Raw genomic sequence first — 72,089 nt, 5'->3', positions numbered from 1 at the left:
CTTGTTCTGTTTTACTTATTAGCTTTTTCCAGTCAAATTCCTCATTTCCTTTGCTACCCATAAAACCAGCTTTGCAAACATTTTCCAGTTTAGTGAGCAAGTGTGCCAACATGAATGTTCACCGGAACAGTAACTGAAGCAGTCACTTCCATAACTGTTGGGAAAAGGTTTTATAATCGACAAAGGTACAAAAAGACAAGGGGGTTACAGTATTTCATGTTGTCTCTTGAATATTTTTTTTTACTTTGGTGAGAGGTATCTAGCATTCAGAGTTTCAGGTACAAATTAATTCTTGTAATGGAAATTGTTGGCGTTTACTTCAATTGCTTGCAAGTTATGATAATGTGTTGCCAGGTCATGTGGAAGCTATTAAGGTTTCTACTGCAAAAGTGATATCCTTAATAAACCAAATTCATCAGTAGGATCTCAAGAAAAATATGGCAGACTATTTTCAACATGGGTAGCTAAATATTTCTTTATTATGTTTGATTGCACTCCAAGCTTCTCTCACATGGAACAAATGTCTCAGGTGTGAAGGCTGAAGTTCCAAATGACAGAGCAAAAGCAATTGAAAGCTTTATAGTTTTCACTTACATCCATACCAAAAGAGGAGAGAGTATTACATAGATGATTTTAGAAAAACTATAAAAAATGGCTTAGAGATGAGCGAATCCAGGGGACAAATCTATGAAAATGGAGTGAATGTGGATACAGCGTACCAAAGGTGGACAAATTCAAGGGCTGTTTACTCCTGAGAAAAGAAGACAGAGGAGGGACCCGATACCAACTTTCAGATATGCTAAGGACTGTTATAAAGATGATAGTGATCAATTGTACTTCATGCCCACTGAAAATAGGACAAGAAAAAAAAGGCTTAATCTTCAGCAAGGGAAATAATTTCAGTTAAATTTTAGGAAAAAATGTCTAATGAAAAGAACAAGTAGTTCTGTGGCAGGTATGGCTGATGGCCGAGTCCTGTGATATGCCAAGTGTGGGCATTCAGGGCACTCCAAGCCAGGACTGCTTTGCTGTCCCTCATCAAGTTAGACAAGCGAGTGAGGAACCCCTGAGAACTGTCTGTCTGGGGTGGGGGTCGGGTCCCTTTAAGCACAGCCCTCGGCTAGCCTGAGACAAGACAGCAGCTCCATGTTCTAAGTCCTAATCTGATGCCCTTCCGGCACTGCTTCTGGCCATCCTTAACCTAGGTTCAGGGTCCACTCAATGTGGACATGCTAGTTCGAATTAGCAAAATGCTAATTCGAACTAGTTTTTAGGTCTAGATGCACTAGTTCGAATTAGCTTAGTTTGAATTAACTAATTTGAATTAAGTTATTTCGAATTAGTGCTGTAGAGTAGACATACCCTCAGTGCTTGGTCCCAAGAAATACAATCATCAAGACTGGTTTGATGAGAGCAACAGTGCTATTGAGGACCTGCTTGCCAAGAAGAACAAGGCATTTATGGAGTGGCAGTATGACCCAGGTTCCATCTCTAAGAAAGACAGGTTTAAGTCCCTCCAGGCCCAGGCTCAGCGAGAAATCCACAAAATGCACAATCAGTGGTGGGAAAAGAAAACTGAAGAGGTGCAACACTATGGTGACTCAAATAACCCAAGGGAGTTCTTCAGTTCCATCGAGTCAGTCTTTGGTCCTTCCAAGTTTGGCTTTGCCCCCTTGTTGTCTGCAGATGGAGCCATGTTGATCAGGGATAAAGGCTGGCATTAATAACAGATGGAAAGAGTATTTCAGTCAGCTCCTGAATCGTCCATCATCAGTCGATCAGTCAGCACTGGAACAGATTCCTCAGAAGCCAACCCTTGAAGACCTGGAAGATCCTCCATTTATTGACGAAGTTAGAAAGGCCGTCAGGCAGGTGAGTTGCAGCAAGGATGGAATTCCCACAGAACTGTACAAGGCATTTAATGAGGAGTCACTTAAGGTTTTTCATAATGTCTTGACCTGTATTTGGGAAGAGGAAGAAATACCATCTGACCGCCATGATGCCGTGATAGTTGCTCTGTACAAGAATAAGGGTGCAAGAGCCAACTGCGGGAACTATAGAGGTATCTCGCTGCTTTCCGTTGCCAGAAAAATCCTCACCCGCATCATCCTGAACAGGCTGATTTCAACAGTTTCAGAAGTGAGTCTCCCTGAGTCACAATGTGGCTTTCGCTCTAATTGCAGTACTGTCAATATGATCTTCATAATGAGACATGTGCAAGAGAAGTGCGTTGAGCAGAATATGAACCTCTACTCTGTCTTCATTGATCTGACAAAGGCATTCAACACAGTTAATAGAGATGCATTGTGGATCATCCTCAGGAAGCTGGGTGGCCCACCGAAGTTCATCTCGCTCATCAGTGCTTTTTAACCTGTTCCTCACTCATGTCCTCATGCATGCTGTCAGAGACATAGATCTTGGTATTTGCATCAGATACCGTTTGGATGGTTCAGTTTGATTTGAGATGCCTTACTGCAAAAACCAAGACACTGGAGAGGCTTATCACTGAAGCGCTGTTTGCTGATGACTGCGCCCTTATGGCGCACCAAGAGAACCACCTGCAGACCATCACTGACAGATTCTCTGAAGCATTCAAACTGTTCAGTCTCACAGTTAGCTTCAGAAAGACAGAAGTCCTCTTCCAGCCTGCATCAAAAAGTGCTTCTCCACAGCCATGTATCACTATCAATGGTACACAACTGAAGGTAGTGGACAGCTTTAAGTACTCGGGCAGCACAATATCAAGTGATGGATCTCTTGACAAAGAGAATACAGCGAGGATCCAGAAAGCCAGTCAGACACTTGGGAGATTGCATATTAAAGTTCTCCAGCACAAAGATATTTGCATTTCAACTAAACTCAAGGTACATAATGCCGTGGTCCTCGCCTCTCTCTTGTACAGCTGTGAAACATGGACCCTATACCATAAGCACATCAAGTGGATGGAGCAGTTTCATATGCACTCCCTACTATCAATCATGTGAGTACGCTGGCAGGACTGAATTACTAACCAAAAAGTGCTTGATAGAGCTGGTTCAACAAGCATTGAAGCTAAGATACTCCAGACCCAGTTTTGATGGTCTGGCCATGTTGTCCGCATGGACGAAAGCAGGATTCCGAGGCAGCTGTTTTATGGGGAACTGATATGTGGTAGTCACAAACAGGGACGCCTGAGGAAGAGGTATAAGGATAACCTGAAGACCAACTTGCAGTGGACAGGCCTTCAACCTCAACAATTTGAACAAGATGCTGCAAACAGGACTAACTGGCATTTCCTTACGAGGAAAGCAGTGACAAAGTTTGAGGACGACCACTGCCAAAGCCTCGCAGCTGCACGGGAAAGCTGACATAGAGCTGTGTTCTCTCCTGTCCTGACAACTGGTGTCCCATGCCCTATTTATACCCACACATGTGCTTCGACCTTTGGGTTCCGGAGCCACGTGTTTCCATAAATGAAATGGACAACATGTCTTCCTTGGCTCCCAAGAGACAACCAACAACAGCTAGTGCCTTTGTTAAGCCTCAGGGAAAGTGTCAAAGGGATTGTGAAACATTTTGTAGTCTTCCATTGACGATTATAGAATTCCTATCTTTGAAAGATTTTAAGAACAGGTGGCACAAACACCTGTCAAGGATGTGGTCTAGATTTCCTTGGGCCTGTCTTTGCCCGGGTGGTTAGACTTAATAACTTCTTCCAGCACTTTCCAGTTCTATATTTCTGGGTACGTCTACACTAGCTGCCTAGTTCAAATTAGGGAGGCTAATGAGGGTGACCGAAATTGCTAATGAAGTGTGGGATTTAAATATCCCACGCTTGATTAGCATAGTCCCAGCCGGTCGCCATTTTGGAAACTGACTAACCCAAAGTAACTGCTCGCATTTACATGTGGCAGAGAAGCGGGAATCTGAGATGAATCCCTTAGTTCGAATTAACTGTTACTCCTTGTGGAATTAGGTTTAACAGTTAATTCGAACTAAGGAATTTATCTCGGAATCCCGCTTCTCTGCCTCGTATAGAAATGAGCAGTTACTTTGGGCTCATCAGTTTCCAAAATGGTGACCAGCTGGGATTATGCTAATCAAGCGTGGGATTTTAAATCCTGCACTTCATTAGCAATTTTGGTCACCCTCATTAGCCTCCCTAGTTCGAACTAGGGGGCTAGTGTAGATGTACCCTCTATTATCCAAAGGCATTCAAAATTGAATTTAGTAGATAATTTAGTGCATGTCTTTCATAACATGCATGGCTCTCAAAATAGAGAATCTATTGAAATGGTTCTTCCCAAATTTTGAGTTATTTTGGAGAAATTGTTCAAAGATTGAGTATCACACTTTTTACTTCTAGTAATCATTGGGATGTCTGAAAAAAATATTAAAATTATATTAAAATGCCAAAGCACAATGAGATGGTCAGCAAGGGTTTACGCAGTCAATCTGCTACATAGGTTGAGGGTATTCTTGAAATTTTAGATGAGATTAAAGCCTTATATAATCTTACACTAGAACTAAAATCAGAAGATTGCTTGCAAATGAACATTTCTGAGTTTTCATTTCTGGTTTAGGATGAGATTTGTCACACTATCGCATAAAAAATTAACATTGTGTTTAAAAAATTGCAGTTTGATGTTCACATGGCTTGTGGTTTCCTGGGTAGCCTTTGAGAGGCTTTTGCAAAAATATAGCTTTGTTGAGTTCATTGCATGTAGGGAAGCTCGTAAAATAGTCATGCAACAGAGAAATTATATCTAAGGAGGAAAGTCATGCCAGGCTAATTTGCAAAGGATGAAAAATAAATAAATCCTCCAAAAGTTCCTAAAAGTGAAGATTTCAGCCCCCTCTTAAAAATATTATTATTATGGTTGGATGAGGTGATGTGAAAGCCAGTGGGATCAGAGAAAGGATTGCTTTGTTCACTGTTGAGAACCTGAAAAGTATCACCAATGAAGACCTAAAGGGACATGTTCAAAATTTAGCAAATGTCACCCCTGGGGATTTAAATGCTGAGAGTTCTGAGAATGAGACTGAGACCAGCTACCAAGAAGTCTGTATGGATGACTTGGAAGCAAAGGCAACCATTGATCTCCTTAGCTACGTTCACAAAAGATGTTTAATATGAGTTTCTCTAATACAGAAATGACACTTTATATTTTTGGCCATCTTCCTGTACTTGTGTCTGCTAATGAAAGACATTTTAGCAAGCTAAAATTAATAAAGAACTAGCTAAGAATGTCCATGGGGTAGAAAAGGTGAAGCAATCTGGCATTTAATTCTATTGAAAACTCAGAAGCAAGGTGGATAAACTGGGATGAGCTATTTAATGAGACCGATTCAGGGCAGTCTGGGAAAGTACACTTCTATTTATTGGGATTTGCATTTTTAGGGCTGCTTTTTGCATTAGGAGTAAAAAAGGGGTGCTTGTATTTCAGTCTTTGAACTGGGCCCAGAATACCCTGGGTACCACACTGAAATAGGTTTAGATGGTCATGTGGTATTAACCATACAGAGTTGAAGCCATTAAAAAGAAAGTATATGTTGAGTATTTATGAGCTTCAGTGGCAACACCCTGGTGCCATTGAAGTTATTGGCTATGGCTACACTACAAGATTTTTGCGCAAAAACCGGTGGAGCATCCGCACCTCAAGTAAGTTTTTGCACAAGAAAATTGACAGAACAGAGGCCTTTTGCCAATAGAGTTATTCCTCTCCCCACGAGAAATAACTCCTTTTTGTGCTATATCTCTTGCACAAAAAGGTGGGTGCAGACGCTCCGGAGGGGTTTTTGCACAAAAAACCCCTATCGGAAAAAGCACAGGTGCTCTGATAGCCATTCTGTGAATGGCCATCAGAGCTTTCTTGTGCAAGAGTATCCAAGCAGTGTGAATGCTCTCTTGCGCAAAAGCACATTGCTTTTGTGATGCGCTTTGAGGTCTGGACACGTTTTTGTGCAAGAACTCTTCCGCAAAGGGCTTCTTGCACAAAAACCCTGCAGTGTAGACAAAGCCAGAGGCAAAATTCTCATTGAATTCTGTAATGATGATTTCACCCCAGGATGAAGTCCTACTAAGGGTAATATTCAGTGCTGATTCAACAGGGAGATTAACTAAAAATCCCATTCTCTGTTCAATTAAAATAGTCATCTTAATTCTATAACACATTTATATGAAGCCTAGATGTTAGGTTATTTATTGGCTTTAAACTAACCTTGTATTGGAGATATCCAGATCTGGAAAATCACAAAATACCTGGGTTGGCAACACATATGACTGTCAAGTGGAAACAGATTAAATATGATACATTTTAGCAAACTATTTCATTGCAACCACAGATTTATTTATTTTTTTCTGTGTAATACAGACAATACTAAAAAAAATGAGTCACGACAGAGATACATGAGATATAAAGAAAAGAAAATCATTAGTTGTTTTGTGGGTTTTTAGAGATTTCTTAAATCTCTGGAAGGTTTTGTGCTTATTTTATACAGTGACTAAACAATAATCTAAATGGCTCTATACTCCCCCCTTTTATTTTATTCTTTGAATTTACGAGCAGTGGATAAGGTAAACTGCTTTACCTAAATCATGATATGAACAATTCTGTCTTAGCTAAGCTAATTCAACATGAGAACTTCATTTATATTAGCAAAGACAAAGACAGAGTTGTGCTGGGAATCTAATGGTATTGATCAATATGAAAGTTATATTGCTGAGCTCGGTATAATAGTGTCACAATCTGGTTTGCAATTGTGGAAATTCATTTTCAACTAGCTTCCATTTAAATATGTTTTCATTGAAAAGTTATTAAAGTCTTGTAGCTTGCACATGTTCACACAGAACCAAGAGTCCATTACTTCTGCAGTGAGCTTCAGTCAAACTGGCAATGAACATGCCACCAGTCCATATATTAAATGAGTTTAGAAGTTAATGCAAGTTCATTTTATGCCTTATTACTTGTTATTGCTTCTGAAATCAACATGTTTATAGTTACTGCAGGTGTTATGCTTATAAGAAGCGCACAGGATCTTTATAGGGGAAAAGGCAATTGGCTGCATTTATTAAGAATACAATAGAAAAGCAGCTAATGTGCTTACAAAGAAACACACACACACACACACACACACACACACACACACACACACACACACAGCGTTCTGCCAGTCAATGTTTATTGGCTTGAATTAGCCTGGTGACCAAGCAGGCTAAGTATGAGGGGAGGAACCAGGCTCTTTCAGTTTGGATCATGGCTTTAGAGGTAGAATGAACCCAAAATTTATGGCAAAGCAATATCTTTTCATAGTAGTTTTCCTTCATTGGGATCTGTGAGTTTCGCACCACCATATTGTAATCAATTGCTGTTTGATGAGAGCTTGTTTTCTTAAGTTTTAGTCTCATCACTTACTTATTGTTTCATCATGTTGGTTTCAATCACAGCTATCTTGTCCCAATTGATAGGTGCTTGTCTTTTCTTTTAGAGTCATCAATCTGCTCTCTTCTCAAATATATGTGGGGATATATAGTAATCTTTAGCACCTTACATCGGTCCCCCATTCTTCCCGGAACACCTTTGTCTGGTGATGGTCTTCACACTTCTCTCTTAACACACACATTCCTCATTCACACAATTCAGGACTGATTTCTTTGTTACACAGAAACAATATGTACATTTGAACAAGAACATCAAGTTATAATGTTCAGAAAAAAATAATCACATTCTTTTACTTATTTCACAATATTTGTTGTAAATCTAAAACAGAATGGTGACCATAACGGCATGTCTGCCCAGCAGTGAAAAAGTCAAATTAAGATATGCAAATTCAGCTACGGTAATTGTGTGGTTGAAGTCAAAATAGCTTAATTTAGCTTTTGGCGCTCTCTATATAAGAGGAAGTCAAAGGAAGAACACTTTTCCTTTAACTTCCTTTACTCCATGTGAAATGAGTGTTACAGGAGTCAGAATAAGAAGTCTTCCTTCTTGACATTATTTCTAAATAATGGCTTGCTGTGTAGATGTGCAGTTTGTTATTTCAAAATAACATCAGTTATTCTGAAATAACGCTGCTGTGTAGACATAGCCTGAGAGTTTATTTCTGCCTTGCCATCAGATACAGATACATACAATCTGCCTGATGCACCCCTACCAAACAATCTCCTGTTCCTTTCTGCTAATAGGAAAGGGTGGCCATCAGGGTATGAATCATAATCATAACCAAAAGCAAATAATACTTTTAACACTTAAACTATTATAACATTACCTTTTATCATAACTCATACATGACCTACAATAGGATTTTTCTATTACACAGGTGGTCACAATATGATATCCAAAACCATCCTTGTACTTAACACAAAAATGATGTATTCACCTCATGACTGGCACAACACCACTGTGTTTAGGCCAAAAAGTCTCTTGTGAGGCAGCAAATATTCTCTGTTGATGAATACAGATAATATCTGCGTATGTTACCTGGGAGAATCACATAAATAATGCATGCAGTAATGGAAGTTGTTTAAGAATAGGACCGCAAATTCATTTTTTCAGTCTGTTAAGCAGAAAATAATTCGGGTGTAACCTTGTTTCTTTCCTCCTTAATAGTCTTGCTGCCACTCAGTTTTTGTCTTTCATTAAGACTCCTGCTGGTGGTGCTTTAGTTGAGATATAACATAATGACATTGAAAACAATAGAATCATTGAATCATAGAAGCGGACTTAACCTCCCTGCTCTTCTCCTTCATCATCAAAACTGGTTTGTTTGAATTAAAACTTTACACAGTGGAGTGTAGATTCTTTTGGTCTTGATTATATTCAGACAAGTTGTATAGCAATAAGATGAGGATGATTTAGGATCACTTAAAACCAAAATTCCCTGTGTGACTCAGCTTGTTCTTCTTTTCTAACTTTTCTTCTTTGCCTCTGAAGTCAGAAAATGGAGTATCTTAGGCTTTCTTTAGTGATATATATTAGATTGGTCCACTATGATCAAAACATTTTTAGCAGGATTTTTAAGCAAGCTAGGTTCCCAACTCCCCTTAGCTTTCAAGGGAAAGTGTATACTGCCTTAAATGCCTCAAAATCCCATCCCTAGAAACCAAGACTTCACCTCCCCATTAAGGAGAAACAAGGATGAGTCCTGGGTTTCCTAACACAAAAAAATGTTCCGTTTCAGACATTGGTTGCAGCCATAGCTTTCTGCCTATCAACTGTTCTGAGATTAAAGCACATTCGCTGTTAACCTTTTCATACTTTTAATCTCCCATATCACTCTGTCGAATAGGGAGTATGTTCTGTGCACTTTCTTTTTCTTACATTAGATAGATTATGCATTATAACAGTTAATAGTAGTTGTGACTCTTCTGTATGACACCTAGATGCACAAGAAACATGCAGTTGTTCATTTTTTTTCAAGTTCACATAATAAGTCATTCACTATAGTGATTTGGGGTGAGTTTTTTTAACAGTTATTCCAATCCATAAGGAATTGAACTTGATGGGGAATCTGGACTAGAACTTTCAAAATTCAATGGGAAATTTGTGTCTAACTCATTTAGGCTCCTTAGAAAAGACCAGCATCTGGGGATAACCTTTACCTAACATTAATTTTTTTTGTCGTAGTTTGTATTTTATACCAGCCTCTTCATTCTAATGTTTTCATGCAAAATATTTAAGGATAGTAAACAAAGGCATGTTTAACTAAATTGGAGGGAAAATTTCCATTTTTTTTACCAACAAAGCAAATCATACAGTAGATTGGTCTTTTCTTCTCTTCATTCATCTTATACTGGTGTTTTAGAAGCAATATTTAGTTTGACTTAATATTTTTCTAATGGTTTCAAAGAACGGGTAACTGAACACTTGGACTGTATCCTTGCATGGACAAGGAGACAGCCATTCATATTTTGTTGCTATCCCTATTTAGGAATGTGGCAAAGAAACCTCATGAATCTCAAGTTTTCAAATCCAATTATCAGACTCTCTTTTCTAAAGGAATTCCTAACCCATATCCCTCAAGTCCTTCTTGAAGTCACAGACTGGGGCCTGATGATACCCAAGAAAAGGAAAATATCGATTACACATAGTATGTAGGAAATTATGTACTGATACTGTAATATTTGCCCTTTAACTCTTCATCAAAATAAATGCACAAGTTACTCTATTGCTATAATCCGAACATATATGGGAAGGTCTAAGGTATAAAGTCTAGTAGGCAAAGAGTAATACTGGTATGATCACAAGTGATACAGGCATTTCATATGTTGACTTCAAAAACATAAGAGTAAAATCACAATTACTATACATAATAGCTCTATATTAATATCAGCATAATAGTAATAATAACACACCATGCTCTCTAAGGAAACGTCTACACAGTAGCATTATTTTGGATAACTGACATTATTCCTAAATAACATAGTCTGTGTCCACACTACAAGCAGTAATTTTGACATATCAAAATAATCTTAAGCTGGAGGAGTTCTTAGACCAATTCTTATAACCTACATGTTACAAGGAGTAAGGGAAATCAGAGGAAGAGTGCTCTTTCTCCAACTCCCTACTGCGTAGACAGTGCCAAAAGTTGAAATAAGTTATTTCGACTTCAGCTACACAATTGAAGTACCTCAGCTTGTGTAGCTTATTTTGGCTTTAGCCCTGCTGTTTAGATGTGATCTCAGAGACCTGATAAATATTTAGGAAGCTTTATTATTTTAATTTAGAGAAATTCTGCCCGTCTTCCATTTATTCTATGAAATCTCTCTTCTTTATTCTCCAGTCATTGGCAGCCCTACTGACAAAAGAATGGTGCTCCTAAGGTAGGTTACCTGTGACTATTTCAAAGCCTATGGAATATCTGGCCAACCAAAATGGTCAAAAGATAAAGAAAATATACTGACTCTCTAAACTTACTGTTCAAAGGGCCATTTATGAATAAATGATCCCTAACAAGGTTTGTCTGCATTCTCATGTCTGCTTACAATACTTCTCCTTTTGAGCACTAAAATATTATTTTATTTCTGATGCTCTTTTATTAGTTGAATCTTGTTTTGTTTCCCCCAATTTTATATTATTATTTTACTCCCAAAGTCATCTGCCAACATGAAACATTGTAAGATGTTCACACAGTTAAAGATAAAGCCAATGAGGCTGTTTCAAATGCCAAAATATGTTTCTAAAATAAATACATACATTAACTTTGGGAACATGGATATGTGTGTATCTATAAATACTTTACCTGCTAGGCTAGTTTTACTTCTGGCTAGCAGCAACCTATCTGATGGTTAAAAAGGATTTGAGAAACTAAGCAAAAAATGTTGTCACTTTGTACTATTATTCTGAAACACCATTTTTAGTGAGTCATGCAAAATACAATGTTGAATATATATAGCCTAAGAAGCTTTAAAAAGCTGCAGTTTAAAGTCCCACTGATGCCACCTAGAAAGCTTTGATATGTGGAATATTATTCCATAACACTTCTATCGATTTGTCATGTGTTTTCTTGGTATTCTTTTCCCTTGCTTTAGTTATAGCAAGAGATAATTTCAAGAAAACTGGATTGCTTTTGTTTAGAACTTCATCTGTTCTTTATGCTTAGTCAATTTCTTAGTAATTATTGTCATAGTATCTAACTATGACATCACAATAAAGGATTATAACTAGGGTGACCAGATATCAAATGTGAAAAATTGGGACAGGGGATGGGGAGTAATAGGTGCCTACATAAGACAAAGCATGAATATTAGGACTGTGCCTATAAAATTGGGACCTCTGATCACTCGAATCATGGCTTCAGATGAAGAACTCAAGGCAGAATCAGATGATGTAGCCCGCAAAAATTAGACCTGGAAAAGATACTAGAACATCTAATTTATACTCCTGCAAGGAACAGGGTCATTTCTTATCATTTTAATTGTTTTGTCCAATATAATTTTGATAATCTAAAACAATGGGGCTTCTACAGCTGTTCATTAGCACATTTGATGTGACTGCCTCTGAGGGCAGCAGAATAATTTGAAATGCTGCAGGGTTGCTGAAAGGCAGCTATTATTTGGGTATAATTTCAGATGCCAAATGTTTCAAGTTAAGTTATCCCCTCCAAGATTTTCAAAACCTAATTTTTTGTGTGTGCCTCGATTTTTGGAGGCCCAAATTGAGATTCTTTAAAGGGGTCTATGTTTTAGAAAGGGACCTGTTTTGCTTACTGTGCTGTGAATATTAGGTTGTAAAAGGTCACTGAAAACATAAGGAACCCAAACCACTAGTTTAGATTTTTAAAAATCTTAAAAATATTTAAAAACTAGAAGAAATACCCGGTGTCGCCCAGGGAAAATATGGTAAAAGGTGTTATGAATGAACTACGTTAATGACTGTGACGGACCCGGTAGGGTCCGCACTAGGGGCGGGGGAGGCCCCCCCGCTCCGGCAGAAAGCGGCGGCCAGGGACGGCCAGAAGCTGCTCGGCGCGGCGCCGCCGGCCCCGCAGCGGCTAAAGGCGGGGGCAGGCGCGCGCCAGAGGGGACGGGGGAAACACCGGGGGCCCGGGAGGCGTCCGGCGCGGGCGCCCCGGTTCGCGCCCCGGGCGGAAGCCGCGGGCACGCTCCGGCCGAAGCCGCGCGGGGATCCGCTGGAGGGGGCGGGGCTGACGCCCCCGACGTCACCCGGCTGCGCCCATAACAGGGGCACCGGGACGCCCAAGGAGGGGGAAGCGAGCGGGCAGCCACCCTAGCTTCCCGGCACCCCAAGCACCCGGTTTTCCGGGCGACCAAGGGAGACGACCCCGGCAATTGGAGGCTCGCATTGGGACGAACCCGGCGGCTACGACGGGGTAAGTGACCCGACTCTGCACCGGCCCAGGGGGCCGGAGCATCGGGGGTGGAAGGAGTCCGAGGCGGGGCCGTTCTGGCGCCCGTGGGCAGGCGAGTTTCGGGCGGCTGCCCCGCCTGCCGTGAGGGGAGCGCCTTAAAGCACCCATCTCACTTAGGGCCTCGGGCTGGGACCCGGTGGTGAGGGCGGGCCCGGGTCCCCCACTCCCCCACACCCCGACCTCAGCGCAAGCCCAAAAGGCGGCGACGGTCGAACGCAGCACCCCCCGCCTTCCCCCGCAGAGAGGGGCAACGAGGCGAGGGGGCAAGGAAGAGAGGGACGGCTCAAGAACTCCGGTCGGGCCCCCGACCGGGGGCCGCCCGGGAAGATACAGGTCCGGGTCTGCTGAGCCCCCTCGACCCCGCAAGGGGCGAGGGGTGATCGCACCCGGGGCCAGACTCGCCCGTGGACCCCGGAGGGCGGGGCAACTGGGCGTTTGGAAGGCGGTGGGTACGCGGAGCCCCACCCCACCCCGCTGGCTCAGCCCGGGGGATTTCGGGGGTGCGGGGCTCGCACCCTTAAAACCCGCCACACTGGTGGAGAATGAGGGCACCGAGGTAGTTCCCCCCCCATAGACGAACGTGAACAGGCCAACCGGCCGACAGAGCCCGCGTGGGGCGAAGAAGGAACGGGCGACCCGATGGAGTCCCGACCGTTCCTCGAATGGTTCAGCGAGAACCAGCAGCAGCAACGCCAGGCCCAGCAAGAACAACAGGCCCAACTAGTCCAACAGCTGACCACGCAGTTCCAGGAACATCAGAGGCTGCTGATCCAAGAATTAGCAGCCCAACAGGAGCGGTGGCGGCAGACAGTGGAGAGGCGATGGGGAACCCCGGTCGGAGCACCGGGGACATCGGGCGAAGGACCCAACTTACCCCTGCGCCTGACGAAGTTGGGACCTCAGGACGACCCAGAAGCATTTTTAACGACTTTTGAAAGGGTGGCGACGGCTGCCCGGTGGCCGCCGGACCAATGGGCGACACTGTTGGCCCCCTACTTAAGCGGACCCGCCCAACTCGCCTACCGCAGCCTGGCCGTAGCGGACGCCTTGAATTATCCGAAGGTCCGCGAGGCGATTCTAGATCAGGTGGGGCACTCCCCCGAGACTTGCAGGCAGAAGTTTCGGCAGGAGGTGTTTAGAGGGGGCGACCGGCCTCGGGCGGTAGCCCAGCGACTGAAAGAATGGGCCAACCGGTGGCTAGAGCCCGAGCACAAGACGGGCAGCCAGGTCTCAGAAATGGTGGTGATGGAGCAGTTCATCCACATTTTACCGAGGGACGGGCAAAGGTGGGTCCGCCGGAACCAGCCCGCAACGCTCAATGAGGCCGTCATGCTGATGGAAGCCCACCTCCTCGCGGAGAGGGAAGAGGGCGGCGCCGGACGGGCCACCCCGCCCGCCCCGAATGTAGGGGGGTCCCGGCCCCAGGGGAAGCCTCCAGGGGGAGAACCCTCATCAGGGGGGCGCAGGGGACGCGATACCCCCCCTCGGTTGGCCCCGGTCTGGCCCCGGCCCCCGCCCGAGAGAACAGACGCGGAGCGACGACCCGAAGGGGGGCCACGGGAGGTCCGTCAAGGAGGAAGAGGGCCCTGCTTCCAGTGCGGGCAGGAGGGGCATTTTAAGCGGGAATGCCCCTTAATGGACTGCACCCTAAGCCAGGGGGCGGCAGCCGAGCCCCGGGAGGACAGGGGAACCAGAGGGGGTCCCTTGGTCCATCAAGTATGGCTCGAGGGCCGCCGCGTTCAGGCCTTGGTGGATTCGGGCTCCACCGTCACCCTCGTGAGGGCCGACCTCATCCCACCTGGGCACCCAGAAGGCGAGCCCGTGTGGATGAGGTGCGTCCACGGGGACGTGAAGGCATACCCCACGGTCCAACTCCGCCTGACCGGAGGGGGACAGGACCGGGTTTGGCCGATAGGGAAGGCCAAAACCTTGCCGTACCCCGTCCTCATCGGCCGTGACTGGCCCGGGTTCGAGCTGTTCCTAAAAGGACAGGACCCTCCGGCGGAGGAAGGAGGCCAAGGGGGGGTGGCTGGCGACTCGACGCCGGCAGCAGCAGAGAAGGAGAGAGCGATCTGCCTGGAGCTCGAGACGGCGCCGGACTTCCTGACCGAGCAACGGATGGACCCCACCCTCCAACATGCCTGGGACCAAGCGGGCACCCCTGACGAGCAAAGGCAGGGCGAAGAGAGGGCACCGCAGGGACCACAGTTCCAGGTATGGGGCGACCGCCTATACAGGGTCACGAGGGAGGCAGCAGGGGGGGTACGGAAACAACTCGTGGTCCCCACCCGCTTCCGTCGGGAAGTCCTGGAGTTGGGGCACGCCGTCCCCTGGGCAGGGCATCTCGGCCGGGAGAAAACCTTAGACCGGGTCCTGCAGCGGTTTTTCTGGCCCGGCGTTTTCAGGGCCGTGCGAGACTTTTGTGACTCCTGCCCAGAATGCCAGAGGACGGCGCCAGCCCGAGTACCAAAAGCCCCCCTTGTCCCCATGCCAATAGTGGCAGTGCCATTTGAACGGATTGCCATGGACCTGGTAGGGCCACTGGAACCCTCGGGGCGGGGGCACCGTTACATTATGGTAGTCGTCGATTACGCCACCCGGTACCCCGAGGCGATCCCGTTAAGGAACACAAAAGCCCCGACGTTAGCGCGGGAACTGCTCCGGATCTTCTCTAGGGTAGGGCTACCCCAGGCCATCCTTACGGACCAGGGCCCGAATGTAACCTCCAGGGTCATTAAGGAGTTGTGCAAAATGTTAAAAATCCAGCGGCTGCGAACCTCAGTCTACCACCCCCAAACCGATGGATTAGTTGAGCGGTTCAACAAAACGCTCAAGGAAATGCTGCGCCGGTTCGTGCTGGAGGACCCCCGGGGGTGGGATTTGATGTTACCTAGCCTGATGTTTGCAGTGCGAGAGGTCCCGCAAGCCTCCACGGGTTTCTCCCCCTTTGAGCTGCTGTACGGCCGCCGGTGCCGTGGGATTCTGGACCTCCTGAAGGAAGGATGGGAGAACCAGGCTTCTACCGGACGAGGGACAGTGCAGTACATTACGCAGCTCCGGGAGAAGCTGAGCCGGCTGGGGGAGTACGCCCGACGGAACCTGGAAGACGCCCAACATCGCCAAGCCAGGTACTACGACGCTAACGCGCGACGTCGGGAGTTCCAACCGGGTGACCGGGTTATGCTACTCTTACCCACAAAAGAGTCGAAGCTCCTGGCGCAATGGCAAGGCCCCTTTGAGGTTATCAAGAAAGTGGGGGAGGTCGATTACGAGATCAGACTGTCGGGCCGGCGCCAGGGGACCCAACTCTTTCACGTTAATCTATTGAAGAAATGGGTACCCCGGGACACCCTGCTGATCGCACCCCCGTCCGAGGAGGAGGACCTAGGACCATGGGGAGGAACCGAGACGGGGCCCGTAGAGGCTAGCCTGAACCCCGAACTGACTCCTGCCCAGCAGGGGCAACTGCGGAGCCTCCTCCACCAGTACCAGGAGACGCTCACGTCGCGCCCGGGCCGAACCACGATGGGGGTCCATCAGATCGTCACAGAGGTAGGCCGAACCGTGCGGGAACCTCTGCGCCCCCTCCCCCGAAAAGCGTGGGACACCGTGAGGCGGGAAATTCAGTTAATGCGGCAATGGGGGGTTATAGAGGAATCGGTGAGCGAGTGGCGCAGTCCCATCGTACTAGTCCCCAAGGCGGACGGCTCCACACGCTTCTGCATAGACTTCCGGAAGGTCAACGCTATATCCCGGTTTGACGCTTACCCCATGCCAAGGGTGGACGAACTATTAGAACGGCTGGGACAAGCGGTCTACATATCGACATTGGACTTGTCTAAGGGGTATTGGCAAATTCCGTTAGACCCCCAGGCCCAAGAGAAGACCGCCTTTTCGACTCCGTTCGGCTTGTTCCAGTTCCGGACGATGCCGTTCGGACTCCACGGGGCAGCGGCGACCTTCCAAAGAGTGATGGACCGGGTGTTGGCCCCCTACGCCGAGTTCACCGCCGCCTACATCGACGATATCGTCATCTATAGCCAGACATGGGAAGAGCACCTGGGACACTTACGAACGGTATTATCAGCCTTACAGAAGGCCGGCCTCACTGCCAACCCAAAAAAATGCCGCTTCGCGCAGCATGAGGTTTCTTACCTGGGGTACACGGTGGGGAGGGGGAGGCTAAAACCTATTTTCAGCAAAGTGCAGGCACTGAGGGAATACCCCATCCCGGCGACCAAGAAACAGGTCCGCCAGTTCTTGGGACTCGCGGGGTATTACAGAAAGTTCGTACCTCAGTTCGCGTCGGTGGCGACCCCCCTAACTGAACTGATACGAAATTCAGAGCCCACCAAAGTACGTTGGAACCCGCGGGCAGAGCGGGCTTTTTATACACTAAAAGAAAAACTAGCCGCCGCCCCCGTGTTAAGGCAGCCAGACTTTGATGAACCCTTCATTCTTTATACAGATGCCTCCGAGGTGGGACTTGGCGCCTTATTGACGCAGGAGGGACCAGATGGGGACCACCCCATCTTATACCTTAGCCGCAAGTTGCTGCCCCGGGAGCAAGCCTACGCAACTATTGAGAAGGAGGCATTGGCGGTAAAATGGGCGGTGGACTCCTTGCGATACTATTTGTGGGGGAATAAATTCAAATTGGTGACGGACCACGCTCCACTGGTCTGGCTTAACTCAATGAAAGAGACCAATGCGCGTATTATGCGGTGGTACCTGGCCCTGCAGCCCTATTGCTTTGAAATAGTGCACCGACCCGGGGCCACCCACCTTAACGCAGACTTCTTTTCCCGGATAGGAGGACCCCCCCCGGACGCCGACCTTTCCAAAGGGGGGAGGTGTGTGACGGACCCGGCAGGGTCCGCACTAGGGGCGGGGGAGGCCCCCCCGCTCCGGCAGAAAGCGGCGGCCAGGGACGGCCAGAAGCCGCTCGGCGCGGCGCCGCCGGCCCCGCAGCGGCTAAAGGCGGGGGCAGGCGCGCGCCAGAGGGGATGGGGGAAACACCGGGGGCCCGGGAGGCGTCCGGCGTGGGCGCCCCGGTTCGCGCCCCGGGCGGAAGCCGCGGGCACGCTCCGGCCGGAGCCGCGCGGGGATCCGCTGGAGGGGGCGGGGCTGACGCCCCCGACGTCACCCGGCTGCGCCCATAACAGGGGCACCGGGACGCCCAAGGAGGGGAAAGCGAGCGGGCAGCCACCCTGGCTTCCCGGCACCCCAAGCACCCGGCTTTCCGGGCGACCAAGGGAGACGACCCCGGCAATTGGAGGCTCGCATTGGGACGAACCCGGCGGCTACGACGGGGTAAGTGACCCGACTCTGCACCGGCCCAGGGGGCCGGAGCATCGGGGGTGGAAGGAGTCCGAGGCGGGGCCGTTCTGGCGCCCGTGGGCAGGCGAGTTTCGGGCGGCTGCCCCGCCTGCCGTGAGGGGAGCGCCTTAAAGCACCCATCTCACTTAGGGCCTCGGGCTGGGACCCGGTGGTGAGGGCGGGCCCGGGTCCCCCACTCCCCCACACCCCGACCTCAGCGCAAGCCCAAAAGGCGGCGACGGTCGAACGCAGCACCCCCCGCCTTCCCCCGCAGAGAGGGGCAACGAGGCGAGGGGGCAAGGAAGAGAGGGACGGCTCAAGAACTCCGGTCGGGCCCCCGACCGGGGGCCGCCCGGGAAGATACAGGTCCGGGTCTGCTGAGCCCCCTCGACCCCGCAAGGGGCGAGGGGTGATCGCACCCGGGGCCAGACTCGCCCGTGGACCCCGGAGGGCGGGGCAACTGGGCGTTTGGAAGGCGGTGGGTACGCGGAGCCCCACCCCACCCCGCTGGCTCAGCCCGGGGGATTTCGGGGGTGCGGGGCTCGCACCCTTAAAACCCGCCACAATGACATTAACATTTTATTGGAAATTCTTTTCTTATATATTACTTTAAGAAATTAACATAGCTAGTGATGTGCTTACAAAATGACAAATCCCATAGGGCAATGTTTCTTACATTTTTTGAGACCACGGAACACCAAACAATAATATTTTTTTATGCAGAACACCTATGAAAATTTTCTTTAAGAAAATTGCTGTCAGACAAAAACATAGTTTAAAAAACATTGCATAGGTTCTCGTTTCTCAATCCCCACAAATCAGGAAGGCCCATCTTCCCTTAAAGACTCTATGCAAACCAATGCCTGCAGCCTCTTGCCAGAAGCCTTGAGAAATGGAGGGGATGTCTCCTGGGCTTTGCAGCAGCAGCAAATCACTGCTCCCCAAGTAGCCACTCCCTGAGTGCCTTCAGTACACGCTCCATGGGGCAACCTGAATAGACTTCCTAGTGGCAGCTGGACCAGTTGCATTGATCAGACAAAGCGAAACACCTTCACAGCAGGTGCAATTAGTGATACCTAGATGATCAGAACAGGCAGCACTTGAACATACCTGTTCTAATAAGAATAGGCTGTTCTGAGTGTACCGTGTCTTCCTCAAACTCCACGGTGCTCAAAACCTTGTCCTCCTACCCACCTCCTCTTTCTACTGTGATCTGAATCCAGCAAAGTGTATAATGCCCGTGACACTTGTTGATAATGTACACAGCCCTGCCAGGAGAACGCACGCAGCCCAAAGGAGGGCGAATGGTGGGATGGCTCGTTTGGGTGTGGGGACAGGGAAGCAACTTTAATTTCCAGAAGGGGTTCAGTCAGAGCCCAGCTGCGTGAAGATGTTGAGATGCTGTGATAGTTGGAGGCTTCTCCCAGTCACAATTAGCAAGGCTAGACCCCAGCCGGCATCAGCCACATTTGGGTGTCTCCAGGAGACCTGTTGGTGTCCTAGTATAGGGGAGGTTGCTGATTCTCTGCCCCACTTCAGTATCTTCCCCCATAGGCTTTCCCTTGATGGTGCTGCAGGTGCCCACATGCTTTATCCTCTAGGATCTCGTAGTTGCAGTTTATGTGACATGCTTAACAGAAGAGTCCAGCAAATGCCTATGATCAGGCACTATTAAAAGCTAATTATCAGTGGGCCCAATTGGGGCTCTGGGGGAACCGATTTTGAGATATAACCATTCCAGTTATTTAAGTCAGGAAATCAGTAGGATCCGTGCAAAATTTGATGTTTTAGCTTTTACCATTTCGGAGATCTTTTGGAATTATCAGTGGGCCCAATTGGGGCTCTGAGGGAACCAGAGGAACTGATTTTGAGATCTAACCAATCCAGTTACTTTAGTTAGGAAATCAGTAGTATCCATGCAAAATTTGGTGTTTCTAGCTCTAACCGTTTCTGAGATCTTTCAGGAGGGACAAACAAACAAACAAACTTTCAGAAATATTTATAAGATCTTGAACCGGTCAATTTTTTTGTGGGACATGTAATGTTATAATAAGGAATAAGCAAACTGAAGTTCCTGAAATATTTCAGTAGGAATACCTACATATACGGGGCATGATTCACTCCTGTGTTACTGCAGCTTCATGCGTAAGTAACTCTATTGGTCAAGCATATGATCAGAAGTCAGGACAGTATTAGTTATATGAAACAAAACAAAACAAAGTAAATCTTATTTAGAACAGGACCTCTGGGTATGTCTACACTACAAAGTTAGTTCGAACTAACGGACGTTAGTTCGAACTAACTTTAATAGGTGCTACACTAGCGCTCCGCTAGTTCGAATTTGAATCGAACTAGCGGAGCGCTTAGTTCGAACTAGGTAAACCTCATTTTACGAGGACTAACGCCTAGTTCGAACTAGCTAGTTCGAACTAAGGGCTGTGTAGCCCTTTAGTTCGAACTAGTGGGAGGCTAGCCCTCCCCAGGTTTCCCTGGTGGCCACTCTGGCCAACACCAGGGAAACTCTATGCCCCCCTCCCAGCCCCGGACCCCTTAAAGGGGCACGGGCTGGCTACGGTGCCCGTGCCAGGTGCAAGCCTGCCAGCACCCAGCTAGCAGACCCTGCACCTGGCACGGCACAGAGCCACCCACCCGATGCCCCCCAGCCCACCCCCTCTTGCCGGGACCAGGCTGGCGGCTCCCGGGAGCTTCCCCTGGACTGCAAGAGGCGGGCACCTTCCTGGGCTAGTGCGGACATCGTGGACCTCGTCCACGATCTCCGCACTAGGCACAGGAAAGTGGCCGTCTAGGGCAGGAGAGCTGCCAGCCTGGCCACCCAGGACCAGGTGTGCATGAAAATCAAGGGGGTCCACTGAGACCCCCGACACTGAGCCCTGAGCTTACAATGGCCGTCCTGGGTCAGACCAAAGGTTCATCTAGCCCAGTAGCCTGTCTGCCAACAGCGGCCAACCCTAGGGACCCTGGAGGGGATGGACCGAAGACAATGACCAAGCCATTTGTCTCGTGCCATCCCTCTCCAGCCTTCCACAAACTTTGGGCAGGGACTCCACTCCTACCCCCTGGCTAATAGGACTCCATGGACCCAACCTCCATCACTTTATCTCACTTCCCTTTAAACTCTGTTCTAGTTCTAGCCTTCACAGCCTCCTGCAGCAAGGAGTTCCACAGGTTAACTATTTGCTTTGTCAAGAACAACTTTCTCTTACTAGTTTCAAGCCTGCTACCCATTCCTTTCCTTTGGTGTCCTCTAGTCCTTCTTGATGGGAACTCAGGAAGAACTTTTCTGAATGCACCCTCTCCACCCAACCCCTGCTTTTAGAGACCTCTATCCTGTCCCCCCTCCATCTCCTCTTTTCTAAGCTGAACAGTCCCAGTCTCTGTAGCCTTTCTTCATCTGGGACCTGTTCCCAACCCCTGATCATGTTAGTTGCCCTCCCCTCTCCCAGCCTTTCTCTTCCCCTCTCCCACCTCCTTTTCCCAGTCTCCCCCAGTTTTGTTCAATAAAGACAGAGTCAATGTTGGAAGAAACGTTATCTTTATTTTGTACATCAATAAGAAGGGGGGCTAGGGAAGGGTAAGTGGAAGGAGGTGAGGGAGGAATGGGGTACGTGCCCCCGATGGGGAGGACTGGGCTGGCTCTGCGGGCTTCTGGGGGTGGAAGCTCTCCTGCAGCCCCCCAATTGCCCCCTCTCCCCAGATGGCAGCCTGCGGCAAGTGCAGCCGGTCTGATGGCCGAGTGGTGTGATGTGCCCAGTGTGGGCACTCAGGGCACTCCAAGCCAGAACTTCTTTGCAAGAGGGGCACCCCTTAGAACTGTGTGTCCGGGGTGGGGGTCGGGACCCTTTAAGCGCAGCCCTCGGCTAGCCTGAGACAGCATCTCCACGCTCTAAGTCCTCCTCTGATGCCCTGCCGGCACTGCTTCCGGCCATCCTTAAGCCCTGTTCAGAGTCCACTCAATGTGGACTTACTAGTTCGAACTAGCAAAACGCTAGTTCGAACTAGTTTTTAGTTCTAGATGCGTTAGTTCGAACTAGCTTAGTTCGAATTAACTAATTCGAACTAAGTTAGTTCGAACTAGCGCTGTAGTGTAGACGTACCCTCAGATACAACTGTGCTACTATACGAGAGCTATCTATGATGGAAGTTTCAAAAATCATCTCTACTTTCTTGATCTCTTTTGTGTTTTTATCCATTTGATGAACAATTTCCCTCATTCGTTTTAATGAATTAAGATGCAACAGATATCAACTCAGTGTTATGGTAGGTGTTTGCTTACTGGCTGTGCAATGAAATGAAGATGAGGTATGTTTCTCAGTATTGTAGAGACTGACATTGATATGCTGATTTTCTACCACATACCTCATTTGTTTGCTGAGATATGCTGTATACGCATCTTTCAAAAATCAGCAATTTGCTCTATTGCTTAAACCATCACAGTAAATACAGGTTGGACCTCCCTGGTTCGGTACCCTCGGGACCTGACCTGTCCCAGATGAAGGATTTTGTCTGACCAAGGGAGGTCTTTTCTTGACCTATGGCATCAGACTCTCTGGCCTGGCCTGCTGGTCTCCCAGCCAGCTCCTCACCTCCTGCTGGCACCTCTGCCCTGCCAACTCTGCTGGGAAGCTATTGATGCTGTGACTTTGGGACCTGCTTTGCAGGTGTGTGTGCCACACTAGAGCTCTGGGACCTGCAGGGAAGCTCCACGTGCCATGGTGTTGCTCCAGGACCCGCAGGGAAGCCACATACTCTGTGCTGGAGCTCTGGGATCCACAGGGCAGCTGTGGCTCCCAGGCCTACTGGGCAGCCACTTGCTGGGTTTCCCAATGCCCCCTGGGCAGCCCCGCCACCACACTCTGGGCGGCCCTGTCATCAGCTCACTGCAGGCAGCCCACTGCCCCGCAAATCCTATGGGGATCAATGCCACAGGCCCTCCACCAGGTCTCTCCGGTTCTGCAACATCTGTGCCAGACCATGGATGTAGTCAGACCAGAGAATCCTAGGTAAGAGAGTTTCAACCTGTATGGTTGCTAAGTAATTCACTGTAATCAACTTTCCAAACATCTGGAATCTGTCTGGTAAATGTATGAAAGAACAAATAAGGCTATATCCTTTAAGTAACAGAGTAGTAAACATTGTTAAATATATTAATTTTTTTCTCTTTATTCTATAAAATAATCCCCCAAAAGAGAGATATCTGTTTTCTTCTTTTTAAATTATCTCAGCTAAAATGACAGTGTTACAATATATCCAGTGTAAATGCTCTTCAAATATTTATTTTATGTATACACACAGATACATATATATATATATATATATAGAGAGAGAGAGAGAGAGAGACATGCTGTCAATAAATATCAGAAATAGAGTGAAATCTTGGTCCTATTGAAGTAAATGGAAAAACTGACTTCAATAAGACCAGGATTTATCCCTCCATTTCTAATTGTGGAATAATGTAAGGAAGAAATAATGTATTATGACTTAGAGTGAATCATAGCTTCCCACTGAATTCATTAAGCTCAATGGGGCTAATTATGAAGTACGATGCTACTCAACACAAGCAAGGGTATTAGAATCTGGATCTACATGATTAAAGAATGACAAATGCACAGGCATGCATTGCAAAACTAAATGTCAGACTATGAACCGTGAAATAAGTAATTTTAAGAACACGTTTGTCAATCTTTATAAAATTCTTTTAATAACAGATATTGATTTGATAATAGCAGTTGCATACACTTGTGTGTGATCATTGTCATGCCATCATGTCTCTTGAAGTACTTGGCCTTTAGCATCATGACTCACAACAAACACAAAAGATTGTAATTATAAGGCAACAAAGTACATTTGAGATTACTGTATTATTTTCTTTTCATATACCTTTAGAACAGTCAAAAATAAATGCAAACTGAAGTTGTTTAAAGGGTTGTGGGCATTCCTACAAGTATCATTGAGAAGTCATGGGAGCACAGTCATGAACAAAAGGTGCACAGTATAAACTACAAAAGAGGTTTATGGATAAAGACCCCCAAAAGTTGTGATGCAAGTTTCCAGATACTTTTATTCCATTTCTATTTGTGGTGAAATTTCAATGGCCTGTGATCATAATGGTCCTATCTGACCTTAAAAATGTATGAATATTCTGTACATTTCTGGACACCTAATCTCCAAAGAAAACTAGCAGAAACAGAAAAGGCAGTATTTGGAGGACAAAAATATTAGGATCTCCCTAGCACACTGGATGTCTTGACGTATGTAACAGTACTTATTAATCCTTTCCCCTGCCCAGGAATGGCAACTCCCCTTTTGGGATTTGAGCAGAACAAGATCTGTGGGTTTGCTCTGAGACTCAAACTAATCACCTCCTTGGAGTAGGGAAGGGATTTCCTGCATTGCCAGATAGGCCTGCGCAGTATAGGTGCGTTTATTTATTTTTCCACCTTAATTTCATCAATTCAGAGACTCAGTGTCTAGGTGTGATGAAATGCATTCCTATGTTCACATCCTACACAATATTGCAAAATTCTTTGTGTAAGATGCCTTGTGAGGTACCATTTGAAAACTCATAACTTGCTGATCAGTAATATTGTGGTAAAATGTACACAGAAACATCATGTGTAAAGTTATATATATATATAAGCTGAAATCATGACTAAAGCATGTTTCACAGAGAAGTCTGACGAGTATATAGCAAGCTGGCACTCCAGCCAGGTGTCAACATAGCTGATGGTACATTGTCAATCAACTGGCCATTCTTTGGCAATTTGGAGGACAGGGACAAAGAGATCACATCTTAGTAAAGAAAAAACATGAAGTCTCCTTCCTCCACCAAACTTCCTATCTCTTGGTTAACAGCTGGATTTGTTTTTCAAAAGGGATCAAAACTATTAACAAGAAGGGCAAACACACCAAGATATCCCTTTGGGTATGTCTACACTACAAAGTTAATACGAACTAACAGACGTTAGTTCGAATTAACTTTAATAGGCGCTACACATGCAAACTGCTAGTTCGAACTTAATTCGAACTAGCGGTGCGCTTAATTCCAACTAGGTAAACCTCATTCCATGAGGACTAACGCCTAGTTCGAATTAAGTAGTTCGAATTAAGGGCTGTGTAGCCACTTAATTCGAACTAGTGGGAGGCTAGCCCTCCCCAGCTTTCCCTGGTGGCCACTCTGGGCACCACCAGGGAAACTCTTCTGCCCCCCTCCCGGACCCGGAGCCCTTAAAGGGGCACGGACTGGCTACGGTGACAGTGCCGGGTGCAAGCCTGCCAGCACCCAGCCAGCAGACCCTGCACCTGGCACGGCACGAACCAGCCACCCTCTGCCACCCAGCCCTCCCCCTCTTCCCGGGACCAGGCCGGCGGCTCCCGGGAGCTTGCCCGGGTCCGCAAGAGGCTGGCGCCCACCTGGTCTAGTGCGGACATCGTGGACCTCATCCACGACCTTCGCACTAAGCACAGGAAAGTGGTCGTCTAGGGCAGGATAGCTGCCAGCCTGGCCACCCAGGAGCACGTGTGCATGAAAATCAGGGTGGTCCAGTGAGACCCCCGACCCTGAGCACTGAGCTTAGAACGGCCGTACTGGGTCAGACCAAAGGTCCATCTAGCCCAATAGCCTGTCTGCTGACAGCGGCCAACAGTAGGGACCCTGGAGGGGATGGACTGAAGCAATGACCAAGCCATTTGTCTCGTTCCATCCATCTCCAGCCTTCCACAAACATAGGCCAGGGACACCATTTCTACCCCCTGGCTAATACCACTCCATGGACCCAACGTCCATGACTTTATCACACTTTTCTTTAAACTCTGTTCTAGTTTTAGCCTTCTCAGCCTCCTGCAGCAAGGAGTTCCACAGGCTGACTCTTTGCTTTGTGAAGAACAACTTTCGCATATTAGTTTGAAGCCTGCTACCCATTCATTTCATTTGGTGTCCTCTAGTCCTTCTATTATGGGCACTAATGAAGAACTTTTCTTTATGCACCCTCTTCACACCACTCGTGCTTTTATAGACATCTATCATATCCCCCATCAGTCTCCTCTTTTCTAAGCTGAAAAGTCCCAGTCTCTTTAGCCTCTCTTCATATGGGACCTGTTCCAAACCCCTGATCATTTTAGTTGCTGTCCCCTCTCCCACCCTCTCTCTTCCCCTCTCCCACCTCCTTCTCCCAATCTCCCTGAGTTCTGTTCAATAAAGAGAGTTTCTATTTTTGAACACACGTGTCCTTTATTTTGTACATCAGGAAGGGGGGCTAGGGAGGGGTAAGTGGAAGGATGTGAGGGAGGAATGGGGTACGAGCCCCCAATGGGGAGGACTGGGGTGGCTGTGCGGCTCCTCGGGATGGAAGCTCTCCTGCAGCCCCCCGATTGACCCCCCCTAGATGGCAGCCTGCGGCAAGTGCAGCCGGGCTGATGGCCGAGTGCTGTGATGTGCCGAGTGTGGGCACTCAGGGCACTCCAAGCCAGGACTGCTTTGCTGTCCCTCATCGAGGTAGACAAGCAAGAGGGGAACCCTGAGAACTGTCTGTCCGGGGTGGGATTCAGGTCCCTTTAAGCACAGCCCTCAGCTAGCCTGAAACAGCATCTCCACGCTCTAAGTCCTAATCTGATGCCCTGCAGGCACTGCTTCCGGCCAGCCTTAACTTTGGTTCAGAGTCCACTCAGTGTGGACATGCTAGTTCGAATTAGCAAAACGCTAATTCGAACTAGTTTTTAGGTCTAGATGCACTAGATCGAATTAGCTTAGTTCAAATTAACTCACTCTCTCCCTGACCATCTCATTCTTTGCATCTGAGAAGACAAAGCAAATAGCAATTGGATTCTGGGAGGGGGGTCCTGACGTGAAAGTTTTGTTGGAATGCTGTTGGCAGCATGTGGTGAAAAACTTGGTAAACTGATACATGTTGTTCCCATAAAGAAATAACAAAGGGTACGTCTACACTAGCACCCTAGATCGATCTAGGGAGCCTAATGAGGGCGACCTAAATTGCAAATCAAGCCCGGGATTTAAAGCCCTAAATCGAATTAGGTGGTATTCCTCCTGTAATGAGGTTTACCACCTAATTCGAATTAGGGGCTTTAAATCAGAAGCCGGTTTCACTGCCGCTTGTAGATGCAGGCAGTTACTTTGGGCTAGTCAATTCTAAAATGGTGACCAGCCAGGAACATGCAAATCAAGCGTGGGATATTTAAATCCCGGGCTTGATTTGCAATTTCGGTCGCTCTCATTAGCCTCCCTAGATCGATCTAGGGGGCTAGTGTAGACATACCCAGACTTAATACATTAGGAGTGTCCAAAAATGCGTGAGCAGTCAAAGACAAACATTTCTGGAGAGAAATCCAGGAGTAGGGGTGCATTGGAGTCAGTGTGCTGCATAATTAAGGCTGGTAAGAGCCAGACTTGCATGCTGGAAGGCTGTGTGTGGGCAGCCCAGATGGGAGCTACTACTAACAAGGTGTTGTGAGGCACCGAAGGTTGCAAGACAGGGGTAACACAGTCCCTCTCTGTATGGATTTCACCCCTGAAAATGACAGTATGTTAAGCTTCTAATGTGTTCATGTTGTCACAGCTTGTTTGGTGTCTAATGCAAGTATTCATTTAATAGAGCCTTCATTTCCGATAAACTATAACTGAAACTGGGATTAGTTGAGGGCATCTCCTCAGGAATATGAGGAAGGGGGGTCGGGCTCATACTAACTGGTAAAGAAAAGGACACCGCTTTTCTCACACAGTTAACAAAGGAGAGGGAGGCATGGTCCCAGCAATGGTGAGGGAACCAAGTGAAAGATTTGGGTGAAGCATTGAGGACTGGAGGTATTTCTCTCCCATGTAGTATGAGTTTCAGAAGGAAAGGTAAACTGCACTGGAAGGGTTAATGCTAGATAGTTTCCCAGATGTGTTAATAAAGTTGTGGCCTAGTGAAAGCACATTCCTGGTGGTCTTGTCTGTCTTCCTGTGGTGTCCAAGATGAATATATATTGCTTCTCTAGAGAACTAATCTTCTCTTACAGTGATAATGTGTGTACATGTTCATGCTTTACTGGCCCACAAATGAACCAGTTGGTCCAGTAATGCAGTAAGTTGTAAAAGGAGGGTTAGCTTGAGTATATGAAGGCAAGATTTATAAACAGATTCCATAGACAAGTCATGTACAATACGTTTTTCATTTTCATCATTTTAGTGCACATGCATAAAAAACTGTCACTGTCACTGAAAGATGTTGTTCCTCTGGCAAAGACAATGAGAGAAAACAAATGCAATAGGACATTTTGGAAAAGTCATTTCACTATTCAGCATTTTTTGCTGCCATACAACATTTCACATACTTTCTTCCACAAAGTGAGTCCATTATAAAAAAAATGACTAGTCCCAGATATATATACACAGCAGCCTTAAACTCCGCCAGTTCACACATATCATACTTTTCAAGCTAAAAGCAAAAGGTTCTCTCTCAATTAGGTAAGGTTACAAAGGGTTTGTGGAGTAGAGATGAACTACGGTATCTGAACAAGATAAAGAGTTACTATTTTTTTCACTTTTTGTTGTGTTCCTCCCACTGTCTTTTGCCATTATGTATCTTTTGATATCAGAAAACCAACATATAAGTTAATCATTATTCCTTTTTGGAAGGGCACATCATCAGTGTTTGGATACTTTTCTACTAAAAACAGATTTGGGGCCACTTATTAATTTAACACTTTTTTGTAGGTTTGTGAAAACACGTCATATGGTAAAACTTTCAATCTGTTACCAGTCTCCTTAGACAGCTTTTATTGCCTTGTCAAAAGATACCTCCTTTGTTCCACAGACTCTAAAATGGGCATATATATTTTATCTTTACAGTGAGGCAGAAGAATATTCTATGTATGTATAATTATTGTTTCAGAGGGGTAGTAGCAGCTTTAGTCTGTTTTAGCTAAAACTGTTTATTTAAAAAGCAAAACCAACAACTTCTTTGGCACCTTAAAGACTAACACATTTATTTGTGCTGAAGCCCTCTTCATCAGATTAATGAATTGGAATTTTCAGTTAAGCCTGTACATATACACATGCAAAGCTGGGAGTGTTACATTATTGTGCAAAGGACCAGTGCTAAGGAGGCCAATTTAATCAGGGTGGATGTGGCCCACTCCTGACAGCAGATAAGAAGGTGAAGATACAAGAAGGGAAGAAATTACGTTTTGTAGCGAGCTGGCCCATCCAAGTCTCTTTTCAGACACAATCACATAGTCTCAAGTTTGCGTCTGAATTCCAGCTCTGCAGTTTCATGCTGCAGTCTGTTTTTGAAGATTTTTAGCTCAAGTGTAGAAACCTTCAAATCTGCTAGGGTGTGTCTAGCAGTAGGGCTTAACCTGAAATAAGCCACATAAATTGAGCTACATCAATTTTGTAGCTTATTTCAAAATAGCTTATTTCAAAAGTGGGAGCATCTACACAGCACTTATTTCAAAATAGAGCAGTCTTCCTCTGACTTCCCTTACTCCTCGTACAATGAGGGTTACAGGAGTTGGAGTAAGAAGTCCTCTAGCTTGAAAGTATTTTGACATTATTTTGAAATAACTGTCTGCTGTGTAGCCATGGACTAAGTTATTTTGAAATAATGTTGCTGTGTAGACGTACTCTTACTGAGTGTCCAGGGACATTGAAGTGCTCTTCTACTGGTTTTTGAAAGTTACCATTCTTGATATCTGATGTATTATATTTTCCCTGACACAACAAGCAAACAAATACTTGCCATTACAATAAGCTTTATTTCAAATTAAAAGAACAGTAATGCAAGGAAGACAAAATAAAATTTCTGTGAGAGTGCATGAAATATATCTCATATGTGAAAGTCAGAACAGAAATGAACTACCCACCCAAAAAAAGGCTTCTTTCTCTGAAGACAATATTCAGTAGATATATAAACGCAGCAAAAAACAAAGGTATAACAATTTCATACTTATTTCATACTGATGCTTTTAAGTACTGTTTAAGACATATATTACTCTTTCTATTTAAGACTCCAGTATGAAATTATTTAATACAGTACATATAAGGAATAGGGAAATACTTTGTATACTTGCACATAGTTTGGCAGGTAGTAGGATTTCCTCATTATAGTAGGCTGTGGTTTAAAAAGTAGCGATAGTATGTAGTTATACTGGTGCCAACAAAACCGTTGTAGAGTTTTAAAAGGCAGGAGCTAAAAGTTGTCAGCATTTTTTGAGTGAACTTGTAGCAGAGCATGTCTACAGTATGAGGATGCTCAGATCTTTATTCAGATCTCTCTCTCTTTATGGACAGATATAGCTGAAACTTGAGAAAGAAAACTTATTCCTGTGTACAGGTTCTGCAGATGAATCAAGACTGACATCCATGGCAAATAATTTCCGGTTTAAAGATGAAGAAAGAGAGAGATTGCTTAAAGGAAAAATTTCAGCAACTGACAGTGACAAGTTGGTTGGAAGATTTAAAAGAGTAAGCATGACTTCCTCTGATGGTACATTGAAAAATCACCTGGTACATTACAGCTAAAGAGAAGACAATATGCAGTTTCTAAACTTCTTCCAGTATTTTTATCACTACTGTTGCTGGACTAAGACATCATTTCACAATTTTGTAGTATGCTACTTTTAGGCTAATTATCTGAAACAAACAAACAAACAAACCCATTCCCCAGTTCAGTTATTTCATTTTACCTTTATTTCAATTATTTATTCTAGTTGGCTGTTATTGTAGCTGAGGAGATAGGGGGAAAGAGAGAGAGTGTGAGAGAGAAATTCTACCAACATTTATTCCAAATCAAAAGCAAGTATTAATTTGAACTTGAACACAATGCTTTGTTTATTTCCCTTGTTCATTTACATCCAACAAGCTTCATTAGTGCTTGCAAGTGTACTTGTTGAGCCTGATATTTGAATCATCACTGATAATGAATTTTGAATTACACTGAATTTTTAATTGTAAATCTGAATTTTTGCTGTGTTGATTAGCTTCATAAACAGAGATTAAAGGTAGAGTAAAAAGTAATTAAAGATGTCATGGTTTCATCTGTATTAGAGAAAAGCATTAAAATAGAGTACTGTATTCAGGTACTTTGCTGGTGTTTCTAATAGAAATTCAGAAATATTGGCGATTGCATTTTTTAGGCTTTCTTTGACAGCTTACCATATGTCAATAAAGTAATGAGGTGTTTTTTATAAAATGTTATGAATAAAACCTACTAGCAGAGACATAAAACTAGAAGTGGGTGGATTAGATTAAGAGGGATTGAAGATCAAAGCTGGTTATTTTGTCATGATATTTGTCTTCTGTATAATTATAGATACGCTGTGTGCATTGTCATAGAAAAAGTTTGAAGAAGACATCTCTACTATGATTGTCTGTTTTTAAGAGTGAATAAATACGTGTGACATATTGATGCACAATCCAGATTAGTGGGGGCTAAATCATTTCTGTCATGCAACCTTGGGTGTCTTGCTGAAGTAGCTCTTACCTGGGCTACTCACAAAGAAATTTCCAGCATACATGCCACACTATGGGTATGTCTACACTACAAAGTTAGTTTGAACTAACAGACGTTAGTTCGAACTAACTTTAATAGGTGCTACACTAGCGCTCCGCTAGTTCGAATTTGAATCGAACTAGCGGAGCGCTTAGTTCGAACTAGGTAAACCTCATTTTACGAGGACTAACGCCTAGTTCGAACTAGCTAGTTCGAACTAAGGGCTGTGTAGCCCTTTAATTCGAACTAGTGGGAGGCTAGCCCTCCCCAGGTTTCCCTGGTGGCCACTCTGGCCAACACCAGGGAAACTCTATGCCCCCCTCCCGGCCCCGGAGCCCTTAAAGGGGCACGGGCTGGCTACGGTGCCCGTGCCAGGTGCAAGCCTGCCAGCACCCAGCTAGCAGACCCTGCACCTGGCACGGCACAGAGCCACCCACCCGATGCCCCCCAGCCCACCCCCTCTTGCCGGGACCAGGCTGGCGGCTCCCGGGAGCTTGCCCTGGACCGCAAGAGGCGGGCACTTTCCTGGGCTAGTGCGGACATCGTGGACCTCGTCCACGATCTCCGCACTAGGCACAGGAAAGTGGCCGTCTAGGGCAGGAGAGCTGCCAGCCTGGCCACCCAGGACCAGGTGTGCATGAAAATCAAGGGGGTCCACTGAGACCCCCGACACTGAGCCCTGAGCGCTTACAATGGCCGTCCTGGGTCAGACCAAAGGTCCATCTAGCCCAGTAGCCTGTCTGCCGACAGCGGCCAACCCTAGGGACCCTGGAGGGGATGGACCGAAGACAGTGACCAAGCCATTTGTCTCGTGCCATCCCTCTCCAGCCTTCCACAAACTTTGGGCAGGGACACCACTCCTACCCCCTGGCTAATACCACTCCATGGACCCAACCTCCATGACTTGATCTCACTTCCCTTTAAACTCTGTTTTAGTTGTAGCCTTCACAGCCTCCTGCAGCAAGGAGTTCCGCAGGTTAACTATTTGCTTTGTCAAGAACAACAACTTTCTCTTACTAGTTTGAAGCCTGATACCCATTCCTTTCCTTTGGTGTCCTCTAGTCCTTCTTTATGGGAACTCAGGAAGAACTTTTCTGAATGCACCCTCTCCACCCAACCCCTGGTTTTAGAGACCTCTATCCTCTCCCCCCTCCGTCTCCTCTTTTCTAAGCTGAACAGTCCCAGTCTCTGTAGCCTTTCTTCATCTGGGACCTGTTCCCAACCCCTGATCATGTTAGTTGCCCTCCCCTCTCCCAGCCTTTCTCTTCCCCTCTCCCACCTCCTTTTCCCAGTCTCCCCCAGTTTTTTTAAATAAAGACAGAGTCAATGTTGGAAGAAACGTTACCTTTATTTTGTACATCAATAAGAAGGGGGGCTAGGGAAGGGTAAGTGGAAGGAGGTGAGGGAGGAATGGGGTACGAGCCCCCGATGGGGAGGACTGGGCTGGCTCTGCGGGCTTCTGGGGGTGGAAGCTCTCCTGCAGCCCCCCAATTGCCCCCTCTCCTCAGATGGCAGCCTGCGGCAATTGCAGCCGGGCTGATGGCCGAGTGGTGTGATGTGCCCAGTGTGGGTACTTCGGGCACTCCAAGCCAGAACTTCTTTGCAAGCGGGGCACCCCTTAGAACTGTGTGTCCGGGGTGGGGGTCGGGACCCTTTAAGCGCAGCCCTCGGCTAGCCTGAGACAGCATCTCCATGCTCTAAGTCCTCCTTTTATGCCCTGCCGGCACTGCTTCCGGCCATCCTTAAGCCCTGTTCAGAGTCCACTCAATGTGGACTTGCTAGTTCGAATTAGCAAAACGCTAATTCGAACTAGTTTTTAGTTCTAGATGCGTTAGTTCGAACTAGCTTAGTTCGAATTAACTAATTCGAACTAAGTTAGTTCGAACTAGCGCTGTAGTGTAGACGTATCCTCTGAGGGTATTCTATACTGCAACACTATTTCAAAATAACTAGCACTATTCTGAAATTACTTTATCCATGTCTACATAGCAGGCAGTTATTTTGAAATAGTGTCAAAATACTGTCAAGCTGGAGAACTTCTTACTCTGACTTCTGTAACCTTCTGAGGAGTAAGGGAAGTCAGAGGAAGAGTGTTCTATTTTGAAATAAGCTACGCCATTGACATAGCTCAATTTGAATATCTTATTTCAAGATAAGCCCTGTAGTGTAGACATACCCTGAGTGTCTGTGTATAACTGCAGCCTGCCAGTTACACCTTGGATTGGTTAGACGACAGCAAGACCTCAACAAACCTCCAGTCCTGGATCTTCCCCCAGAAATATACATCCTGTACTGCCTGGACCTTTGCTGTAAATTACAACTATATTAAAACTGCTAATCCTTTGAGGAAATAATATGCATCTAGAGCTAGATTTTTAGTGAGTGTAAGTAATGAGGTATAAAAGTCAGAACTGTTTAAAAATAAGAGATAAAATAAATCAATTAAAAATAAGAGATAAAATAAATCAATTAAAAATAAAGAGATAAAATACTTATTATTTACTTAAAACACTATTTTAGCTGAAAAGCAAACATGTTCCAGCAGATCACTGACAAAACCTTCAGGTCAGGACTTCCCTGGGTCCAACAGCTGTTTCCTTCCGTTTTCTCTACTGCAGCAAATGTGGTGGGCAGGGAAAGAATCAGGGTTACAGGTTGAACCTTGCTAGTTTGGTGCTGTCTGGTCCAGAAACATCCATGGTCTGGCATGATTTTAGTTAGCCAGATGTCCACTTATCATGGGTGTGGCCAACTTCCCTCTAGTCCCATGAAGCTTGTTTGTAGCTACCAGTTCTGGCTCTCAGTGTTCTATGCCGTTATGTAGGTCTAATTTACCCCTAAATGTCTTCTAAAGCCCCGTAAGCAATGGAGGTCTTGGTAATGCTGCTAGACAGTATTGACCTCCAGTAATTTGGCAAGTTCTTTGGTTCAGCATCAGTCAGGTACCAGGGGTGCTGGATTAGAGAGTTCTACCTGTATTAACATATTTGCCCCTTACTTTAAAAAAAGTTTCAGTTCTCTACTTGAAAAATATTTCTAGCGGCAACTAGGAGATGAAGTGTCTATGTGGAAGGATGTACACAACTTCTTCACCATCTCCCCCATTTGAGCTACCTTTATTTCCCTAAGGCAAGCACACCTTCCTTTGTTTGGGCCAGACCTATTTGCTGACTTCTGCTTGGGACGGTGCATGGGGTTTGGAAAATGGGTTAATAACACTTCACAGGGAAATCTTATAATTTCATATACAATGTTGCCATACACATATTATCAGGACAATACTGACCATCAAATTATGTGTTTTTAAATGATACCTCTACTTAGCATACCTTATACAAAAACTATCACAATAGTGCATAGGGTTTGAATACAGGGGTATATTCTGCCATACTAGGCCATCAATTTGCTTCAGACTGAAATGTTACATAACAGAGTCTTGTCTCAAGATTTATTCTGGAAGTCTTGCAAGTTCATTGGATCTCACTTCTGAGTGCTATCATTATGTATAAGCATCTGGTCCAAGGAGACTCGATTTATCACTGTTGCTAATGGGAGAGGTATAGTTCCTTCTGGCGTTTCACAGAATGTGTGGGTTGTGCCCCAGGTCAAGTTGGGAGCACCATGTGTGGCAGAGGTTCCAATGCCTTCCTGGGAAGGCTGTGTTTACATTTCTTTTCATTCCATTTTAATAGAAAACCCAAATGTCAGGTGGAGGTGGAGGTGGAGGTGGATCACTAAAGATGCTGTGCCTGGGGGTGCATAAGGAATAAATCTGGGTCTGGGTTCTGTGGTTATTTAAATCAGAACCATAACCTCTAGCATGATGAGAATCCAGAATATCTTCATAATCAGAAAGAGGATGATATGATGCCTATGGATATAAGAGCTGATGTTGACCCATTTGAAAGATAAACATAAATTACTTTCCATGTAAAAAATCTCTAAGGATAATTAAAATTTAAAATGTCCATGAATTCATATTAATAGTGTTCTCCATATAAAACAAAACCTTATGAGGCCTTCTACAGTCTTTTGAAAGTGCATAACTTTGCAGTGCTAGCTATTATGTGAAGGACTTTCTGAGTTTCTTTCCATTGTTTTCATCTTGTGGAGTCATTTATGCCTGACCACAGTTATATAAAATATTACCAAACCCAAATAGCAGTGTTTCCTATGAATAGGAGCAAGTGATCACAAATGGTGTAAGGCATTGGAGAATCAGGCTCCTGATTTTTTATTAGTTATGAATGATATGGGTTTTACCATTGACTTCAGTGAATCCAGGATTGCACCCTATGTCTTCATCAATTATGTAACAGAATAATAAAAATTACTCTTAATGGTGCATAATTTAAATAGAAACACTGTGAAGGGCCAAGTTTTGTTATAGCAGTGGGGCTCAGCAAAGATACTAGATGATCTATGATCTGTTCCCAGACTCATGCCAGTCAAAGCAGCATTCCATCAGATAGCAAGCCCATGAAAATATAGTACTGATAAGACTCTTTGGAAGTGCTTGAGAATGTACTTTGCAATACTCCCACCCGCTGCTATACCTAGAGGCTAGGAAATGAAGAATGAACATTCTGGCCCTTTCTACTCATCCCCTGGCTATGTCTAATCACAGTCAATAAATTAGTCCTTGAAATGGTGGAAGTAAATGTAAGAGATGATATTCAGCTTTGATTGCTGTTGATATCCAGGGTGCAAATGTCACCTGTATATTGGAACTTGAGAACAAATGTCATCCAAATTGAAATAGCTGGCTCTCGTCACCATTGCCTTTTTTTTTCTATTCCTTATAAAATATGTATGTTCTTCCATCATAGATTATAAAATATCTGAATAAAGAAAATGATTTTTTTGAATTCCACTCAGGTTTCCCATCAGAAAATCATTATCTTAGGATGGCTGTTGGAAGATATCACAGAATTAGAAGGCGTTCAGATATGGGCTATAACAGCAGCCAGAGGCATGGAAGTCCCATTTGATACAAGTATATAAAATAAAGAATAGTTTAGAGAAGGTGTCATGGGTCCGCAGGCTCGGAGCTGTTGTATAGCTCTGAATCCATGCCTGGCAGGTACCTCTTCAGTGTGACCACCCCTCCATGACACACTCTCAGTAGGGTAGGCCTCCTTGGCTTCTGTGCCTCCTGGGATCAGCTACAGAGCCTTTATCACCCTTGCTTATGACGTGAGCTCCTCCACTCTGTATCCACGTGAATAGGACCCAAGGGGAAGCTTTGCACACAGCCTAAAGGGAGACAATGAATCTGTGGCTCCTTAGTCCTCAATCAGCAGTGACTCTCAGCCAGAATTGTAAAAACACGAGACGGATATAAAACTGAGCACATAAAATTCTTTGTTAGCACATAAAGCAAGACAATACAGACCATCTGGGTGAGTCTTTAGCACAGCTATCCTTTCCCTGGACTGATTCTTCTTTCACTGATATCAGTGTAAACCAGGATAAACTCCATTGAGAGGAGAATTAGGCCACAGATCCTCAAATGAAAAACATCAACTTTACAACTAATAGCATTATTTGAGAACTTAATGGGCAGTCCTGGGAATAAGTGACTCTGGAGACTGAAGTGGTTCCTCTGTATTAGATTGGTGGGGCTATCAGGGGAAGCCTGAACTCCCAAAAACTCATGCTGTATATAGTCTGTGAACAGAGGACTTCAGTTTCCAGGCTTGTAACTCTGATGCCTTTCACCTGCAGTAAATTCTCTTTATAACAAAAACCAAATAAGAACATGTAATAACCCTTTGCTAGATGTTGTCAAGAGCAGCAAAGGACAGGTACAACTGGTTAGGAGTCTCCTTAAAAACAACAAGCACTACTCATAACAATAGGGACTACTAAATACATTTTCTGGGTACCTTTAATTGGCAGATTTGTTTAGTACCAGACAAGAGACAAAGCATCAGCTGGGAAAAACACAGCAATATACATAAATAAATAATACAAAATATAGCCATTCCCACAGTATCTTTGGACTTGGGCCTTTAATTCTGTTCCTCACCCAATGCTGTGAATGTCCAATACACAAATGTCCCTTTAACATTTCACTTCACCCATATTCCCATCCACTACAACCCACTTATCATTTGGTGTCAGTGGACAGAATAAGTGGAAAGTCCAGGAGTGTATTCAGACTCACACACCTCACTGGAGGTGACTCAGCTCTGTCCCTTCTCTCTGTAGCTTCACCACCATGCCCACAGTAGCCAGTGTAGAAAAATCAATTGCATATAGGACCCTTTGAACAGTCCTGGTGACTCCTCTAAGTGTTACTTCAAGGATATCTCGGTGGAAAGTTGGGCAAATGAATGTCCCATGGCTGTACATTCTCCTGTTCACTGATAGATATATCAGAGTTCTCCTCTCTGGAGCATGGTCATGCCAATTTTCTTCCACTATTTGATCTGAGGAAGTGGGTCTGGCCCACGAAAACTCACCACCTAATAAACCATCTTGTTAGACTTTAAAGTGCTACATAGTCCTGTCTTTTGTTTCTCTGGAGCACGTCATTTTCTCTTGTTCACTAGCACATGTTAACAGCAAACTCACTGCCCTCTGTTGCTTGTAGCTCAGAGCTTACAAATTGTGTAGAATGTCTTGCAAAACAGAAGGGAATGAAAACCTGAAGCCAACATGATGGAAACACGATATTTCAGCAGTGCTGAGTAATATACACTGCTGGGTTTCCTTTATGATATTTTAGAAAGAAGCCCTTCTTTAGCTGTTTTATGGTTTTAGTTGATATCGTCACAGTAAGCCTCTTGTAATACGCCCTACAATTCATATGGCACTGTCTGATCAGAGTGATCTTAGGCTTACAAAAGAAAATAGTTTTTGGTCTGCCTTTTTCGATTTAAAACATCATTGTTATTCCAGTCATTTTAGTCCAATATAAAATACACTGGTTAGAGGGTATTGTGGACAGGACTATGTTACCTTTGTTTTTATAGCAAATATAAATAGAGTTAATAGTTTAAAATTGATAGTAGCCCAGAAAAAAAGAGCAAATTATTTATGTGAATAAAGTTGCTATCAGTTTTTATTTATTTATTCATGGTATTCAGATGACTTTGTTTTTGTTCACAAGTGCGTTTGTGAATGAAAAATTATTTTGGACAATAATGCATGGAAATATTTACAAGTATATTTGCACCAGAAACAGTCTTGGAGGCATAATTGAAAAGCTCTTTTTTAAAGACAATAGATTTGTCCAAAAATTACAAATGTTCATAGATAAATAGCAAACAGACATAAATAGGTATGTCTATTGCTATGCCTTAGGTCATTCAATCAGAGGACAGACAAAATAGCATTGATTAGACCTTGGTCTCTGTACCATGATCAGTGGGACTAACAGGGAATAAGAGTTGAGCTGAAAGCAATGCAACCAGGGCAGAGTGATACACAGATTTTATTAAAGTTCCATTTATTCAACTTAAACTGCATTCAGCTTCATTCTTTCCTAATGAAACAATCCCCAGTCCACTGCTGTTGTGTCATGCTATTGAGGCAAATGAGGCAGAAAGTGGCTGCATTTCCCAGACCTGGGATTCCCTAGTGTGGAAGAAATTCTAGAAAGCATAGCGCTGATGTAGCCAACTCTTGTGCTACCTTCATCCCCAACTCCTGATATAGTTGGCTAGAGCCTGTCGCATTGTGACTGTTGCCAATTGAAGGACTATTCTTAGGGAGCTGTTGCCAGGCAGCAGGCTGTAGAGCAATACTTACGTAATTCTCAACTGTGCTGGAACAAGTGTAAAATTGGCCCCAGGATCAGGGAGTTAAAAGTGCCTTCCTTATCATCTCTCCCTTGCTGTGCTCAGCAGAGGATTCAGGACTCTGTGATTTAGGTAGATAACAAATAGTGAATACAGATGGCAACAACTTCATGAGCATGACAGAAACTAAAATTTGTTCATGCAAACTATTAATTGAACTGTTGCAAATAGTGAACAAATCCATAGATAATCATGACCTCTTCACATATAATTTACTAACAAAAACAAAACAAAACAACCCCCCAAGCACCCAAATTCACTGGAGGAATCATTAACAATGAATAATTTAGTCTGTTCTGACATTAATTAGCATTCCCTGGTGTTTTGTTCTGTTTCCCTGCACCAGCCATGAATCTCCCTTTATTTTCTCATACCTCTTTCACCCTTGATATGACTTGGCAACCGCTAACAGACAATCATTTATGTAGGATCAATGTTGGAACCCATCAATGTGGCTTAATTGGCTGCAGGTGGGTTTCTACACTCGAGAAGCCATAAGGCTTGATTCAATGTACCCAACCACTGAACTGCTTCTGCAGACCTGAATGAAAAACTGGAAATGGATATCAGACAAAAGTGTCCTGCAGGGATGTGCAGAGTAGTCTCAAGAGGACATTTAGTTATTTCATTTATACACAGTAAAGCAGAATAAGATTTGGGCCAAACCACAACTATAGATCAGGATACTTCCAGATTCATAGGTGTTCAATATCTCTGTACAGACTTTATAGCTCAGGCTCGTTTGTAATGCAGACTTAATTCTATAAAGGTATGTCTACACTACCACCCTAGTTCGAACTAGGGTGGTTAATGTAGGCAACCGGAGTTGCAAATGAAGCCTGGGATTTGAATTTCCCGGGCTTCATTTGCATATTGCCGGGCGCCGCCATTTTTAAATGTCCGCTAGTTCGGACTCCGTGCCCACGGCTACACGCGGCACGAACTAGGTAGTTCAGATTAGGCTTCCTATTCTGAACTACCATTACTCCTCGTGGAATGAGGTCCATTATTTATGGAGTCCGCACTAGCGGACATTTAAAAATGGCGGCGCCCGGCAATATGCAAATGAAGCCCGGGAAATTCAAATCCCGGGCTTCATTTGCAACTCCAGTTGCCTACATTAACCACCCTAGTTCGAACTAGGGTGGTAGTGTAGACATACCCTCTGAGAAATGAACAATAACCCTAAACTGGAACACTCTTTCCCTTTTGGGAAAAAATGGATTTGGAACCAAATGTGCACATGATATTTTCAGCTCAGGCTATCTTGATTTGTAACTAAAGTATAATGCACCCACTGTGTCTCTGATGCGACTCCTGATTCAAAATTAAAAAATACTTTCAAAGACTTGTGAGTATATTCCACAGGTAGATTCCAAACATATTAATGGCATTTAAGAAGAGGCAAATCAGTGAGAACTGGTTGCTAATCTTTAAATGAACCACAAATTAAATTATAACTAACAAATAATGTTTCAAGTAAAGATAAAGATGGACATGGAAAACATGGTGTAGTATCTACAGTTTCCACAGATGCAGTATGCTATGGATCCAATGTAAATTTAAGCTGATTAAACAAGTAATCTCACAGGCAGCACTTTGAATTTTCTCTATATACCTTCGTGATTTCTTTTGCAGTTCTTTAAATATAAAGGTTGAGCAGGACACAATTATTTTGCCTTCATCTTACTCATTTAATGCAAGTGACAAGTTCCAACAGCTAGAGGTGTCAGTCTCCTTGTTTAAAACAGTGGAGAATGTTGACCTACATCTCCTTGAAAATTGTTTTATCCATTCATTTTTATATGAACTGGACAATTTCTGCCCTTACATTTTCTAACAGGAAAGCAGAGTTTTGTCACTACAACATGATACTCATTTTTCAGATCAAATACAAGTTGGATTCTCTTCTAGGAAGGGTAGAGATGGGCTTTTGAGAAGTTTTTCTGAATTAATTGTGCAATAAAGATCATTAGCACAATTCCAGTTAGGATTGTGGTTGTGCTATCTTGTTTAACAGCTGTCCCAAAGTATGCTAGATTCTTTATGGAAACATAAAATGGCAAAGTCTCTTTCCTGAAGAGTTTCTAATCTAACTTTAGATTAAATGCATTATGATGGATACAAACAATTGTGGGAGAATGAGGGAGGAAAGATAAAGGTTAGATGCAGAAGATCACACAAAGCTTACGTTACATCCCAGACCTTACTCAGGCTGTGTCTAGACTACATCCCTCTTTCGACAGAGGGATGTAAATTAGACACTTTGACATTGTTTTACTTTTTAAAGTAAAGTTTACAGGATCTTTTGAAAAAGCCTGTTTTCGAAAGAATTGTGTCTAGACTGCAGTTTTACTTTCGAAATGGCACTTTTTCAAAAAAGTGCCATGATGCGATTATGCAAATGAAGCATGAGATATTTAAATCCCTGCTTCATTTGCAATTTCAAAGTGTCTAATTTACATCCCTCTGTCAAAAGGGATGTAGTCTAGACACAGCCTAAGTCACAAAATCTCCTGCCGTACTCTGCTCAGCCAAGTAAGGACTGAGAAAACTGTGGCACTGTGAGAGGGACAGCAGAGTCTGCTCACTAGCTACCCTTTACTACAAGTGAGTGGTTTAGGTTTCTACTTGCCCACCAGAATAATTGGTTTTAATGCATAGGAACAAGCCGGTTGCACTCCTCAAAAGGGTGTGATTCCTTACTTCTCTTTGCTTCTGTCCATGAGCAATGAGAAACATGGAGGTGGGGAAATTGTGCCTTCACTTCTACAGAGCCCTACCTAGGTGACAAAGCTATACCCTGCCACTTGCTCACTGCTAAGCTTAGTGGTTCAGTCCAGCCCAGAGTGACAGGTTTTAGCCTGTGAAATTTTGAGGGCCTATTACATGTAATAGGTCCAGGGGAAAGGCAGGAGGGATCTTGTAGACCTCATATTTTGCTACTGCTGCTCCTCTCTGAATTTCTGTCCCTTTTGCCATCCCTGGGAGATGCTTCTGCTCCCATAGCCTTTGGGGCTGGATTGGAGGCCTTTTGAGATCTTCTGCTACAAGTGAAGTCCCTGCTCTTCTTTATCTCAATGGAAAAGTAGCTGATGGGGCTCTGGTTAGACCACTATACTTTTGACTCACTATTCAAATTCTTAAGTTTCTTGGGGCTCTAAGTGAACTATTTAATATTTGTTGTAAGTAATTATCATGTGAAAGTTTTTAAAAACATCAGTTCAAATTGCAATTTGGTTTTTGATTTTACAATGTCATTTAGAGTATGGTTCCCTTACATCACCCTGGAAGTGCAAATGGGCCATTAAAGGGGATGTGTAAATGGGAATAGTGTAAATAAAAATCAGGCTCTTTGAATCTAATTCAGAAATACAATCACAAAACCCAGGAAAGGTTTTGAAAGGTACATGCTCAGGAAGAAATGCCATTAAATAAATGAATAATAATACCTATCGCTTACATACCATTTTCCATCTGCACATAGCGAAGCGCTTCACAGGGAAGTTATCATAAATCATATTTTGTAATTGGTGATACTGTAAGGGAAATAGACTTGCCCACCTAGGCAATGGAAGATCTGCTGTTGCCTAGTCCCATACATTATTCTCATTTAATCTTGCATAAAATAGACTTTTGTCTTTGATAATAATTTTTACATTATTAAAGAATATTCACCTCTATTTAGTGTAGTAATTTTATTTTGCACTATTCAGTTTGAGTATGGAATTTCTTTAAGTACCTAGTAATAAACAGATAAAATTTGTTATAATAATGCAATTATATAACACTGGAAAATAAAAGATAAGCGCCAGATGACAGATTTATGTTAAGATAAAATGCACATATATTATGTCTTTCTTGGATAGTAAGATGTTATGAAACAATGGTAGAGTTCTTTTGCTCTCATTACCACAACCTATATCTCAATAACAGGAAAATTGAGGATATATATTTATAAGCATAACAAAGAGCTAGTCAGTTCAGCTGGCATTAAGTAATATGGAGGAACAATAATTATTCTATTTTAACTTCTCTTGTGTTGTTATTCATGTCCCTTTCTGAAATCCATCCCCTTTGAAGTCAATGGAGGTCTTGCCATTGACTTCAATGGATTAGAATTTCACCCCTAATGTTAACGGGTCTTATCATTTTAAGAATATTTTGTTCGTATATTTTAATAATTTGGATTCCAAATTTTGATAACAGAAAATAATAGAGTGTAGAAGGGCTTTGAAATTTTTGTGTTATTCAAAAGGATAGGGGAGTAATATATTTTAAAATATTTTGGAAACAAAAGAGATGGTTTTTGAATTTGGGTCCCTAGTATCTTCCTTCTTTTCTGAACTTTTTTTCAAAGACTACAGGTGTTGTACAGTAAACTGTCCAGGTAGATTGCTGTGTCTCTATAGTTTACATAAATGCCTTTATGATATTTTTTCCATTTTGGAATTTTTGAGAAAAATATTTTTGTTTCCTAAAAGAATTGAGGTGCCCCAACATGAAAATGCAGCATTAATGACTGGATTATATTGTTTTCTAGGCAGCAACAATGCATAGGTCATGCAGAATACAAATAAAATTCTAATAGCTCCTTTTACTCTAATATTGACAGTGACATTGGCATTGCCAGTTTGAAAAGACATAGAAAACTGTTCGGTACTTAAGCTTGGTCTGCTCTACTTTATCAACTTTTCTCTGAAAAAACTAAGAAATGAGGAGTTAAGGTCACCAATCACACCCATGTGTGTTTCTTTACACCAGTATAAAGTGTAACAACAATTATATATTAGTGCTGTCCTTCCTCAAACATTGTTGCCACACAAGACTTTATAAATTACCATATAGAAGGATAAAAAAGGACACATTAAAGTGAATATCTTGCTTTTTAAGATATGTTTTTAGGGGGTGTGACAGGGCGTCTAAACCCTGCACTTCTGTGGCCCTGACCCCAGCTCTGTACGGGGCGCGGGGTACATGGCAGGCAATTTGCACTGCCTGCTCTAAGGTCGCGGAGCAGCTGAGTGGCAGTGTGTCACAGCACTCAGCTGGAGGCGGGGCTGGGAGTGTCATCTGCATGGCGCCTGGTGCTGGGGGCAGATCTTGGGGATTAGGCCTGTGCAGCGTCCGGCATCAGGGGTGGGGCATGGAGTCACGCCCGCCCAGCGGGGAGGTTTAAAAGCCGCCAAACAGAGAGGGGAGTCGGGAGGAAGGTTACGCCCCCAGCGGTGGGCAAAAAAGGCTCCCAATGCCCCAGGGGAGGAAAGCTGTTCCCCGGTCCATTAGGAGGAAGAGTGCGGGTTGGAGGGACCCATGGTGGTCGTGGGAACACTGTGGCATCAGTGGCCTCCGTGTAGGAACAAGCAGATGCTCCCTTGGCTGGACAGTGTTGGAAACGAGGGGGTAGGAAGTGGCACAGGGCTGGGCTTCTGAGTTAGCCTGCGGGCTGGCGAGTTTTGGGAGGAGTCCCCATCAGCCAGACAGGAGCACAATTGAGCCTGTCCTTAGGACCCTGGGCCAGGAGCCATAAGAGAGGGTGGGTCTGGGTCTCCCTACCCTATTCATGACTGGCACTTACCCTATTATTAGGGCTGACCTAGTGAAGGAGGGTGGGACCACTGGGCCACCCATATTTATGCAATGCGTTCACAGAGACGTGCGACCCTACCCCACAAGGTGGGTGTGGATTGCTGATGTGCATGATAAGGGCCATCGCCCCTAATTTAGCCTACCCCATCCTTTTGGAGAGAAACTGGCAAGGCTTTTCTCGTATTTTGAAAGAATGGGGCCAACAGCATACCAGCAGGGATCCCAGCATCTTGAATGGGGAGACGGTGAATTTCAGTGAAGAGGTAGCCCCAACCCTGGACCTTAGTACCCCATATCTGGCCCTATTATTTGTGGTCTGTGAAGTGCCCCAGTCATCTACCAGGTTCTCGCCTTTTGAGCTATTTTATGGGCATCAACCCAGAGGCATACTAGATATAATTAAGGAAGCTTGGGAGAAGCAAGAGTAACAGGTGCAGAGGTCGGTGCAGTACATACTCAAGCTATGAGAAAAGTTGCAGACCCTGGGGGAGTTCGCCAGGTTGAATCTGCTAAAAGCCTAAGAGAAGCAAGCGTGGTATTATGATAAAGGGACTAAGCTGAGGACATTCGAGCCGGGAGACAGGGTGTTCCTTCTGTTACCCTCTCAGGACTCCAAGTTGCTAGATAAATGTCAGGGGCCTTTCGAGATATTACATCATGTGGGAGAGGTCGATTATGAGATACGAGTCCCTGGGAGGTGATGGGACACTCAGATTTACCATATCAACCTGCTGAAGAAGTGGAATACCCTAGAGGGACTGATGATTAATCCTTACCCTCCCAAACCTGAATTAGGGCCCTGGGAAGGGGGTTGTGCTAACCCATTGACCCTACAGGTGGAGGAGGAACTGATCCCTGGTCAACAGACTGAGCTACAGAAGCTGTTACAGAGCTTTTCACAAGTCTTATCAGAGCACCTGGGACAAACAACCCTGGCGTACCACCACGTGGCTACAACCCCCAGTAAAAAAGTACGAGACCCCGTATGACCTGCTCCCCTCTGCCCCCCTTGGAAAATGTGAGAGACTGTCTGGGATGAACTACAAAGCATGTTGTGGTGGGCCATTATAGAGGAGTCACACAGTGAATGGCGGGGCCCTATAGTCCTAGTGCCAAAGTTAGAGGGGTCAACCCACTTCTGCATAGACTTTTGTAAGGTAAATTCCATATCCCGTTTCGATGCTTACCCTACGCCTTGCATGGATGAGCTCTTGGAGTGGCTAGGAGGTGCACAATATATATCCACCCTCGATTTAACTAAAGGCTATTGGCAAATTCCATTAACACCAGACTCTAAAGTAAAGACGGCCTTTTCCACTCTGTTCGGGCTGTACCAATTTGTAAGGATGCCCTTCAGCCTACACAGGGTAGCTATAACTTTTCAGAGGCTAATGGATAAGGTACTAAAAAACATAAACAGTATGCTGCTGCTTACGTCGATGACATAGTGATATACAGCTTGTCATGGCCCTCACACCTCCAACAGTTGGCAGCTGTTTTAACAACACAGAGATGCTGGCCTCACAGCGAATCCCAGCAAGTGCCACTTTGGGGAGTGAGAAGTATCTTATCTGGAGTACACGGTGGGGTGGGGTAAATTGAAACCCCTGGTGAACAAGATGAGTGCCCTTAGAGACTATCCAACCCCCTCAACCAAAAGGCAAATGCACCAGTTTTTAAGCCTAGCGGGGTATTACTGCTGGTTTCTCCCAACTTTGTGACTGTCACTGCACCCTTAACAGACCTGACAAAGAGCACTGTACCTAAGAAGATAATATGGACCGAAGAAAGCGAGCAAGCATTTCAGGCTTTGAAAGATTTGCTGACCCATGCACCAATGCTGGCACAACCCAACTTCACAAAGCCATTCATTTTACAAACCGATGTTTCTGAAGTTGGGCTAGGGGCTGTATTGTCCCAGGAAAAGGGAGAGGAGGAACACCTTATATATAGCCTTTATATAAGCTGGAAACTGTTCCCGCAAGAACTGAAGTATTCAACAATTGAAAAAGAGGCTTTAGCCATGAAAACGTTACAATCTTTTAGGAAACTGGTTCCAATTGATCACCGACCACGACTCTCTTAGATGGCTCCACTCCATGAAGGACATGATTGCCTGGATCATGAGATGGTACCTGTCATTGCAGCCATACTGTTTTGAAGTGGCACATCGGCCTGGCAACACCCATAGCAATGCAGACTTTTTTTCAAGACTGCCCCTGGATGAGGGAGGCAGGGAGCTGAGGGTGAGATTGAACTTGAAGGGTGGAGGGGTGTGATGGGGCGTCTAAGCCCCATACTCCCGTGGCCCTGACTCTGGCTCTATATGGGAGGCGGGGTTCATGGCAGGCAATTTGCACCACCTACTCCAAGGCCACGGAGCAGCTGAGTGGCTGTGTGTCACTGGCCGGGGGCGGGGACCTGAGTGTCACCCCACCTGGTATCAGGCGGTGGGTGCGGCCGAGCATGGGGAAGTTTAAAAGCTGCCGAGCAGAGAGAGGAGGGAGGAGTCGGGAGGAAGAGAACGTCCCCAGTGGTGGACAAAGAAGGCTCCCAAAGCCCTAAGAGGAAGGATGCTGTTCCCCCATGCATTAGGAGGAAGAGCACGGGTTGGAGGGACCCACGGTGGTCGTGAGGACACTGTGGCATCAGTGGCCTGCGTGTAGGAACAAGTGGCTGCTCCCTTAGCCTGACAGTGTTGGAAACGAGGGGGCAGGAAGTGGCCCAGTGTGGGGCTTCTGAGTTAGCCCATAGGCTGGGGATTTTCGGGAGGAGTTCCTGTCAGCTGGACAGGAGCATAATTGAGATTGTCCTTAGGGCCCTGGGCTGGGACCTGTAAGAGAGAGTGGGTCCAGGTCCCCCAACCCCATCCGTGATGGGCACTTACCCGCTGTAGTCTGGAAGTGGCCAAACGTAATGTGAGACTGCTGACTAGACAAGCTGAGAACTGAAAAACTCCGGGGGTTAATGGACGTCCATGGGGTGTAAAGGAGGGAGGACTACCCTTTTGTTTTGGGACAAGGAGATGAAAACCATGGGCGGGCGGGGGAAGAAGACATCATTGAGGGGTGACCCTCTCCCCCCCAACATGACAGGGTTTTTTTCAGTTTCTTTGAAGAAAAGAGAACAAACACTTAACATCTGTCTCTTTCTTGTAGAAACTACTATACAGCCTTAACTCTGACATACTTACAAAAAGGAGACGTGTTAGAAGTCATTATTTTTTTTCTGAAGAAATGCCAATGAAATTTATGCGAGCATATTCTAGAAGCTTACTTTATTTGCCAATGGATAAGCACAGGTGGTACTGGTTCACAAACAGTGGAACCTTGGCCACGGTTGGACTGAGGATTACCTGTAAACACTATCTTTTAATACAAATTTTTTTCAGGACTGGAACAGCAGAATCAATAACACTTGAAGATTTGGGCACCCAGAGGGTCGAGTCAACAGAATTTATGTACACCCCGAATACAGATTACTGGAGTTGGTGACAGGTATAAGTAATCCGTTAACTGACTGGGCTTTTCAGGGATGAGGGAGTTCATTTGTTGAGGTTGACATATGGCTTTTGAATGTGAGGAAATAATCAGGAGTTTTGATACTATGCGGGGTGGGTGGCATGTGTGTGTTTCTAAGGGTATGTCTACACAACAGCACTACAGCACTAATTCGTACACTACAGCACTAATTCGAACAAATTTAGTTCGAATTAACTAATTCGAATTAGTGCATCTAGACTTAAAAACTAGTTTGAATTAGCGTTTTGCTAATTCGAACTAGCATGTCCACATTAAGTGGACTCTGAACTGAGGTTAAGGATGGCCAGAAGCAGTGCCGGCAGGGCATCAGATTAGGACTTAGAGTGTGGAGCTGCTGCCTCAGGCTAGCCGAGGGCTGTGCTTAAAGGGACCCGACCCCCACCTCGGACAGACAGTTCTGAGGGGTTCCCCGCTTGAAAAGCAGTCCTGGCTTGGAGTGCCCTGAGTGCCCACACTCGGCACATCACAGCACTCGGCCATCAGCCCGGCTGCACTTGCCGCAGGCTGCCATCCGGAGGGGGGGTCAATCGGGGAGCTGCAGGAGAGCTTCCACCCCAAGCAGCCAGCAGAGCCAGCCCAGTCCTCCCCACTGGGGGCTCGTACCCCATTCTTCCCTCACCTCCTTCCACTTACACCTCCCTAACCCCCCTTCCTGATGTACAAAATAAAGGACACGTGTGTTCAAAAATAGAAACTCTCTTTACTGAACAAAACTCGGGGAGACTGGGAAAAGAAGGTGGAAGAGGGGAAGAGAGAGGGTGGGAGAGGGGAGGGCAACTAAAATGATCAGGGGTTTGGAACAGGTCCCATATGAAGAAAGGCTAAAGAGACTGGGACTTCTCAGCTTAGAAAAGAGGAGACTGAGGGGGGATATGATAGAGGTCTATAAAAGCATGAGTGATGTGGAGAGGGTGCATAAAGAAAAGTTCTTCATTAGTTCCCATAATAGAAGGACTAAAGGACACTAAATGAAATGAATGGGTAGCAGGCTTCAAACTAATAACAGAAAGTTCTTTTTCACAAAGCAAATAGTCAACCTGTGGAACTCCTTGCTGCAGGAGGCTGTGAAGGCTAGAACTAGAACAGAGTTTAAAGAGACGTGAGATCAAGTCATGGAGGTTGGGTCCATGGAGTGGTATTAGCCAAGGGGTAGGAATGGTGTCCCTGGCCTCTGTTTGTAGAAGGCTGGAGATGGATGTCACGAGACAAATGGCTTGGTCATTGTCTTCGGTCCATCCCCTCCAGGGTCTCTAGTGTTGGCCACTGTCGGCAGACAGGCTACTGGGCTAGATGGACCTTTGGTCTGACACAGTACGGCCATTCTAAGCTCAGGGCTCAGGGTCGGGGGGTCTCAGTGGACCACCTTGATTTTCATGCCAACCAGGCGGCTGGCAGCTATCCTGCCCTAGGCAGCCACTTTCTTGTGCCTAATGCAGAGGTCGTGGATGAGGTCCACGATGTCTGCACTAGACTAGGCGGGCGCCCGCTTCTTGCGGATCTGGGAAGGCTCCCGTGAGCCGCCAGTCTGGTCCCGGGAAGAGGCGGAGGGCTGGGTGGCAGCAGGTGGCCGGCTCGAGCTGTGCCAGGTGCAGGGTCTGCTGGCTAGGTGGTGGCAGGTTTGCACCTGGCACGGGCACCATAGCCAGCCCATGCCCCTTTAAGGGCTCCTGGGCCGGGAGAGGGGCAGAAGAGTTTCGCTGGTGATGCCCAGAGTGGCCACCAGGGAAAGCTGGGGAGGGCTAGCCTCCCACTAGTTCGAATTAAGTGGCTACACAGCCCTTAATTCGAACTAGTTAATTCGAACTTGGCGATAGTCCTCGTAGAATGAGGTTTACCTAGTTCGAATTAAGCACACCGCTAGTTCGAATTAAGTTCGAACTAGCAGTTTGCATGTGTAGCGCCTATGAAAGTTAATTCGAACTAACGTCTGTTAGTTTGAATTAACTTTGTAGTGTAGACATACCCTAAGCTAGTTGATGGTATGTCCAGTGGCTGGTTTCCAGTGCGATTAAAAGGAATAGTTTCCAAAAGACCTGGGATTTTGCTGATGGGCCTTGTTCTTATAGGATAGGAGAAGACCATGTGGCCTTTATTGTCTGAAATCTTCCTGTTTAGTAACTTCTGTCCCCGCCCACCAAAAAAAAAGAGGGGAGGTAATTGAGAGCTGAGTCCTATGGGTAGGTTGAGGATAGTTTACCCTCAACCATATAGCCCTATCTCCCCCATACTGGAACTACTTAAAATGACTAGTATGTGAGAGTCTGGGAGAGAGGATAGGCAGTGCCCCCCATGTTAAGTTTAATAAAGTTGTGTGCTGTTTTTTAATATCTATCTGTGTGTTTGTGCTTGTTCACTGCCATATTAAGATAAATTCAGTACAAACTATGTTTACTTTCTCAACAGTATGGGTCCCTTTAATATTCTTCTTTCCAATATTTTCCCTCCCAGAAAATAGCTAGATATTAATTCATATTTTTTCCAAGTTACATCTTTTTGATTTACTATTATATGCACATTTCATTCATAGGAGTTACTACAGAGAACTTTCTGGGTGTCTGGATGATGAGTCTTGCCCACAAGCTCAGGTTTTAGATGATCGCCATATTTGGGGTCGGGAAGGAATTTTTCTCCAGGGTAGATTGGCAGAGATCCTGGAGGTTTTTCGTCTTCCTCTGTAGCATGGGGTACAGATCACAGCTAGAGGATTCTCTGCATCTTGGGGTCTTCAAAGTATTTGAAGGCTTCAATATCTGAGATATAGGTGAGAGGATTATTCTAGGAGGGGTGGGTGAGATTTTGTGGCCTGCACTGTGCAGGGGGTCAGACTAGAGGATCATAATGGTCCCTTCTGACCTTAAAGTCTATGAGTCTATGAGTCTATGTCAACTCTCTCTCTGAGATCATTAATGGAGACCTAGTCACACACTTAATGTTACATAAACATAAATTATTGAGTAGTTGTAAACAACTGAGGGTGAAATTCATTTCACAAGTGTAAAACTAAGTAATTAGCCCTCTGAAGCTGAAATGCCTCTTACCACATGTAGAAAATGTTGTTTTGCAAAACCAACTGTAATGAGGTTTCTTCCCTTCCCTATTGCCATCCCTACTCTCTGTGCCAGCCTATGCAAACACTCTTGGAGTATGGGATCCAGTTGCTCTATTGGCTGTTTGCATATAACCACAAGGTAAGCATAAATGTATAGAGAGTAGGCATGGTTGGAAAATATTGTGTGTGTTTTTCAGGGAAAATGTGGAATTTTCAGTGAAAAATGTAACCTAAGGTAGGTATATCACTGGTTGGAAAACCATTCCCATAGAGTAGTGATAGAAATGTAGCCGTGTTAGTCTGGTGTAGCTGAAACAAAATACAGGACTATGTAGCACTTTAAAGACTAACAAGATGGTTTATTAGATGATGAGCTTTCGTGGGCCAGACCCACTTCCTCAGATCAAATAGTGGAAGAAAATTGTCACAACCATATATACCAAAGGATACAATTTAAAAAAAAATGAACACATATGAAAAGGCCAAATCACATTTCAGAACAGAAGGGGGATGCGGGGGGGGGGGGGGGAAGGAAGGTGAATGTCAGTGAGTTAATGATATTAGAGGTGGGGAAGGGTAGATGTCTGTGAGTTAATAGTATTAGAGGTGATAATTGGGGAAGCTATCTTTGTAATGGGTAAGATAGCTGGAGTCTTTGTTAAGTCCCCTGCGGAGAGTGTCGAATTTTAGCATGAATGCCAGTTCAGAGGATTCCTTTTCAAGTGCAGATTTGAATGTCTTCTGAAGTAGGATGCAGGTTAGCAGGTCATTGAGACAGTGTCCCTTCTGGTTGAAATGACAAGCAACTGTTTTTTCTTTGTGATCCTGTCTAATGTCTGTTTTGTGGGCATTGATTCTTTGGCGAAGTGTCTGAGACGTTTGTCCAATGTACATAGCAGACGGACACTTTCGGCGCATGATAGCATAGATTATATTTCTGGAGGCGCAGGAATATGTATTCTTGATCTTATAACTCACTTGGTTAGGCCAAATAATGGTGTCAGCAGAGTGAATATGTGGACAAAGCTGGCAGCGGGGTTTGTTGCAAGGGAAAGTACCAGGGTTGGTATTAGTGTGGTATGTCCTGTGGTTGTTGGTAAGAATCATCTTGAGGTTAGGTGGTTGTCTATAGAAGACCATGGGTCTGTTTCCCAGAGCTTCTTGGAGTTTAGTGTCCTGTTCCAGTATAGGTTGTAATCTATTGATAATGTGTTGGACAGGTTTAAGTTGGGAGCTGTAGGTGATGACAAGTGGTGTTCTATTGTTGGTTTTCTTGGGTCTGTCTTGTAGTAGATGGTTTCTAGGTATTCGTTTGGCTCTTTCAATTTGCTTTTTTATTTCTCCGGGTGGGTAGTTGAGGTTTATAAATGCTTGGTAGAGATCCTGAAGTTTCTGGTCTCTGTCTGTGGGATTAGAGCAGATGTGGTTGTATCAAAGGGCTTGGCTATAGATGATGGATCGTATGGTGTGTGCTGGATGGGAGCTGGAAGCATGTAGGTAACTGTATGAGTCAGTGGGTTTTCTGTAGAGGGTGGTGTCTAATTTTCCATTGTTGATTTGTACTGTGGTGTCCAGGAAATGGATCTCTCGTGTGGAATGGTCCAGGCTGAGGTTAATGGTGGGGTGTAGGTTGTTGAAATCTCTGTGGAATGTCTCCAGTGTTTCTTGGCCATGCGTCCAGATCATAAAGATGTCATCGATGTAGCGTAAGTAGAGAAGGGGTAAAAGGGGACGGGAGTTGAGGAAACGTTGTTCTAGGTCAGCCATAAATATATTAGCATACTGTGGGGCCATGCGTGTACCCATGGCTGTGCCGCTGATCTGGAGGTATAAGTTGTTCTCAAACTGGAAATAATTGTGGGTGAGAATGAAGTTACATAGGTCTGCTACCTGGTTGGCAGTGGTGTCCTCTGGGATAGTGTTTCTAATAGCTTGTAATCCGTCTTCATGTGGGATGTTGGTGTATAGTGCTTCTACATCCATGGTGGCAAGGATGGTGTTATTGGGGCGGTTATCGATGTTTTGTAGTTTCCTTAGGAAGTCAGTAGTGTCTCGGAGATAGCTGGGGGTGTTGGTTGCATAGGATTTGAGGAGAGAGTCTACATAGCTGGATAGACCAGTAGTGAGTGTGCCAATACCAGAGATGATGGGGCGTCCGGGGTGTCCAGGTTTATGGATCTTGGGAAGCAGATAGAAAAATCCTGGTCGGGGGTCAGAAGGTGTTTCTGTGTGGATTTGTTCCCGAGTAGCTGTAGGGAGGCTTTTAAGGAGACAGAGTAATTTCTTTTGGTATTCCGAAGTAGGATCAGAGGAGAGAGGTTTGTAAAATGTGGTGTTGGAGAGTTGTCTGGTTTCCTCTTGGTTATAGTCGGCCTTATTCATAATGACCACAGCACCACCTTTGTCAGCTGGTTTGATTATAATGTCCAGGTTGTTTTTGAGACTCTGGACGGCATGTTGTTCAGCGTGGCTGAGATTGTGTGTCGCTTGTTGTTGTTTGCGAATAATGTCAGTCTGTGCGTTGTTGCGGAAGTTTTGTATATAGAAATCCAGATTGTAATTCTGACCATCAGGGGGAGTCCATATAGAGTTATTCTTCCTTTTGTGTTGATAGGGGGGATCTGGTAGGTCAGATTGGTGTTCATTGGTGGTTTGGAAATATTCTCGGAGGTGGAGGCGGCGAAAAAAAGCTTCAAGGTCACCACAAAATTGTATCCAGTTTGTGGGGGACGTGGGGCAGAAAGAGAGACCCCTGGATAAGACAGACTCTTCTGCTGGATTGAGTTTGTAGCTGGAGAGGTTAACAATATTATCCGGTGGGTTGAGGTTGTTGCTGTTGTAGCTTGTGGTGTGGAGCAGTTTGGAAAATTTATTGTCTTTTCTTTGTTGTAGGGAATAGAAGTGTGTATAGTAGATTTCTTGTCTGGTGGAACAAAAGTCTTGCAAGGTATCAGTCGGTGTGGATGTTTGTCCTGAGATGAGACTCTCTAAGGGTATGTCTACACTACCCCGCTAGTTCGAACTAGCGGGGTAATGTAGGCATACCGCACTTGCAAATGAAGCCCGGGATTTGAATTTCCCGGGCTTCATTTGCATAAGCCGGCCGGCGCCATTTTTAAATGCCGGCTTGTTCGAACCCCGTGCCACGCGGCTACACGCGGCACAGGCTAGATAGTTCGAACTAGCAAGCCATTCCGAACTATCTGTACGCCTCATGGAACGAGGTGTACAGATAGTTCGGAATGGCTTGCTAGTTCGAACTATCTAGCCCGTGCCGCGTGTAGCCGCGCGGCACGGGGTTCGAACAAGCCGGCATTTAAAAATGGCGCCGGCCGGCTTATGCAAATGAAGCCCGGGAAATTCAAATCCCGAGCTTCATTTGCAAGTGCAGTATGCCTACAGTACCACCCTAGTTCGAACTAGGGTGGTAGTGTAGACATACCCTAAGTTAGAAATGTCATTCTTGATGTTTTTCTGTTTCTTGTATAAAATGCTTAGCAGGTGATTCCTTAATTTTTTGGACAGTGTGAGGCAGAGTCTTTCACTGTAGTCAGTACAGTATGTTGATCTTAACGGATTGTTCACTTTCAGTCCTTTGGGTACGATGTCCATCTTCTTGCACTTGGATAGAAAGATGATGTCTGTCTGTATCTGTGCAAGTTTCTTCATATGGTTGATGGATTTCCATTCCAAACAGCTAAATGTAGTGCCTTGCATGTAGAATAGTGATAGAAATGTAGTCGTGTTAGTCTGGTGTAGCTGAAACAAAATACAGGACTATGTAGCACTTTAAAGACTAACAAGATGGTTTATTAGATGATGAGCTTTCGTGGGCCAGACCCACTTCCTCAGATCAAATAGTGGAAGAAAATAGTCACAGCCATATATACCAAAGGATACAATTTAAAAAAAAATGAACACATATGAAAAGGCCAAATCACATTTCAGAACAGAAGGGGGATGCGGGGGGGGGGGGGGGGAAGGAAGGTGAATGTCAGTGAGTTAATGATATTAGAGGTGGGGAAGGGTAGATGTCTGTGAGTTAATAGTATTAGAGGTGATAATTGGGGAAGCTATCTTTGTAATGGGTAAGATAGCTGGAGTCTTTGTTAAGTCCCCTGCGGAGAATGTCGAATTTTAGCATGAATGCCAGTTCAGAGGATTCCTTTTCAAGTGCAGATTTGAATGTCTTCTGAAGTAGTTATCAGTGGTTCACAATCAAGCTAGAAGGGCATATCAAGTAGAGTTCCACAGAGATCAGTTTTGGATCCAGTTCATGACACAGAGAGTACACTTATAAAGTTTGCAGACTACCAAACTTGATGAAGTGGTGCATATTTTGGAGGGCTGCATTAAAAATCAGAATGATTGGGATAAACTGGAGAAACAGTCCAAAGGAAATAGGATGAATTTCAATAAGAACAAATCCAAAGTACTTCTCGTAGGATGGAATAATCTGAGTGATCAGTTGTTCACATACAAAATGCGAAATGGCTGTTCTAAGAAGTAATGATGCCTAAAGGGACCTTGGAATCTTAGTAGATCACAAGCTAAATATGAGTGAACAGTGTAACACTATTGCAAAAAAAGCAAACATCATTCTTGGATGTATGGGCAGGAGTATTGTAACCAAGATATGAGAAGTAATTTGTCTATTCTACTCTGCACTCATCAGGCCTCAACTGGGGAATTGGGCACCACATTTCAGGAATTGGGTGTCATGTTTCTGGAAAGATGTGGTCAAATTAGAGAAGTCCAGAGAAGAGCAACAAAAATGATTGAAGGTATAGAAAATATGACTTATGGTGGTGGTGGTGGTGGTGTTGGGGACCTAGATTTGCTAAGTCTGGAGATGAGAAGACTGAAAAGTACATAAAAGGTTGTTATAAGAAAGGGGTAGAAAAATTCTTTCCCTTAATCTCTGAGTATAGGAAAAGGAGCAATGGGTTTAAATTACAGCAAGCATGGGACAGTTGGATATTAGGAAAAAATTCAGAACTGGCACGGTAGTTAAGAAGGTTATAGAATCTCTAACACTGGCAAGAAGGTTATAGAATCTCTATCACTGGAGATTTTAAAGCACAAGTTAGACAATATCTGTAAGCGTGGTCCAGATAATAATTAGTCCTGCCACTGGTGCAGGGGATTGAACTAGATGACCTTCCAGTCCTAAGATTCTATGAGAGTTGTAGTGAGAGTTCCACGAGGAGTAACGGTAATTCGGAATAGGAAGCCTAATCCGAACTACCTAGTTCGTGCTGCGTGTAGCCACGGGCACGGAGTCCGAACTAGCGAACATTTAAATATGGTGGCGCCCGGCAATATGCAAATGAAGCCCAGGAAATTCAAATCCCGGGCTTCATTTGCAACTCCGGTTGCCTACACTAACCACCCTAGTTCGAATTAGGGTGGTAGTGTAGACATACCCTAACAGAGCCTTCATTGGACTAATTTCGAGGATTCCCCTAGTGTGGACATGCTAGTTTGAATTTGTTAAATCAGGAGTTAAGTCAAATTTAGTAATTTTGAAATAATTTCCTAGTGTAGACATGGCCTGAATGGATTACTACTGCTATGATACACCTGTTTGGTGAGGACTAGTGATGCCTCAGAGGAGTCCGATGCCCACCGGACATCATGTGAAATTTTTCCAGCTACAGAGTACAGCCCATACAGAAATATAGGAACAAGAGGCACCCAAACTACAATTCCCATGTTGCATTGTTTCAGCATTTCAGAAACTAAATATTTCAACTCTTGCGAGTCTGGTATTTTTATATAACATATACTTTTTCCTCAGAAAACAGACACTTTTCATATTATTTCAGAGTGGGTAGCCGAGTTAGTCTGTAACAGGAGAAATGTAAAAAATAACAAATAGTCTGGTAGCACTTTAAAGGCTAACAAATCCTGTAGATGGTATCATAAGCTTCTGTGGGCTCAGCCCACTTCTTTAGATGACCGGAGTGTTGAACAAAGAATAAATAAGGGAAGGAGGGAGGAAAAAAATTGGAGGGGGGGGGGGTGGAAGAGGACAGAGGGTAGAGGTTTCAAAGGGTTAGCCGAGACAGAAGAATTCTTTCTTTTGTCCATAGTCTAATTTTTTTGTTGAAAAACAGTTTCAATGGAAAATTCTTAATCTCTCCCAGTAGAACATCCTAGCTGAGTCTTATCCATCAGGATAAATTTCAACTATATATACCATGCAGAAACATTGTAGTTCTTAGCTGTTTTCAATGACAGACACTCTGAAAAAATGTGCACTCATATGTTTAGACATTGTTTACACTCCTTCTGTCATGTATTTCAATTACTATAAATCTATGCATTTGAAGTTGCTTCACTCAGGAACTCTATCCATATATTTTTTACTTCTTCTAGCTATTTTGCTTGGTAAGAAAAAAAAGAATGTCTGACACACTCAAAACTAAACAAAAGTTCATATGGTTGAGTGAATTCACTGTTATTCAAAAAGTAGATTAGAGAAAAAAGCCCACACGTAGGCTTTGATACATACGTTTTATTAACATTATATGTTAAATAAGTAACATAGCTCACTCTGCTTCTGGCTTTCTACATATTTTTTCATCCTGTTAGGTCAGAGGGTATGGGATTTTGCAGCCTAGGGCTTGCAGTGAGCCAGAAAGAACACTGTTAATATTTTAATCTTTTGGCTTTGAGTTTGTGGTGTGTCGTTCTTCTGGCCTTAGAAGAACTTTAAAGTTAACCCCCATTAGTTAAACCCTTCTCTATCACCAAAAAGCGTTTCACAGCATGTATTGATTTAATATTATGATTTTATATTTGGGTTTTTTCAGCATTTGTCTCACTACATTCTGGCTGCGTCTAGACTGGCATGATTTTGCAGAAATACTTTTAACGGAAAAGTTTTTCCATTAAAAATATTTCTGCAAAAGCGCGTCTAGAGTTGCATGGATGCTTTTGTGCAAAAAGTGCTTTTGCGCAAAAGCATCCATGGACAGTCTAGACGTGATTTTGCGCAAGAAAGTCCCGATCACCATTTTAGCAATCGGGGATTTTTTGTGCAAAACAGTTCTTCCTTGTCTACACAGGCCCTCTTGCGCAAGTATTCTTGCACAAGAGGGCTTTTTCCCGAGCAGGAGCATGAAAGTATTTGCACAAGAAGCACTGTTTTTGTACATTACAAAGTCAGTGCTCTTGCGCAAATTCAAGCAGCCAGTGTATACAGCTGGCAAATTTTTGCACAAAAGTAGCCGCTTATGCACAAAATTTTGCCAGTCTAGACGCACCCTCTGTGTATAGTATCTTGAAACTCTTGTATAGACAAAAAGGCATACAATTATTATTATAATCTCTCTCTCTCACACACACTTTTAATCTTACTGGGGTAATCAGACTTGTTTTATCTCATTTCATCTTAAATCTAATTTAATCTTGCTCTTTTTTGTTCCTGGTTGTTTACTCCTTTGCTTCTTCAGGTACTTGTATATGGCTTATATTCATTAAAGTTGGAGTCAAGAAACCATATCCAAATCCTGAACACAGCTCTTTGATTCTAACTTTTCATTATCTATTTGTCAGGCCAGCTTTGTATTTTCTCTCCTCTTTCTACTCTCTGCCAGTCCACCTCCCACAGCAGCCAGCCTCTAAACATATAATCGCTCAGTGGGTGTTACTTGATAAATAAATACATTTGTAATGTATCATTTCTATTTCATTACCAACAAAAAGTGAGTAGGGACGGCATTTTCCAAAGCACTTAAGGGAGTTAAGTGCCCAACCCCTAGAAAATACCAATGCCATTTCATGTGCTTTTGAAAAGGCCAGCCTGTGAAGAAAAGATATACCTAGTCATTTTCTGGCATATAAAAACTTTCTTATATTGTTGGTGTCTTTTCCTTCAGATGCTCTATTGAGTTCTGAGGTGGGTACATCAGTACATACAAAGTTTTAAGGGGCAAATTCTCCCCTTCTCCTTGCTTTGCGGGGATGAAGACGACCCTGGAGGCAGTAGAACCAATTACGTGTTCATGCAACAAGTTGTTAACTCTGATGTCTTGTGAAGCTCTGACCTGTTGGATCCCACTGTCCATGGAGTTGTTTTGGACATGCTCCAATAAGCTGTACTAGCAAATGCACAGCAATTTCACTACAACTCCCCAGGTTGGGAATTCCTCCCATTCATCCATATCCCCACCATCTTTTCAGCACACTGCCTGGTTACTCAGCCTGAGCACTGAAAATGTTATTTCACCCACATATCTTTTCTGACTGGAGTATACAGATTATACATAATTTTTTGGAGGAAAACTTCAGTTTGATATAAAAAAAGTTTTCAGTTTTTGTCTACTAAAAACTTTTCATTTTTCAGGTTTTCAGTAAAAATATGATTTTTTTTGGTAATGGAAAACAGATATTTTCATTTGGGTAAAATCCCAATTTTTTATTAAAAAACTGTTTCCATAAAAATTTTCAAACAGCTCCATACATGGTATTAAAGCAATAAAAAAATACAGAAAAATGAAACCCAACTTCCTTCCAGAAGTGGCACACCTTAAAACTTGCAAATTGACACAAAAAGTTCAGCCACGGCATTCTTAAATTTTTTCATGTTCCTTGTCTTTTTTCAGTTAACACGTTACAATGTGTAGAGCAACTTATGTTTTACCAAAATAAAATCCTTCCTTATCTCTCTACAGTTAATGCATGACTGATTTGTATAAGAGCTCCTGCTGCCCACTTATGTTCTGGAAAAACATTGCTCACATCTTGTTTTGCGCATAGCTGGTATTTTACTTTTCTAAACAGATAAACAGTTTAACAGTGATTTGTTTGTCTGAAACAGTTAACTGTAGTACTCAGTAATCCATTTGTTTTACGCTTTCATTGGGCTGATGCGTTATCACCAGCCGTGTCACATAATAGTATTGGACAGCGGTAACTAGGCATGACGTCTCATAGTGATGACCCATCAGCCTGGGAAATTCTAAATGACATGCATTGCTGAAAACAGACCTTACAATTAATGTGTTTTCCAAACTAACCACAGTGAAACTGCAGATGATTAGGAAAGAAAGGGACAAATTAACTCCTACCCATCTAAAGGTTAAATATTGCAGTCTAGATTGTGTATAGCTGTATGTAAAAGGGAGGAACAGGACAAAAGGTCTCTTTCCCACCGCTACCATCCCATCCCATAGCCTTGTGAAGGAGTCACCGGGGTATACAGACACTACTCTCAGCTAGTATTGCCACTTATTATATGAAAAGAAGCTAAGGAGGCAAAGTACAAACCACCTTACTTCCCCTTTGCATTAGTCAGTTCTGTGGGCTAGTCGCAGGGGGGAGTGTATGCTGCATCTTTGAGAAAGCAGCAGCAGAGCTGCCAGTTCAGAATATCCTCTGTAGGATTTCATGAGAAATCTGGATTGTGTCTGTCAGAATTTCCCCTGGGCTCCTTCTAGACTCACCTCATTAACTTGGCAAGAAACCAATTGCATTACTAGTTGGCTATAAATTATTTTTCCCTTTTTGCTCCAATATACACTTTGAAAAGCCTATGGCCAGATCCTTTTCATTTTATTTATTAAAAGATATTTTTTAGCATCCATCACTGTAGTATCTGAGCAACTCACCAGGCATTTAGAGATGTATCCTCCCAGCAAAAAGAGAGGAAAGTATATTATCGTTTCCTTTTCACAAATGAGAAACTGAGGCACAAAGAAATTAAAGATCAGATTCTTCACCACTGAAATTATTGGGAGTTTTGGCACTGCAGCAGCAAGACTGAACCAGAAGATATTGTTCATGATCACACACGAAGGAACATTGATCTCCTGGGTCAAATGTTAAATCAATACTTCACACATGAGTCCATCTTACCTCCCATTTTTAGGGTGAATGCCTGTCTCCACTAAAGTCAATGGGAGTTTTGCCTTTTCAATGGAACTAGGATTTCACTCTCTCAATGCTTGCAATACACTTTAATGTTAATGAGAATTGTGCACCCATGGGGAGTAAGTATAGACATAAGGGTGTGTGTAGAGTAGACTATAGGGTTTTTTCGAAAAAAGTGGCCTTTTTTGAAAAACTTCCCCTGCGTCTAGACTGCTGCCACGTTCTTTTGAAAATAAATCAAAAGAACGTGGCAGTTTTTTCAACTGTGGAAAACCTCGTTTTATGAGGAATAATGCCTTTTTTTTTAAAGTGCTCATTTGAAAAAGGACATTATGTAATGCAAACTGTGCTTTTTCAAGAGAGAGCATCCAGACTGCCTGGGTGATCTCTTTCGAAAAAGTGGCTTGCTTTTTCGAAAGTACTGATTTTAGTCTAGACACTCTTTTTCGAAAAGGCTTGCAGTCTAGACGTAGCCTTAGATTCCTACTTTTCCCCTTTTTATTAACAGTAAAACAAAATCAATCACTATAATGATCTGGAAATGTAAGTACTGATATAGAATGTAGAATGATACCAACTTTTATAGGACCTAGTACATTGCCAAAGTAGTATCTTGTCTTCAGGACTGTTACATTTCCCCTTTACTATATTTTACAGTAAATATGTGTGGACATCTGGATTGTATGGATATTCTTTTCTGTCTCTTCTATTTTGTCTTTCTGTCTTAGCAAATTATTATGTTTTTGAAACACTGATGTAACTTCAATTAACATCAAGGCCCATCGTGATTTCATGTCATCCCTCTGAACAACATTTTTTAAAAGTATATCTTTTTATTGTGCTGTAACTCCTCTGTCTTCTGCCACTTCTGCACCCACAAACCCAGCCAAAGAGCTATGTTTTTGTGCGATTACCTGTGTTCTTTATTTGCTTATCCAGTTTCCAGCACCTTGTAGATACAGATCACACTAGGTTTGCAGCAAGCAGAGGACTATGGCCTAACTCCCATGCTCATTCCTTCCCTCTCCTCTGGCTTCTTTCCTGACAGCTTTTATACAGCCTTTGACTAGCAAGGCCAGTGTACACATGGAAAAAGGGAAATAGTTGTTCCCTATTTGCTACTTAAGCCTGGGTTTACTCGACTCCCTCCAATTCCCTTTTTCCTGATTTGAGCTGGCATGACAGAAGACTGGCTCAGGGTTTTCTAGCCTGCACTCTGTTTTACATGAGCCTTATGGTTGAATGACCAGTGGATGCTGTGTTGTTCGAAAGCAGATCTGCTAAAAAAGGTGCTACAGCCAATGCTGTGATTCTTAAAATTCAAAATTGGGCAAAATGATTAAAAGCAAAATTTAAAAATAAAATAAAACAAAATTCTGCTGGAGTGTTCAGAACCAGTGACAACTTTATAACTGGAAAGATCTCCTCTACCTATTATATTGTAAAACTTCAGTGATAGTCACTGAAAATGCGAGATGGGGCAATGAAAATATACGGGCAATAGTAAAATTTGTGCATTTTAAATTCAGCAGTGCTTAAATAGATTGTAATGTAAACTGAAGAACAAGTCACTGGAAAGAAATAAGGAATATTCAACAGTTTTTTGTAAATTGAGGTTATTCTGTTTTTGCTTGCCCTTTAGTTGAAGTCTGACACTGTGCCGAGGGATAATAAATATAATGGGCATAGCCTGTTAATTGGTACAACAAGAGGCGGCTGATCTACATTGCTTCTTTTTGGTATAAAATTTCCAGAAGGAAAGAAGGAGACTATGTTAAACCAACCCTTTTCCATATTATGTCACTGAAAAAGAAAAGGGGACACTTCATTACCCACATTTTATGAGTCTGCTTTGATTTGTACTGTCTGACTAGCTTTCTGAAAAGGCAACTTGGGGGACATAAACATATATATTGTCAAACTCAGTGAATTTTAGTTCTCAAAAATTATTTTCCAGAGAAGATTGCCAATGCAATACCAGCTGTTATTAACACCTCCCATGCATCTACAGAGACAATTGTGCTAATATAAGCACTGTTTGGTGCCTTAAACATGGAGACAAATATCAAGTAAGGATGAGATAACTACTAAGCAATATGTATTATTATGAAAAAATGGTGATGTTGTGTAGCTCTCAAGCCAGGCATAAGCAATTTTATTAATCTTCTTCAACTTCTTTAAAAGGTGTTGTATGAGTTCCATGGATCCTGGATCTGATCTTGTAAGCCTAGATAATTTTTACTCATGTGAATAGTCATATTGAAACTATGTCCAAGAGTAAAGTCTACTTGTGTGAGCAAAAGCTGTTACAAATTATACATATAGCAAGTCAATATGAAAACACGCCATTATTGTTACACTGTCCTCCATTTCCCCTCAGTCTAGTTGAAGGTATAACTAGAACATAAATAATAACAAGCACAAGATAACTGCGTAAGATAACACTCTTATGTTATTCAAAATATGAATATATCTTTTAAACCAATGCTTTCTAGAGGCCTAGAGTGGCAACAGTTCCAAGGTGTAATGCATGCCTTAGCATTACATTTATCAAAAATAATTATATTACAATTTTTTTAAAACCCTTTCATTGAAACTACATGCCAATATGTGATGCAATTGTACAACATGTTTTGGCCTCTGTGTCATATTGATCACTCTATCTAACATGGTATCTGATTACATGTCCACATGAAGAAATAATGTCCTTATAGCCAGGCACCATTGCCTTATACCCAGATTTTTGTGTGTGATACTTAGTTAAGCTGTTTCTTTTTTTAATAGTCTGAAAAGTTGTACTATGAAAATCAACCAGGGAAATGCCAATAGTCATTAACAAAGAACACAGAGGAATCATGATTATCATGTAATACCTTTTATTTTGCACTTCAAATACAGTGAAATCATAATTTTCATCATTTCCCCATAAAATGGAATCTGCTTCACTCGTAAGCGCATCCTCCTTAACGTAATCTGAGACATCATAGATTTTATTCACAGCTCATTGAGAACCAAAAAGGCCAATTATAAGTAAGAATCAAGCTAAGCAATAAAATCCCAACTTATACTGAGTGAAAAGAGCTGTATACTCTGTCTTTATTACAAAGGCATAAAAACAATTTAATTTAATCACTTTGAATTACTAAGTACTGCCACAGAAATAGCTAGAAGAATATAGATTAACAATGGCAATGCATATATTGTAGTTTATTCCCTCAACTGCACCGTTATTATATTTTTATTAACTACTTTATTTACTATTATGGAAATAGCACTTAAAAAAGTTTCACAAAAGATCTCCATTGAATTTACAATGGCGTGGCACTCAGTAAATTGTTGGTTCTGGTTTAGCTATTCTCATGTGTAAGCTAAATAAGATAAACAAGCCCATACATTTCAATGACCTTCTACCTCAAAATATATCTGACTTTTTTTTTTGGAAAATCCACTGTGAAACTTTTACTTGAGTGATCTAATAACTGGTTCATAAGCTCCATACGATGGTATGTCTAGACTACATGGCTCTGTCGACGGAGCCATTTAGATTAGGTTTCTAGACATAGGGAAATGAAGCGGCGATTTAAATAATCGCCACTTAATTTAAATCAAAATGGCTGCCTCGCTGTGCTGATCAGCTGTTTAGCAGCACAGTGCAGTAGTCTGGACGCTCTGTGGTCAACAAGGAAAGCCCTTGTCGACTGCCCTGGTAAACCTCATTCCACGAGGCATAACGGGGTGGTCAACAAGGACTTCCCTTTTCGACTGTGGAGCGTCCAGACTACCATATTGTGCTGCCAAACAGCTGATCAGCACAACGCGGCAGCCATTTTGATGTAAATGAAGCGGCGATTATTTAAATCGCCGCTTCATTTCCCTATGTCTAGAAACCTAATCTACATGGCTCCGTTGATGGAGCCATGTAGTCTAGACATAGCCATAGATACTCACTCACAAACTAAATCACACACGTGACAACGAGAACAGAACCAGTGCCCCACCATTTAAAAATGTTCCTATTTGGTTCCGGAAGAATTCTGTATTGTTGCATTTGGAGACAATAAAATTTTAGAATTCCTCCAGGGCTGCCTATTTGACAACAGTAGTAAGACTTATAATGGACCTGTGGATGAGCCATTAGAGGTTGACATACTCATATGAACCGAGACATTATATTACTTTAGCAGTTCCCAAATTGTGGGCTGTGATGCCAAACATCACATCATCAGAAGTGGTGATCCCTGCTATGTGGAGGACACCATTTTGCTCTGCTCTCAGGGCCTCACATGTACGGTGCATGCGAGGATAGAATGCTTGGAGGACACAATTTTATTCTATGGAATGGCATCCTCTGTACATTTTGATCTTTTATGACCATACATACAAAGTCATACTGTGTGGAGTATGCCATTTGATAAAGCAAAATGGCCCAATTATGTTGTGTACCTCCCACATGTAGTGTGTGTACCAGGTCAGACTATATAAAAATGAGGTATTGCTCTTCAAAATGGTGTTCTCTGTGCTCCGTGGGGTGCCAGTAGGAAATACTTTATTAAAATGGGGTTTTGACAGTAAAAAGTTTGGAATCTCCTATATTACATTTTTTTTCATCCCCTAATGTTACAAAACTTGTGTATCAGAGATTCACTGGAATTCATGTTCAGCTCCGGGGAGCTATTTTGAATCCATGCAGTGCATATATAGGGACACAATGGGTAGTAGTTGACCAGTGCACAGGTAGCATCAGTGTCATAATGAAAGACCTTTGGCTCCAAATCTACAGTTCCCTGCCACTTGAAATTATAGTAGTTATGTTTGAGAGTTTGAGGTTTGAGGTCTGTGTACTTGGCTTGTGGAATTGGTCTGAAACAAAACAGCAACCTGTAGATCCTTTAATGAGTATCCATGGATGTTAAAGTGCTCCCTAACAGGTTTTTGCATGTTGCCTTTTTGGATATCTGATTTGCGTCCATTAATTCTTTCCTATAGGGAAATGCACAGAGAAGAATTGGAACTCCACTTCATTCTCAAGTTTAACTCTCATGCAAATGGTCTAAATGGCAATATCAGATGGCTTGCACATTATCAACCAACCAAACAATGAAGGTGTTAATAGTTCTTGATGTCTGTATAGAATCTCGTGTTAGTACTCTTCCTTTCTTAGTGCAAACTAATGGTTCTCATCAGCCTCTTTTAACTATTTAATCTTTAAGATGTTAGACTATTTCCTGATTTTTAAGTTTTTCCTATTACAGACTGGCTTGGTTATCCCTTCAAAACTTATCTACCCAATGCCTTCTTCCTCCCCCCCTATATTTTTCCTCCCCTCCCTCCTTCCCTTATTTATTCTTGGTTCTGGACTTCTGACACTCTGGTCATCTGAAGAAGTGGGCAGTGCCCACAAAAGCTCATGATACCATCTACTTGTTTTGTTAGTCTTTAAAGTGCTACCAGACTATTTGTTGTTTTTTAAAAGTACTAGTTAATTCTCTTACTTAAAAGTTTGAGAGTTAGTTCTTATACTTAAAAGAGAATTTTCTGGAATCAAGAATATATATGTAAATAGAGGAAACTTTTTAAGTGTGTTCATTGGAGCTGGAGATGATGTTCCCATTGGATCAGCAACCAGAGTGCAATATCAACATGCACATTGATTTACTGCATTGCATCTTATAAACTACATGTCCAAAAACAACCACTTTGGACGCTGAAAAGATTTCTAGAATTATGTCACATCAAGCAGCCCCATTCTGTGATGTATTACTTCTGTACTTGGACTTTACTTGCTGAAACAATCCATATACAATTAAGTGGAGGACCTTTGATAGCTTTCACTCCGGTGGAGTAAAATGTTCCTAAAGAAATTAAAGACTTTTCAAAATGAAGATGGACCATCAATTTGAAAGAAATTTTCCTTTTTTCCTGTCATCATTTTAATATGCTTTAGAGGGATCATTACCTTAGTTCAGCCCATCTTTCAAAACTATATTTTTCTTACATTTAGAATCATCCACATAGTGGTCCTTTGTAGTTCCTGTAGCTCTCTAACCCATTGACATTTATTTATACTGAAATAAGAGTGTTGGACAAAGCTAGTAATATTGTGTCCTTTGTTTGATACCCTTATTTAAAGCATTAAAGGAAAAATTCTTCTCAGAGAGTTTGCCTCACAGTGGGAGAGGTAGACATAACGATCCCATGATGCCCCTTTCAGCCCTAAATTTCTATCATTCTATCATTATATGGAAAATCTCAACAGATAAGAACATAAGAATTGCCATGTAGGATCAGACCTAATATTTTGTCTCCAAAAGTGGCCTGTATCAGAACTTCAGGTGGAGTGTACAGAGTAGGGTAATTATTGAATGATTCCTCCCTGCATTCCACTCCCTGGTTTGGGTAGTCAGAGAACTAGGGTCACCTTCGACGTGGGGAACAGCAGTATAACTGGTATGCTGATATACCCTAATATGCACTGAACTCCAGTCATGTACTTAAGTAAAATAAGAGTGGACATCTGCCTGTGGACCTGAGAGCAAAATTTGCCCTTACTGGGAGACAAATAGTAGACGAGACTCTTTGCCATGTTAGACACGATGGGGATGGATTTTTGTGAGAAACCCACAGCACAGAATCGCCTTTATGGTGGGGCATTTCCTCATGGTATACAATGCAATCAAATCTTGTGACAGCTGCAAACCCCAGCATAGAGGCTAAATGGGCAATGGCAGGGAAGAATGGAGCTCTGTTCAGCCATAGCCACATTCCACGAGTGTTATGGGTCCCTTTGGACTCAAGAGACAGAATTTGGGGGAAGGGTGATACATGAGGACTTTTAAATCCTCTTTCATTTGCCTTTCCTGTTGTCCTCAAATCTATATGCACGCACATCTGATGCATGTATGCATCTTCATATGTGTATATACTGGCCATTGTGCACTGGAAAAGAGATTTACTTACCCAAAGGTGATAACAATGGCAGAAGAGTCCATAAGTTAAGCTTTGTACTTCAAGCAATTGTATGTGTCAGTTACACTCCTGATGGCAGTGTGACAGACTGACCTTAAAAAAATTAATTGGAAGTTACACCACATTAAGGATTTGTCGAATGCTTTAATAGGTATTGTGAGACACAGAGAGAAGCCTTCATTAGCCCTCTAGCCCTAATGATTCTGAATGGCTCGGTTAATGAGATATAAAGCCAGCAGTCATTCCAGGGAAACAACGATGACAGAGTATATGGCAAGAGAATCTTTTTACTTTCTTTCTCACTGTATTTTATTTTAAAAACAACTGTCTTCTCATAACTTAGCAACTGAGCTGTAAAGGCAGACTGAGCTGAGCTTTTGTTTGTGTATAAATAGAAGCTGATATTCTTTCCTGACAATTAAGGAAGTTATATTCATTTCTTTTTAAATCAAGTTCATGATATTAATCCTTTTCTCTTTGCAAGACCATTCTGACAATTTCTACTCCAAACCTTGCACAACTATGCCAGCTATTAACTGCCTCCTATGATGGTATAAGGTACTGAGGGCATTATTACACTTACTGCAGAGCGCCATGTGAAATTCAACATTCAAAATATACCCCAAATACTTTATAGGGCCACAACAATAAGTACAATAAGTAATGGGTTGAACTTTTCTCCTGTAGTTGACAAATAAACTGTAGGCTGCAGGCAGAAATGTGAATGCAATTTTTTTTATAAAAAGAAGACTGGAAATGTATCAGTTAAAATGTGGATTCAATTAATGAGTAACATGTTAGGTAACTTTTATTGTTATGGATGTGCTGCCTCCCTATTTGGCAGATATGAAATCTTTCCACTAATTTTAATGATAATAATAATAATAATAATAATAAGGAGAGAGAGAGAGAGTTGATAATATATCATTACTAATTGATAGACAAATAGACAGGAAGGTAAATAAGCAGAGATGTCAGTATCTTTCTTTGTTTGATCCTATAATTTAGAACAAGTATTTTGTGGATGTATTTTCAGAAGGACTGAGATCAACACCTTGTTCAGAGGGTGCAAAGTTGGCCTGCAAAATTATACTAATTTTTTGTATCTGTAAAATGAATTGTGAGCACAGCTAAGTATCATATTTGTATGTCTGACTATCTGATTAGCACTTATGAGATAAGAGATGCATGTAATTTAAATGTGGGTTGAAAAATATAGACACAATTTTTGTGTGCACCAACAGTTCACCGAAGGGAGGTTAGCCTGCTGAAAAAGTATGCCTAATTTTCATTCTGTACAGTATGTTTGATAATACAAACAGATAGTTGACATAATACTCTCATAAGATGGAAGATGCAATCTCTCTATATTTGAGGCTATGTCTAGACTACGCGGAAGATTCGAAAGAGGATATGCAGATTCCGTGGGAATTTGCATATCTTCTTCTGATCTCACTTTCGAAAGTGGAGCTCTCTAAAGTGAATGTAGTCAGGACGCGGCTTTTTTGGCAACCCCACCCTTTTCAAAAAGCCACTTCTCCTCAAAAAATTAGGTTTACGCAACTTTTTGAAAAAGTGGGGGTTGCCAAAAAAGCGGCGTCCCGAATATTTTTACTTTTGAAAGCAAGATTGGAAGAAGATATGCAAATTCCCGCAGAATTTGCATATCCCCTTTCAAATCTTCTGCGTCATCTAAATGAGCCCTTAGAGATCTGTGTTTCTGTCTGTGACTATGAGACTGTTCAATAACTCCTCTGAAATGGTAAGAGCTAGGACTACCAAATTTGGTATGCAACTTCCTCTTATCCTCACTTAAAGCAAGGTCAGAGTTTGTTTATGACAAGAAATCATGATGTGCCTGGAATTTGATTGTTTTCCATAAAATGGAAAGAGAGGAGGCAGAGAGGAGGGATGTAATCCTCACAGTCACCGGTGGGAGGCAGCGAGTGCAGGGGAGAGCTATCTTGCAGAGGAGAGCTATCTTGCAGCTGCACCACCAACTGAGTGGCCATTTGTGGATGGGGCTCACCACCTTCCCTGCCACTGGCTCAAGTAAGTGGCCTCCCTCCCTGAAACCCATCCCCTCCTAGCCCTCAGCCCCAGCATTGGACTCCGGGGGAGGAGGGGTATCGTGGAGCGGTCCCCACCAGTTCCACCACCATGCCACACTCCCCCAGGAGCACAACCAGGTCTGGGCAGCACAGTCCCAGCTGTCCCCCACAGGCAGCCAGGGGAATGCCAGAAAGGGACAGCTGCATAGACCCTTCCTTCCCCCTCGATCCCCCAGGCCCAGGGAGCACCGGTGGAGGAGGCCTGCATTCCCCCTTTTCCCTCCTGGCCCCCAGGATGGAATTGGAGAATGCAGACTCATTAGGTCTCCTAGTTTGTATTTTAGACACCTTAATCAGTATCTAGCTTTCACCAAGAGAGATATGTGAAATAGATGATAAACTTGGTGTCCCAAATTGGCTATTTCTGATGTGAAGATGTTTTGTGCATAGTCTAAGGGTTAGGCAGTCATTTGGAACTGGTAGGGATTTTCAAAGTAAAGTAATTTGCCCGAGTAAAAAGTTAAGCTGGTGCTAGATAACCACTTGCTTTCAATGGGTCCTGTAAAAGAGTTTGCAGGCAATGTCCTCTGGATAATTTCAATTAATATTTGTTTTCTTCTTTCTAGTGCATCAGTTGAGATTTTTTTTTAGAAATGATTCTTTCAGCTCCAGTCAGCAGTGTTCAGACTTACAGCAGAGAAACTTAGGACACCGGGGCAGGAATCTTGAAGCGAGAAAAAAATAGAAAACACTAGGAAAATTCATGAAGTTATCAATATTATTGATATTCATTTCACAATGTTCCCTTTTTCAGTGCTGTGTTGTTTTGAACAGAAGGCATTAAACCCAGATATTTATTTATTTATTTATTTATTTATTGCTTTATAGTGCTGGAGAAGAAGGGCAAGTTTGTCTTACGCTTTTAGCTTTCAGGATAGAAAAGTACATTCTCCACAACATAAAAATATTGACAGACAGAAAGGTAAAGGTAGGGTGTTTGGGAAGATCAATAAGCCAGTGTGTCTCAGAAAACACAAATGAGGCATTCTGAACCCTCCCACCCAGGGATATAGGAAGAATATGTCATGTACATTTACACAGTTTTCCACATCCTAGAGGCGACATTCCCTGTGGGACACTTGCAGATGTTTTCCTCCTCATCAGGTCTTTTATTAATATATTGCTACATAGCCATATCCAACTTCATGTGCTGTGTAAGGGGTTTGAATTGTGCACATATTTATTTGGGGTGATTATAACATACTGTGAGGGGGAGTGGATCATCTAGGGTAAGTACACTTTTTGAACTAGTAGCAGAGCTTCTTCTCTATTTTTTTGCCTTCAGAACACTTTTAGAGAAACAATAACAGCATTGCAATGAGCTGATTATGTAAAGCCTCAACCTTGTCTGAAGCTTTGGTCCCAGAACAAAACCAGTGTGCTTCCAAAGCAGTAGAAAAAAAGGCAGGTAGATAGGTTTAAATTGACATTGCTACATCAACTAAACAGTAATCAACAGTCACATTAAA

Source organism: Pelodiscus sinensis, chromosome 6 (assembly GCF_052426305.1).
Source record: "Pelodiscus sinensis isolate ZL-2025 chromosome 6, ASM5242630v1, whole genome shotgun sequence".
NCBI lineage: Eukaryota > Metazoa > Chordata > Testudines > Trionychidae > Pelodiscus > Pelodiscus sinensis.
The sequence above is the reverse complement of the archived record's forward strand: the minus strand, read 5'-3'. Positions refer to the sequence as shown.